The sequence below is a fragment of the Mustela lutreola genome, chromosome 3, assembly GCF_030435805.1.
Source record: "Mustela lutreola isolate mMusLut2 chromosome 3, mMusLut2.pri, whole genome shotgun sequence".
Lineage (NCBI taxonomy): Eukaryota > Metazoa > Chordata > Mammalia > Carnivora > Mustelidae > Mustela > Mustela lutreola.
This window is the reverse complement of record NC_081292.1, coordinates 78439965-78500912: the sequence shown is the minus strand read 5'-3', so window position 1 is coordinate 78500912 and position 60948 is coordinate 78439965. Positions and strand designations below refer to the sequence as shown.

General features: G+C 40.5%; 1 pseudogene; it reads right to left on the bottom strand.

Annotated features, from left to right (window-relative positions):
* Positions 1 to 2069: 2069 nt before the first annotated feature.
* LOC131827858 (E3 ubiquitin-protein ligase TRIM32-like) lies at positions 2070 to 17640 on the bottom strand (annotated as a pseudogene).
* Between the last annotated feature and the right edge of the window lie 43308 nt (positions 17641 to 60948).

The window sequence follows — 60948 nt, the reverse complement described above, 5'->3', positions numbered from 1 at the left end:
CTCACACACCTGCACACTGATAATACTGAAGCAATTTAAAGTAAATCACTATAACCCGCATGAAGCATGGTTTTGGAGGCTTAGGAGGTGCTCTGTAAATATTTCCTGGGCAGAAAATAAGGACAAAAATGAATGAATATATTCTGAAAGCAAGAGTAAAGAAATTGTCTTTCAGATTTTGGCTTTCATTGGTCACATTTTCAAGAATCTCACACTTCCATTTTGTGATTCTCCTTCAGGAACATGATTGTTTTAATAATTCTTCCAACATTGATAAGAACAGTTGTTTTGAACTGGACATTATCAAGGGGTGTCCCAAAGTCCTGCTTTTCTAGCCTTCACATGTGTCCCTGCACATCTCTCCTTCCCACCCCAGCTTCCTTGACCTGGGTATGTTCAGATTTCCACAAGAACTGCCCAGTGCAGGGGGGTGGAGTTCTATCCTGATTCAAAATGTGGGAGACTTCTCAGGTTCTCCTGCACAGGTATGCCACTGAGAAATTGTCAGGATTTGCACTCCAGTGGAATTTAAGATGAGCCTGACTGGTTCCTCTCTCTCCCATTCCCTTCTCCCAAATCTGGTCAGAGACTCACTATAGAGGTGGCAGAACTGGGTGTGTGTTTTCACACTGTACGGGAATATGAGAGTGTGGATTTAGAGGTGAGGATTGGAAATAGGAACCACCTTGGTTTCCACCCTAGGGAACCAGTGGCTGGAAGAAGCCTTAAAAACAACCAGAAGGGCACTGCCACTGGGCAGATAGAGACTGAGGCCAGGAAGACTAAGTGGCATGGGGAGGCAGGCCAAGGTGGCTGATCACATATGTCCTAGAGGCAGAGCCCTGACAAGCCTCATTTCTACATCCTCAACTAGAATGTTGAATTTCTTTTGCCCGGGTTGACTGTTGTTTAAAAAAAAAAAAAAAAAGGGGTGGGGGAGGTTCCTGGGTGGCTCAGTCATTAAGTGTCTGCCTTTGGCTCAGGTCATGATCCCTGGGTCCTGGAATTGAGCCCCCCATGAGGCTCCCTGCTTGGTGGGAAGCCTGCTTTTCCCTCTGCCTGACACTCCCCCTGCTTGTGCTCCCTCTCTTGCTGTGTCTCTCTGCCAAATAAATAAATGAAATCTTAAAAAAAAAAAAAAAAAAAGGACCTAGGTGGAATGTAGCTTCTACCACAGATGTTATTTATTTATTTATTTATTTTAAGAAACGGTTATCAATTATTTAATTATTGATAGAGGAATGGAAATAAATCTCAAAACCAAATATCGTTCAGTCACTTGAGGAAACTATAGAATAAAGACCCAACAGTTTTGGCTAATGAAAACAAGATGTGTCCACCTCCCCACTTGGCTGACCCTGGCCTGCGTTGTACAGTTCTGCAGACAGCTCTTAGCATAGGTCAGTGGAGTGAGGTAAGCTGAAAAATGATGAGCTCTAGAGAGTATTCAAGCATGTTTGCTGACTGTATTGCATTTGTGTTTGCTTACTGCCACCTTTCTGTGTTTTGACGTAATTCCAATCTATACATCCCTGTAAAAGGCAATTGATTTCCAGGCAAAAGTCTTCAACACCAAACAACTAGAGTCAATCCATTCTCTATCACATTTGCAATTGAAGATCAATCCAAGATGGCACAAAGCGCCTAGAAGCAAGAGGTGCTGCTTCGCAAAAGGACTGTGTACCTCCCTTGATGGCACTAAGTGAATGAGATTTCATGCTGGTGAAGGTGAAGACACCAGAATCATCATGCCACAGGGATACGATGTTTGTTTGTTTTGTAAGATTTTATTCTTTTATTTGACAGAGAGAGAGCAGGAGAGCACAGGCAGGGGGAACAGCAGGCAGAGGGAGAGGGAGAAGCAGGCTCCCTGCTAAGTACAGAGCCTGATGAGATGCTGGATCCCAGGACCCTGACGATTGATCTCAGGACCCTGGGATCAAGCAAAGATAGACACTTAACTAACTGAACCACCCAGGTGCCCCAGGATATAATGTCGGAAATGAAAGGGGGAGCAGATCCCATTGGAGCACGCACACTAAATGCAGCAGAATTGAAGAGAAAGTTTGTCACATATGAAGCCCATTATAATAAGAGGGAAATATGAAATTAGGGTTATCAAAGCAACCCAGCTGCCTATTGGGGCCCATGGAGCCAATGGAGAAGCCACCTTCCAGGTGGTGCTCACTCTGCCAATTCTCCAGATTTTAGGCCCAAGCCGGTGAAGCAGATGAGCCCTCAGCATCACAGGTGACAAACTCTGGCCACACGGCAAGACAGTGGCAGCAGCGTTTGATCACCCCTGCTTCTCAGTCAACAGTGAAGCACCAGAGCTCTCCACCTTCCCAATCAGTTACCACAAACTGGCCAGGTGGAGGGGCTGTGATACCCCTGGGTTGGCATGCAGTGGCCATCCAAGGTGTGTACCTTGAGGGAGCTGTCGTAGCTGCCAGTCACACCAGGGTGCCCATGGCAGTTCATGACCACTGAAAGAGGAATGAGATTGGCCAGATCAGCCCCAAGGATGCTCAGCACAAAACAACCAGGCCGCTAGGGCTGCTGTGGATCTCTTTCAAAAAGCCTTTCTGAGTGAAGATTTGTATACGGTAGTTGCCTCGGTCAGCAACCAGCTCTTCACCTTGACTGGCCACACAGAGACTGACTGAAGATTGAACATTCCTGGAACGCTGCCTTAGTCCCTATCTTTCTGAGAAGGAGGCACTGTGGGATACTGGCAACAGCCAGGGCTGGCCACCACTTTCTCAAGACTCGTCCATCTCTCTAAGTGTAACTGAGTTGGAGGCAGCAGATGTTGCAGGCTCCAAAGCCCAGGAATCTTCCATGTTGACTGTCTGGAGCTTTTAAAAAAAATTTATTTATTTTAATTTAATTTACTTATTTTTAAATTTAATTTATTTGACACACAGAGAGCGAGCACAAGTAGGCAGAGTAGCAGGCAGAGGGAAAGAGTGAGAAGCAGGCACCCACCGAGCAGGGAACCTGACTCCGGGTTCGATCCCAGGACTCTGGGATCATGACCTGAGCCCAAGGTAGATGCTTAACAGACTGAGCCACCCAGGAGCCCCTTTCAAGGGCTTTTTAACAGCCTGCCTGATTTGGGCGGGGGAGGGGCACATAGCCAACCTGAGGAAGCTCCAAGGTCTGTAGGGTAAGCTCCCAAGGCAGGCCGGCAGTGAGCTCTGGGTCCTCCTCATCCGCTCTCTCCTCCGGTAGCCCTCCATCTGCCTGCTTGAGCTTGGCCAGGAAGTGGTCACAGCGAGACAGAGCCTGCACCTCTGCCATGGTAAGCAGGTAAGTCTGCTCGTCTACCACTTGACTACTGGATTTCTCGATCTCAGCCTAAGAGCCTGTGAAGAACTTTTGAGAGCGAGTCAGCTCTTCCTGGACCCAGTGCTCCTCCGGCCCTCTTCCTGGAGAACTGCCTTATGCCTTGCCTGAAGGTCGTTGGAGACCCCTTCCAAGGCGACCTCCTTCAGCTGCAGCTACCCCCTAAACTCCTGCTGACTTCTCTCCAAAGTCTTGACACCGCCCCTCACCTGCATTTTGGGCAGGGAGTGGCCAGGGGGCCAGAGGGTGGGGGTCCGTCTCCGGGCCAGGCTCGCACAACACTACAGCACAATTCCGGCAGCCGCCGCCCATGGCACCCGCGCAGGAGCGGCCCCGCAGCCCTACTGACCCAACAGCACCAACGATCTTCAGCACTTTCAGGCTGTCAGCTGGGTGAGGCTGGTTATGCGGGTAGGGTTGCTGCACAAGGGACAGCAGCCACCACTGATGCTACTGGCCAAGAGCTTCTCCAAGCCCTGGCGGGAGATGCTTGGCCACTGTGCAGGCAGTTGGGCCGCTGCTCCTCTGTGAAAGACTCCGCGCAGATAAGGTGCTTCAGCACGTCCCCGGCGGCGTCCAGGTTCAGGTGAGAAGCTGCTGCTGCTGCAGTGGTGACTGCGCTTCCCTTGAGGGATCTGCTAACACAACCCAGAGCTGAAGAGTTTGGTGTTCATGCTCCAGAAGGTCAAATCCTGCTGACCACCTGTGGCTCTGATGTGTCCACTGCCACCTTCTACCACAGACGTTTGAATAAGGATGTTAGAAGTTGGAAGGGATTGGGGACATTTATGGGAATGGGCTGATCTGGGGACAGTGATAGGAAAATAATAGTGACAGGGACATGATATATAAACACAGATCAGCAAAGGGCCCCACTGCCTTGGATATTCTGTGCCTGACCTCCTGCCCTTCCTTTTGATAGGGGCCTTGTAGGTTGAGGGGCAGTACCCTCTGTACTTTAGCCCTCCTTGTGCAATAATTCATTGTGTAGGCATCGGTTCATATATTCCTGTCTTACTGATCCAAAACCCTGGGGTAAGAGGGAAACATTTTTTAAAAACTTAATTTTGACATGAATTAACTTAAAACTTGCCTTGTCTTCAATGTTTGACCCTTCTGGGCTATAGCTGGTTCCTGGGTTTGCTTGCATTGATGGGCACAGACCCTGGGTCATTTAGGCTAAAGTGGTCATCTCCCTCTTCATGCCCAGGTAATCATCTCAGTTTTCCCTCCCTTTGACTTGAGTTGGGGAGGGCTGGGAGAGAGAGGGAGGGGGAGAGAGAGAGAGAATGAATGTGTGACTGGAGCTATCCTGGCATCTCTCTTTAAAGGAGTTGAAGACTAACTTTAACTTCTGACAGGGAAGTATTCATAATAATTTAGCATATTAAATTATAGCTAATTATAACTTTTTTGTTTGTTTCTGAAAGCTAGAAATAAGCCAACAAGACGTTTGGCCAAGTTTGTATTATACTTGTCTCTTGGGCAGTCAGTGTTACAGATTAGTGAGGTAAACCAACTAGGTCAGCTGATCCTCCTTTTTAACTTTTCCTTCTTTAAAAAGTAAAAGCTGGAGAAAGGAACTGTGACCTCTGAGGCTGTTTAGATTCTGTGCAGTTTTCTGGAAAACATCTTCATTGTTCGGGGTGAGAGGTTGAAGGTTTATTTTTATGCATCTCCGTTTTTAGCTGCAGATCAACATTGCTGGCTCACGGTGGAAGCCCCTTTGTATGAAACGTCCCTTATTGCTTCTGTCCCTTGAGCATAGCATGTGCCAAATTATCATTCCTAATAGGCTGGTTGATCTTCTGGAGAGAGGAAACATCTTGATAACTCCCTGAGATATGTTATGTCAGAGAAAGTGTGTCATGGATCCTTGACAGCTCACAGAAGGGCATCGTTAGGGATGGAATGCCAGGTGCCAGGCCTTCCAGCTCACCTGCTCAGGGACTGTTACCCATCATATTTCATTACCCAACTGTGTACACTTGGCTGCCATTTTCTCAAAGACACTTACGCAGTGGTATTTGGTAACGACGTCAATTCTTTTCCTGTCTGACCTAGAAGATTACAGTGACTCAATGTTGGCTGGTCAACCTTAAAGATTAAATCGAGGACATTGGCTTAATGATTTTAACAGCTAGTGTAAAGGATTTCCCAAGTGTGAGAATCATAAAATAAAATAGGGTTGGGAATTTTATTCAATCTTAAAGAGAAAGTAAGTAACAGAGCTCAAGGTTTATTTTATGATTGTATTCCTTAAAAAATAAGCTTCGCATTTTAAAAGAATTAAACAGGAATATGATATAAGAGTCCAATGAAGAATCAGCATACCCTAAACTTATAAAATGCCCTACTGTGTGAATGGATATCTGATTTTATGTTGGAAACTATGTGAGAATCATTATAATCCTATGATTATGATAATTATTTTCTTAGTTGAATTCCTTTGGGTAAAACTTTTATTTGCTCTAGTTCAGTGTCTCTCAGACGTTCATATGCATAAGAATCTCCTGAGGAGTTTGTTTATAATGCAGATTCCTGGGCCTTATCCTGAGACCTCAGTAGATATGAAGTGGTCTCCGAGAATTTAAGTAAGCACTCTTGCTGACTCCAGTGCAAGAGTTGAGATGGAGACTTTTTAGCCAACACTTAACCACCCTCTGGATGCTGATAGAAAAATAAGGATAAATTAATTGCTGATGGCAAGTAAGCTTTATGAGTATACTGCCCTGAAAAAAAGATGCTCTTGAACTCTTTTACTCCATCTGGTGTTCTAGAGAGATGTACAGCTTGAAAAGAAAAGAATAGAGCCCTGGCATAAGATTTTTCTGTAGAGCTTGGTATATGGTTTAGAAATATTTAGAAATATGTCCTATAAAAAAAAAATCCTGCCTGGAATATGCTGGGAACACGTCTATGATAAATGCCCTAGGATTCTGCATCCCAGCTTGAATGTGTCTGGTGTGGAGAACTTCATTGGTTAGCCCACAGTCTTTGTTATCCTGCCTGAAAATGGTGGGGTAGGAGCATCGGTGGTGGGGCTATGGTCCTGCTCAGGTAGGACTGGGGAAATATCTGGGCAAGCTGGCTGCTGGGCTCTGAGTCACCTCATGGAACTCTGTGTAGGTGCTGGATTGCTGCACTCAGGTGAAAGAGGAGAAAGATGATTGTTAGCCAACTCCATTTTTCACAGAATGTGTCTTTCCTCAAATTTATGAAAAATCTTATCATTTCTCTTTGAGGAGAATCAGGCCAAATGATCTTACTTTTATGGATGGAGAGAAAGGCAAAAAAAAAAATGTCAACAATATAGATGCTTCTTTTCTGTTGGGATTTATTTTTCTTGCTGCTATTTTGGAAGGCAACAGTCATTTCAAGCTTCTTGGAAAAGTGCGGATGCTATATAAGATGACTGATTCCATCCTCAGTGTCTTCTGAGTCCTAAATCAATTGCTTACTTGACGTGGACACCTCATAGAAACCGTAAGCACAATGTGCTCAAAAGTAGGTGTGCTATTGAAATCCCAGTGACATCTTTTGCAGAAATAGAAAAAAAATTCTAAAATTCATATGGAATCTCAGATGACCCTGAATACCTAAAGTATTTTTGAAAAAGGAGAACAAAGTTGGGAGAGTAATACTTTCTGATTTCAAAAACAGAGTACAAAATCAAGGTACAGTATAGTACAATATGGTATAGTATGGCATAAAGCCACATAGAACAATGGAATAGAATAGACAGCTAGAAATAAACCCTTGCATATATGCTCAAATGATCTTTGAGAAGGTGCCAAGATCATTCAGTGGGAGAAGGGCAGACTCTTCAACAAATAGTGTTGGGAAAGAAATAGTGTTGGGATATCCATTTGTGAAAAAATGCAGCTGGATCATTTTCTTACATTATATTAAAAAATTAACTCAAAACAGATTAAAGACCTAAATGTAAGACCCCAAACTATAAAACTCCTAGAAGAAAACAGGGGAAAATCTTCATGACATTGGATTTGTCAATGATTTCTTAGATATGACATTGAAAATACAGGCAACAAAAGCAAAGAATAGACAAATAGGACCATGCCAAATTTACTTTTGTGTGTCAAAGGACACTATTAGCAGAGTGAAAGACTGCCTATGGAATGGAAGGAAGTAATTGTGTTTTGCAGTCTTTTATGAGATGGTCAGCCAGGTTCAACCAAAAAGGGACAAGGAGAGGGCAGGATAATAAGATTTATATATTCACAGGTCCTAGAGACAAGAGGCATGCTTTGCTATGCAAGGCCACATGGGGGGAGTGTCAAGGGAGCCAGTTCAACCTAGCAGATGGAGGTGCTGAGGACACTAATGCCTTTACTGGGGAATCAAGATGGAGTACACAAACAAAAGACAAACAAAAGGCATGAGGGGATTTCATTGGTGCATTTGAAGCTCATTAGGTTACAGTTAGGGGAGGATAAGAAAGTAACTTGTGGCAGGGACCAGCCTTATCACAGTGGTGCAACTGGTCACCTGGGCAAAGTGTTCACAGCCTCTTTGTGAGGTTGTTGAGGCAGCAAGAAAGTATGAAGTTGAAAAGTTTACAGTACAATTTGGAAATCATATATCTGATAAAGGGCAAATATCCAGAACATACAAAGAACTCTTACAACTCAGCAACCAAAAAAATCAAATAACCCATCAAAAAGGCCAAGGACTTGAATAGATATTTCTCCAAAGAATATACAAGTGGCCAAAAGACATATAAAATGTTACTCAACATCACTAATTATTAGAGAAATGCAAATAAAACTATGAGGAGATATCACCCTGCACTGATTAGGATGACTTCTATTAAAAAAAACAAACAAACAGAAAATAACAAACATTGGAAAGGATGCAGATAAATTGGAACCTTTATGTGCTAATGGTGACATTGTAAAATGGTGCCACCACTATGGAAAACAGGATGGCTGTTCTTCAAAAGATTGAAAAAAAAAGAACTACCATTTGATTCAGCAATCTTATTTCTGGGTATATATCCAAAATAATAGAAAATATGGTCAGGAGGAGATATTTTCACACCCATGTTCATAGCGGCACTATTTACAATAACTGAGAGGTGGAAGCAACCCCAATGTCCTTTGGTGGATGAATGGATAAAAAAAATGTGATACATGCATACAATGGAATATTATTTGATCTTAACAAGGAAGGAAATTCTGTCACATGCTCTATCATGGATGAAACTTGAGAACATTATGCTAAGCGAAATAAGTTGGTTGTAAGAAGAAAAATACAACATGATTCTATGTATATGAGAAACATAGAGTAGTCATATTGGTAGAGAAAGCAAGTAGAATGGTGGCTGCCAAGTGATGGAGGAAGGGGGAAATGGGAAGTTATTTTTTAATGTGTACAGAGTTTCAGTTTTGCAAGATGAAAAAGTTCTGGTGATGGATGGTGATGGTTGCACAACAAGGTGAACATACTTAGTACTACAGAGCTGTACACTTAAAATATTAAAATGTTAAAAAAAACCAACTAGGTGTATCATTGTGACCTCTTTCTTCTCTGTACCATGAAGATTATTTATTGTAAGTCACCAAACTAACTAAATGATGTAAGCAGAAAAGGAATGGATTACACATACACTGTTTAACTGATTTGACTTTTTCCCTATCTTAGCATGTCTGGTATCAGAAACCATCACACAATCTCACATCTGATAGTCATTTGTAGTGGGTAAAGTAGATGCTGCCCAGATCTTCCCTTCGAGTCTATCTTCTTGGAGTGGTGATAGAGGACAGCTCTCAGCTGGGTGTCCTTTTCTGTGATTTCCCTGCTGTTGGGAGGTTCTCCCTCACCCAAGGCTACACTCCACATTCAGTGACTAGTCTACACGGGAGTTCAGAGTTCTGGCTCCCTTCATGAAGGGCAACTCATGCTGAGTTCCCTAACTCTATTGCCGCTTAACTTCTCCCAATCCTGGGTCCTGCTGTCCTCATTTGTTTGCTATATTTTTCTGGGAGCCTTCCTCAATCAACCTTCTATACTCAGATCTCCTTGGAGGTTTTTTCCAAGAGAACCTGGCCTGATGGCTTGTCACCTTTTGATTGAGAATCTCTTTTTCTTTCTTAATGTTCCATGAAATAAAACTGTGACTGAACATTAATGGTGCTTAGAGTCTATAAAGTAAACTAGGAGTTAAACAAGTTGAAGAGTGGAGGAGGTGGAGAAGCAGACTGGTGGAGACTAGAACTCAAAAGGCCTTGTATACCACCATTCTATTGAGTTTAGACCTTGCCTTGAAGGAAAGTAACATAAGCAAATTTGGTTTTTGGAGAGATTGCCTGGTTTGAGGGGCGAGTAGTAGATGGGAGAGATCAAGGTTTGGAGCAGAGGAAACAGAACAAGGATGTTGATATAGTTTACAGTAGGGAATGGTGGTGGTGAGTGATGCTAAGGAGTGGGTGGATGCAAGTCCTTCTAGAAGTGGAATTTACCAGATTGGGTGACCATTATGGTTAGGCAGATCTCTGGAAAGAAGAGACCCTGGCTTGGACACCGCATTTCAATAAGCCTAAGATGTGATTGCAGGATACACCATGATTTTATGTGCTACTGACAAAGAAAAAAATGTTCCCAATCAAACTATGGCCTGTTCTGAATTTGAAGACCCATCCCAATCGCAGATATGTCAGAAATTGTGCTTATGAGAATAGTTTAAGATATCTGTTCTAGAACGTTTTCTTGCATTCCTAAGATTATGTTAGATACTCCTCTGAGTGTTTTCTAGCAATTGGTGTGCTTAGTCTTGTTATAGGCATCCCGTTATCCTGATAACATAAGCTTCATGGACAAACATCCATGTGCCTGGCTCAGTTGGATAAAAATCTGACCAGATCTCTTATGTTGTTTGTTGTCTCTTGTCCAGTTGATGGTTGGCTCCTTGGCAGAGCACCATTGCTTCCCCGGTAGCTGGTGCATCACCTGACACACTGAGCACAATAAATGTTTGTTGTGAGGATGAATGAACACATTGAAGGACTTTCCTCTTGTAGTTGAGGTCCAGTAACTCATCCTGGTCCAGATGCTTAGAACTTTATGCTTTAGGGGCACTTGCTTGGCTCAGGGGTTAAGCGTCTGCCTTTGGCTCAGGTCATGATCTCGGGGTCCTGGGATCGAGCCCTACATCAAGCTCTCTGCTTAGCAGGGAGCCTGCTTTCCCTTTTCTCTCTGCCTGCCTCTCTGCCTATTTGTGATCTCTCTCTGTGTATCAGATGAATAAATAAAAATCTTAAAAAAAAAAAGAACTTCATGCTTCAGTGATTTTAAGAGAGCATGCCTCAAGATTTTTTGCTCCTTCTGACCATTTTGAGCTTAACTCTTGGATCAATCTGCCCAAACTACTGCTATAATTTTACCAGGGTCAAAATCTTTTAGGGGGCATCCTTGTCACCCACTAAGACAAGTCCTGTGTTTACTGACTCTTACCTGTCTAGTTCTGGCTCATCTTTCTAAACTCACTTTTTAAAAGATTTTATTTATTTATTTGAGAGAGAGTACGAGAGAGAGAGGATGAGCAGACCAAGGGGGAGGAAGAAGCAGGCTCCCTGCTCAGTGGGAGCCTGATGGAGGACTTGATCCCAGGACCCTGGGATCATGACCTGAGCCGAAGGCAGAAGCTTAACCTACTGAGCCAGCCAGGTGCTCCTCTAAACTCACTTCTGGTGACTTCTCTCCGTCATTATTTACTCACAATTCTTTGAGTCATTCTTGATTTCATATTTGCTTGGTTATAAGCTCAGTCTTGAATATTTACTTGTTTTCTCTCACCAGATCATAACCACACACTAATACTCACTGTGGATCCCAGTTTATCCTGAAGTTTTCTTTACTGTCTCAGTTCACAAATTTATGTCTTACCTCCTGTAACAGTTGTAACTTGTGCCATCTAACTTAGTATGTCTCTTTTATTATGCTTTAATCATTCATTTCTCATCTCCTTAATCATGTGGGAAATTCATGAGTGAGAATTTTCTAACATCTTTATATCCTTTTGCCCAAACACAGCATATGACAGAAGATATTTGGAAAGAGCCTGGTGAAAAAAAGAGTGGATGGCAAGCTCCTGGGAGGGAAGGGAAGTGCTCCTGAGACATTCTAAGTGAGATAATATAGAAGAAACAGGCAAGGTAGTAAATAAAACATCATCTATTGATTTTAGTTTTTATAGCAGTAAATATCAACATAGCTTTAAAATGGTACCTGGAGGGTTATATTGAAAAATAGTCATCCCAGTTTTACTCCCCAGGGACAACTTCTTTCAATCCTTCCAGATATTTTTTTTACATTAGAAACTCCAAATTTCTAAATAACACGCTACTAGGTAATTTTTTTCATGAATCAGTTTTCTGCATAGGTTTCTACAGTAGTAGGATCCCATGTTCCTTTTATTCTTGTTGATTCCCTTGTTTACTGAAGCACCCCATCCAGTAGCAATCTGAGAAGGTATGTATCAGAACTCTCTCTCTCTGGCTTTCTCTCTTTTATTAAGATTTTTTTTTTTTTTTTGATCTGTTTTAAGTTTACAGCAAAACTCAGAGGAAAGGACTGAGATTTCTTGTATTCCCCTGCCTCCACACATACACAACCTCTCCATTACCCATCTCTATCACTGGAGTGGCAAATTTGTTGCAGCTGATGAGCCCACACTGACCCATCATAATTACCCAGTCTGCAGTCTGTTATATTAGAGTTTATTTTTGGTGTTATAAATTCTGTGGATTTGGGGCGCCTGGGTGGCTCAGAGGGTTAAGCCGCTGCCTTCGGCTCAGGTCACGATCTCAGGGTTCTGGGATCGATTCCTGCATCGGGCTCTCTGCTCAGCAGGGAGCCTGCTTCCTCCTCTCTCTCTCTCTGCCTGTCTCTCTGCCCACTTGTGATCTCTCTCTGTCAAATAAATAAATAAAATCTTAAAAAAAAAAATTCTGTGGATTTGGACAAATATCATATAGAGCACTTTCACTGTCCTAAAAATTCTCTGTGCTCTGCCTATTCACCCCTTCCCATCCACCCCCAAACCTCTAGCAACAGTGATCTTTTTTACTGTCCTCATAATTTTGCCTTTTTGAGGATGTGATATATTTGGAATCATACAGTATGTCCCCTTTTCAGATTGGCCTATTTCACTTAGTAATGTGCACTTAAGCTTCTTCCATGTCTTTTCATGACTTAATAGTTAATTTCTTTACAGTGCTGAATACTATTCCACTGTCTGGATGTATCACCATTTATTTATTCATTCACTTATGGAAGGACATTGCAGTTGCTGCCAAGTTGTGGCAATTACGAATACAGCTGCTACAAGTACCCGCATGCATGGACAGTTGTTTTCATCCCCTTTGGGTAAATATCAACGAACATGATTGCTGGATCATATGCAAAGAGTATGTTTAGTTTTGTAAGAAATTGACAAATTGCCAGATTTTTTGTAAGAAATCTCCCAAAGTGACTGTACTATTTTGATTCCCACTAACAATGAATGAGAATCCCCATTGCTCTACATCCTCATCAGTGTTCTGAATTTTAGTCATTGTAATAGGTTGTGTGTGGCATCCCATTTAGTTTGCATTTCTCTGATAGCATATGACATGGAGCACCTTTTCTTTGCTTATTTGCCATATTCTTTGGTGAGGTGTCTATTCGGGTCTTTGATCCATTTTTTTTTTTTTTAAGATTTTATTTATTTATTTGACAGAGAGAGATCACAAGTAGGCAGAGAGGCAGGCACAGAGAGAGGAGGAAGCAGGCTCCCTGCTGAGCAGAGAGCCCAAAGTGGAGCTCAATCCCAGGACCCTGGGATCATGACCTGAGCAGAAGGCAGAGGCTTTAACCCACTGAGCCACCCAGGCGCCCCTCTTTGACCCATTTTTAAAAACAAATTTTGTGTTGTTGTGTTTTAGGAGTTACTTGTGTGTTTTGAGTAATAGTTCTTTATCAAATGTATCTTTTGCAAATATTTTCTCCCAGTTTCTGAGTTGTCTCTTCATCTCTTGACATTGTCTTTGGCACAGCACAAGTTTATAATCTGAACGAAATGCAGCTTATCCATTTTTTCCTTCATGGATTGCACCTTTGGTCTTTTATCTGAAGAGCATCATCAGACTCAAAGTCATCTAGGTTTTCTGAGAACTCTAATGTTTTGGTCTTTTCATGTCTGTAAAGGTTTTTATTCTATCTTCATACTTGACTTATAATTTGACTGGGTGTAGAGTTCCATTGGAATTTTGAAGTTGAGTAACACCCAGCTTTGTATTTGAGAATCTGATGACATTTGAATGTTTTTTCCTTGGACTGTTACCTGCTTTACCTCTCTATCTTCCCTTTACATGTAAGGAACAAAGTTTTCAATGATATACCTTTGTATGAATTAAAAAAATTAATTGTGGTGGGTATGTGTTGGGTCCTTTCAAGCCACTAACTCATTGGAGAAATTGTTCTGGCATTATTTTTTTTATTTACCTCCCCTTTCTCTGTTTTATGTTTTTCCCCAGAGTACTACTTATCAGATGTTATAATGTCTGAATTGATCCACTAATTATCTTATTTATTTCCTACTTTCTATATATTTACATTCTTATTCTACTTTCTGGATATTTATTGGACTTGAACTTTCAGTATTCCATTGGATTTTTAAAATTTCAGTTCTGATATTGTGCTATCCATGGTCTCTTCTTTAATCTTTTAAAATATATATTATCTCTTAATATATAATCTTGGGGCACCTGGCTGGCTCAGTTGATTGCATGTCTGACTCTTGGTTTTGGTTTGGGTCATGATCTTAGACTTGTGGGATTGAGCCTCACATCCATCTGGCTCCATGCTCAGCAGGGAGTCTGCTTCCCTTCTCCCTCTGCCCCTCCCCCTGCTCATGCACTTTCTCTCACTGGAATAAATAAATAAATCTTTAAAAAAGAAGTGTATGTATATATTCTCTTCTTTCTTTGAGGTTATTATGACTTCTTTTCTCTGTATTATTTTTGCTTCTTTTCTATTCTCCTCTCTCTCTTCTGTTTGTTTCAGTCTTGGTGATAAATATTTTCCCTTGGCCCCACAAATCTATACTCAAAGTCACTCAGATTCATCCCTCTGCTTTTTGTCAAGGAGGCTGTATCAACAACAGGCTCCTATGCCCTTTGGAATCTCTGTGGGCTGGGCCTGTGGGAAAGCTGGACAGAAGAGAATGAATTTGGGGTCTTGGCTCCCACAGACAACCCACCGCCAAGATTCTCCTACCAAAAGCCACAGTTCTGGGTGATTAGACTCTCCATACAACTACATTCTCCAGATTTTGGCAGCTCCTCCTTCCTACTTACTCACCCTGAGCCCTGTTTATTTTTGCCAACTGTCCCTTTGTTAAGTTATCCTTAAAATTCCAGATTTGGGTGTGCCATCTGTTTTCTTTCAGATTTCTAACTGCTGTTGTCATTTTTGTATATAAGGATTTCTTCAAAGGCATGGTGATCTTCAGCTGTCCCTTCATAGCTAAGAGCTGGTGGGAAGTCCTACCATATTGTAGGGGCTTGTTGCCTGATGAGCCTCACTATAAAGAAATAGGGGACTATCATTTCTTTTTCTTTCTTTCTTTCTTTTAAAAAAAAAAGATTTTATTTATTTATTTATTTGACAGAGAGAGACATAGTGAGGGAGGGAACACAGGAGGAAGAATGGGAGAGGGAGAGCAGGCTTCCTGCTGAATAGGAAGCCTGATGCGGGGCTTGATCCCACTACCCTGGAATCATGTCCTGAGCTGAAGGCAGACGTTTAATGACTGCGCCACCCAGGCTCCCTGGGGACAATCATTTCCTTGGTGTACTCCCAAATGTCACCATCTGGATATATTTTCTCTTGGACTTTCATCAGAGAATAATAATACTCTAATCTCCCATTGATGAGGGGATGGAGGGAGAGGTGGCCCTAAGCATGGCTAAGAGGAGAAACAGCAGAGGGCTCGAACACAAAGGCCCACAGGTGGACCTGCACCAGACGCGCCATGTGGGAACATCCCCTTCCAGCCTGGTCCTGGCTCTGGTCTTGGAGGGGACGGTGGGAAGGAGCTACTCCTGTTATGGGAGAATGGGAGGCAGACCTAGGGTCTGGGTCTTCTGTGTCCAGAATTTCACACAGTTTCCTGTTTTGAACAGCAGCATCTCCTTGCCTTCTGTGAGAAGTTCCCTGGGATGGACTGGCCTTCTAAGTCAGTTACCTTCTCCCACATCGTATCTAAACAATTTTCTGACATTTCTTGTCTGAAATTTCTTGTCTCCTCTTCGTTCTTTTTATAATTTGGGGTGTATGTATTTTCTCTCCTGACATTTGGCAGGATTTTAGAAAAGAGAAGATGGGCACCTAGGTGGCTAAGTTGGTTAAGCAACTGTCTTCAGCTCATGTCATGTTTCCAGGGTCCTGGGATTAAGCCCCACATCTGGCTCCTTGCTCAGCAGGGAGCCTGCTTCTCCCTCTCCCTCAACCAGCTACTCTGCCTGCTTGTGTTCTCTCTCTCTCTCTCTCTGTCAAATAAATAAATAAAAATTCTTAAAAGAAAGAAAAAAAGAAAGAATTGGATTTCTTTAAAATTAAAAAAAAAAGAGAAGAAATGAATGTTTATAAAAGCCACTGTTTTGAAAAAAAAAAAAAAACATTTTGTAAGCAAAAGCAAGAGACAGTATGGTTCAAAAATAGATCCAGCTCTGTGACTTTATTTTCTTCCCTGTAAAAAGGAGAGGAATGTAAGGTTTAAAAAAAAAAGATTTATTTCTTTATTTTGGGGAGAGAGAGAGAGTGTGTGCATGTGCATGTGAGAGAGTGTGCAGGTTGTGGAGGGGCATAGGGAAGGGGAGAGGCAGAATCTGAAGCAGGCTCCCTGCTGAGTGCAGAGTCCCAGGTGCAGCTCCATCCCATAACTCTGAGATCATGACTTGAGCAGAAATCAGGTGTAGGACGCTTACCTGACTGAGTCACCTAGGCACCCCAAACAGCATCTTCTTTACAGAAAGTTAAATTAGTTACTGTTACAGAGTTCTTAAAACAGTATATGGTACATAGTAAGCACTACTTATAAAAAACAGCACAACACATTTGACTTCAAAATATTCTGTTAATAGAACATTTGTGAACAAAAAGACCCTGGTGCAGGGTTTTGAGACGCTTTTACACAGTCCCTGGGAAGCTGGTTCTACCAGGAACTGGGGTTGGAACAATCCAGAGACAGATTATCTGGGGTCACAGTTGGGGGGAACAGGACGAGGAAGGTGGGCAGATAAATTCTGCTGCCCTTTCACGGAAAAGGCATGAAGGAGAGAGGCTGAGGCAAGTCTGCAGGAGAGGGAAGGGGAGCAATGGGAACGTGTAACCTTCTCTGGGCTCCGCGGGTGCTCTTATCCTTTTGGGTGACGCCCAGGCTGGAAGGTGCAGCTTGGACAACACTGCAACCTGGAACGATAGTATCCTGCCCAGAATGCTCTGGTAGAATTCATCAAGAGACCACCTGTCGGAACAGGAAATAACTATGCACTTGAAAGACCTACTGCTTAAAGCAGTATTGCTGAAAATACAGAAACGATTTGAGAAAATCAATCAGTACATGTATAGGCTGTGCTGAGCATTGGAAATAAGTGTGAGATGTTTTAAAGAATAAAAGACAAAATCAACTTAGTTTGATTTCAAATGCTCGAGCAATAGGTGCATATTGTAAACATGGCCTGGTTTAATTGTGAAAATACTGCCTCTCTAATGGTCTTACTGATTCATCCACAAAATATTAACTGAGCACCATATCCATGAAAGACAGTGTAATGATGTTAAAAGGAAAGATCCAGCTGTCCTTTTCTCTAAGCGGTTTTCGTCTAAAAGAGACATTAGCATAAGTCCCTGAATCAAGGTAACATATTGATGAGCAGTAAAGTTTATTGATGTGATAAAATTCAGTGGAAGAAGAAATAACTATAAACTGAGCTGATCAGTAAGAATGTGGGACCAATGGGATAAGACCTGGGGTTTTTTCCTCTCTGCTTTGAGTCCTGGCCACTGACTCACCCTCCGGTCAAGCTGCTCCAAAGCAGCGCTGAAACACATGTGTTCCTGCAAGTCACCCCATGTCTGACTCCAGACCTTAAAGCAGCTGATCCTTTTCTTTGCAGTGCTCTTCCTCCCATGGCCAGGGTCAGGGAGCTCCCCAACCAGTGAAGTCTCAGCTTTGACGCCGACTTCTCTGGGGACCCCTCTGACCACCCGTGACTTGAGAAGGGACATTGTCCCCCTTTGTATCATAATTTAATATATGCCAGCCAAACAAAGTATTCATATCTTTATTGAATTCAATTAAAACAGACCTGCATGGTATACTGTGTAACATTCACTATATACACAGGACTTAGGCAGTGAAAGATGATTCTAGATGTGCTGATTACCCAACTATTAGTAAACTATGAATAGTGCCAGTGATGTCCAACATAGATTAACAGTCTGTTTCCTAAAGGTAAGGGCCTTTTGCTTGCTTGTTTGTTTTTGTTTTTGTGTTTTTTACATATTCCTCTAGCACCTCTGCTTATCAGTTGCATTACTTAGCACAGTGTATTATAATTGGACATTTAAACACTGGATCTCTTGCTAGACAGTGGGCTGTTTGTGGTGGGTCTCTTTGACAGTTGTCATTCTGGCACTGGTACCTGACACAGATTCATGTTGAGGGCATACTAGGCAAGGAGAACAACAAAAGGAAAATGTGTGTGGATGTGTGTGCATGTGTGTGTGTGCCTCATGTGTGTGGCAAGGCATGTTCAGCTTTGTACCTGGGGGGAGCAGCCAGTAAGCTGGCATGGGTTCCCAGGGGCAGAGAGCGGACAGTGGGTAGGGAAAGCAAGTTCCAGCCTGCGGCTGAAGGTGGTAGTCTATGGTCTGAAAATTCCTCTTTGCCTCCATCTGTGGTTTGAGAACCAGCAGCAGCAACATCACCAGGCAGTTTGTCACAGGCCCCACCTGGGCCCCACTGGATCCCAGTGGCCTTTTCCCAAGCTCCTCAGGGGACTTGCTTGAAACTTTAAGTGTAAGACTCATGTCCCAGATGATGCCAAGTCCTCCCCAACCCCACCAACCTTACTGTAAATCATGTCTGATGGCTGCTTACTTCAACACTCCTAATACTTTTATATATTGAATTTTCCATTCCTCTTGCAAATTGTTGAAAAAGAGAAAAGGTTGAAAAAAAATACCTGAGAAAATAATTTCCTTTCAGAGAGCAAAGACTGTTCTTCTTTATCAAAACTTTTTTAGGGGCACCTGGGTGGCTCAGTCATTAAGTGTCTGCCTTTGGCTCGGGTCATGATCTCAGGGTCCTGGGATTGAGCCCTGCATTGGGCTCTCTGCTCAGCGGGAGGCCTGCTTCCCCCTCTCTCTCTGCTTGTGTTCCCTCTCTTGCTGTGTCTCTCTCTGTCAAATAAATAAATAAAATCTTAAAAAAAATCTTTTTTAGATTTATTTATTTGAGGAGGGTCGAGAGAGAGACCCCACAGAGGGAGAGGGAGGAGAGATTCTCTGCCAAGCAAGGAGCCTGAAGTGGAACACTTTCTTCATCTGACGGAGCAGAGCCAGACTAAATGAGTTCGTATAACATTTTAAGTCTGATTTAAGGAAATCAATGCCAGATTATGAGCTTGTGGAGGGTGGGACTGGATTGTAATCAAGCCAGAGCTCAGGGATCTAGCACTGCTCCTGTCCTGGCACATGCAGTTGCTCAGTAGCTGATGTAGTCAGTTTATACATTAAATTAATTTATTTATTATTAATTTTAGAAAAATATTTATTTCTTTACTTTAGAGAGAGGAAGAGAGCAAGAGCAGAGGGACAGGGAGAGAGAATCTGAAGCAGACTCTGTGCTGAGTGTGGAGCCCCACATGGGGCTCTATCTCATGACTCTGAGATCATGACCTGAGCTGAAACCAACTGTGCCACCCAGGTGTCCCTGATGTTATCAATTTTTTTTTTTTTTTTTAAATTATGCCCCTACTAGGTAACGTGGGCTGGGGTTATAATGACCCATGGGATCAGGTGCCTGTTCTTAAAGCTCTTAGAGACAGAGGTAGAGACAGTTATGTAGAATAAATTTTTCTTTTTTAAATTTGGGAGCCTTGCTGGACCCATACACAGAAGTCAGTGAGAGAGATAGTGTTTATTTCCTTGAAGATCCTGGGGGATTGGACTGAGTCAGGAAAGCCTTACTAGGGCAGATGAATTTTTTTTTTTTTTTTTTAACTTTAAGTAATCTCTACATCCAATGTGTGGTTTGAGCTCACAGCCCCAAGCTCAAGAGTTGCATGATCTACTGACTAAGTCAGCCAGGTGCACCTAGGACATCTGAATCTTAAAAAATGACTTGGTGTACAATCAGTAGAAAAGGATTCATACGTCCTGTTTCGGCTTATTGTTTTCAGTTGCTCTGGTTATGGGTATTTGGAATTATGTTCTTTTAGATTTTGGGATTGAATATGTGTTTCAAACTCGCTGGTAACCTCTAGGTTTTTGAAAATTCACTTAATTTATGCCAAAATGTAACTTTCTGATTAAAAAAAAAGAAGAAGAAAGAAAAATAAAGAGTGACTTTCAAGTAGTGCTGTTTCATAGAGCTTTCTGCGATGATGGACAGCTGTGTTGTGGAGTATACAGACATAGATACATATGACTCCTGGGCACTTTTAATCTGACCAGTGTGATTGAGGTATGGAATTTCGTGAAATTTTTGTCAATTTAAAATGTAAATAGCCACATAATTGATTTTAATTATTTATTATTTAACTAATAATAAATAAATAACTTTAATTAGTTTAAATTTAAGTAGCCACCTATAAGATAAACTAGTTAGCATTAGAACACTAACAAAGATCCACTGGGCATCACAGTTTAACAAGAATTCAGAGGGAAAATAGATGAAGAAGAGATGAGATATAATTTCCTTGAAATATTGAAGTTTTTTGGAAGCCTGGGTGTCTGAGTTGTTAAATGTCTGCCTTTGGCTCAGGTCCTGATCCCAGGTTCCTGGGATCAAGCCCTGCTCAGTGGGAATCCTGCTTCTCCTTCTCCCTCTTTCCCTGCTTGTGTTCCCTCTCTTGTTGTGTCTTTCTCTGTCAAATAAATAAATAAAATCTAAAAAAAAAAAAAAAAGAAAAAAAAAGAAATATTGAAGGTTGTTAATATCAAGGGGAGTATGAGCCTGGGAAAATATTAATTTTTGTATTCTTCAAGACATTTTTCCCAAGTGCCTGGAATATGGCAAATTGGTTGACTTCTCTTTGCATGGGCAGTTATGTAGAAGATGTTCTGTGAGCAAGTGTGGTGATCAGTGTGGGAGGCATTGTTTATACTGAAAAATTTTGTTTGTTTTCCATTGAGGCATTTTATTTTCACATGTGTATTTTCAGATCCTTAGAAAAAGAATCCCAAGATTTTCCTTCCTGTGTATTTTTGTAGTCTTCACAGTCTATGATATTAGCTGAGATGGTCAATACCTAAAACCAAAGTAATGGGACAGAAACAGATTATTCTGCCATTTTTCTAGAATTTTCCGTCGTACATCAAACCTGGGGATGATCATTCCACACTTATTTAACCTGCCTATAATGTTCACAACAATTTTTCCAGCTCTGCGATCATCAGTGGTTTCAAATTCGTCCATGTAACCATGCTTCATCATCACAGCTGGAATCTGGAGGGTGACTTTGGAGCACGACCGCATAAGAATTTTGGGGCATTCTTTATGCTCCTTAGAGCCTCAGCCAGGACATTTATGCACACCATATGGTGGCCCAGGAAGATGGCAGAAAGAGGTGGACAGTTTTGATTATCCATCTGTTCAAAAGCTGTTCCAATAACAAGAGGTTTACAACATGTTAACATGGAGGCCGCTTTTAGGCAACCAGCACTTGAGCAATGGACACCTGAGTAAGGTGGAGGGCCCCAGTGACCCTGAGTGGAGTGCAAACAGACCCCTTAGGTGACCCACGCCAAAACAACCATAAACTCTAGCTGGCCAATGGGTTACTTTACAGCCAGCACAGCTGCCAAAAAAGGAAAATTCCATATGTTCCCATACCCCTTAACTTCCCCCCTTAACTGCAGCCCTCTACCACTGCCTCATGGCAGACAGTCTCTCCTTTGCTCTCCCTTCCCGCGATTCCCTTGCAGGACATTCAATAAACTATCTCCTTTATTCTGCCTCCGGTGAATTCTTTATCACCCATGCTGCTTGACCTCCATTTGATCGGGTTGCAATTTTAAAACGTAGATATGGATTAGCAACGTCCAACTAACATTTGTGAATGGCAGCAGCAAATGCATCCTGAATAGGAATTGGGAAAGTATCAAGAATACTTACTTTTTAATGGCTTAAGGGGTTCAGGAGTCTCTCTCTCAACAAGACAGAAACTGTTCTCAGCTCTTCCAGGCCTTTTTATAGGGTTTACAGTGTTCAGTCTTATTCTCTTTACACGAACAAGTTGATTTGGGCTCAGGTGAAGAAATGAGTAGTTTTGTATGTCATTATGTATTGTGTACATTATTCAGAACCCCTTCCTTTCTTCAGCAAACAATGGTACCGTCATGAATTTAACTCAGTGGGCCTCAACATTTTTTAAAAAATATTTTATTTATTTATTTGGGAGAGAGAGAGAGAGCGTACCTTAGCACGGGCAGAGGGAAAGGGAGAATCAGACTCCCTACTGAATAGGGAGCCCAATGTGGGGCTCAATCCCAGGAGCCTGGCTGGGATCATGACCTGAGCCAAAGGCAGAAGGCAGATGTTTAATCGACTGAGCCACCCAGGCACACCGCCTCAACCTTATTTTTAGCTCTAGTACATTGGAGAGCGGGAAGCACTTCCTTTTGGGTAAGACACACTGTCTAGAGCAGGTGTCAGGAGAGGGGGAGAGGAGGAAGAAGTGGCCTTCAGGAGAGTCCTAGGGCAGGTGAGGGAGTCTTAGGGAGAAGAGGAGGGCAGGATTTATATGGACGATTTCTTCAACTTTGAAAAGGACTCACAAAAATATATACATACTTTTATCTTTCTACCGCTTAGATGTAAGCATTCCTCTGGGAAGAACTGTGTAGTTGGGCAGACGGAAGAAGAAAAGAAACCGAGTTTTCACAGCTTATCTTGCTCTTCCATTTGACTTTTGTTCTATTTATTAGAGAGAGAGAGTGCATGTGCGTGCACATGCGAGTGAGGGGAGGAGAAGAAGGAGGAGGAGAGAGAATCTCAAGCAGATGCCGCACTGAGCGCAAAGCAAAGCCCAGACAGGGGGCTCAATCCCATCACCCTGAGGCTCATGGGGCTCAGTGACTGAGCCACCCAGGAGCCCTTGCAAGTAGCACCTTTTTAAAAAATAATTAAAGTCATTAGATTTAAACCAGATGAAAATTTGAAAAGCTACCCCATTGTTAGCATCTCCTGAATTACCTGAGGTTAGTAAAAACTGTCTTCCTATAGTGAATATCTGTTTTAACCTGTAAGCAGCCTCCCCTATGGTCCTCTCTTAAAAGCTGGAAAAAGCCTGGAGAAGAATGACCACTCCTTCTCTCTGATGTCTGCCTCCTGTGAACTTTTCTTATCTTCACAGCTATTGTGCACTTGATCTCATTTCCATGGCTATCTGATTCCTCTGTGGGTTTCTCAGCTGAGGTACAGCTGGGGTGGAACAAAGGGCGTGCCCTGAGCTGTTAGCATTGCATTTTCATACAATGTCCTCCTGCCGCTGTTTAACAACCTTTGGCTTGGTTTGCCTGGAAGTGTATGGTGAATCTTACAGTAGGACACTTATCAGGTGTTCCTTAACTGTAACTACCATCGTACCAACCAAGTCTCGGGACTAAATACTAAGTTCCTAGTTTTTAAAATTTTAATTTACTGATACCGTAGTTAATGCAACAATATTGCGATAAAATAAAAGAATTTGGACAGTACTCTAGTCTCTATGTGTGTTACATGAATACTTCAAGTAGTCTGTGGACAATTTTTCACTTCACATTTACTAACTAAAAGTCAGCTAGCCATATTCAGTGAAGGAATGCAAGATTTGATGCTTTTGTAAAGAAGGCAATCACAATAGACATGATGACGACCAAGTAACGTCAAAATATTAAGGTTTAACTTTGGCAAAGAAATTTTTATCCCAAACTATAGGAAATTTCTGATGAAGAATTAGTAAGAAACCAAAGCTATGAATTTATACATAAAAACTATATTCAGATTAATCTCAACGACAAATATTGCCTTACTTTGACTTTCCATGAGGGACAAGAAAGGAGGAAGCGAGAGGAATGTGTGCTGTCCACCTAACTGGACCGAACCAATGGATAGAATGCTGGAAATACAGGAATAAACCTTGAGCTTAATTTATGACAGTTTTTTTTTTAAGATTTTATTTATTCATTTGACAGACAGAGATCACAAGTAGGCAGAGAGGCAGGCAGAGAGAGAGGGAGAAGCAGGCTCCCTGCTGAGCAGAGAGCCCAGATGCGGGGCTTAATCCCAGGACCCCTGAGATCATGACCTGAGCCGAAAGCAGAGGCTTTAACCCTCTGAGCTACCCACGCACCCCAATTTATGATAGTTTTTAAAAAATTAGTTTTGAGAGGGGCACCTGGGTGGTTCAGTGGGTTAAGCCTCTGCCTTTGGCTCAGGTCATGATCTCAGGGTCCTGGGATGGAGCCCCCATTGAGCTCTCTGCTCAGCAGGGAGCCTGCTGTCTGCTTCTCCCTCTGCCTGCTGATTCTCCTGCTTCGTCCTCCTGGTTGTGGGCATGCATTCTCTCTCTCTCTCTCTCTCTCTGACAAATAAATAAATAAATAAATAAAACCTTAAAAAAAAATCTCTCTATCTATCTATCTCAACAGCAAGGGTAAACAGAACACACATTCTCTCTGTGGCTTTGCCTTCCTGGCCGATGTTGTGGTTCTATGGGCCAGAGAGAGGGTCTGAGCCAGTGGGCCCAGCAGTGGGAGATTTTGAGGATCTAGACATACGCTTGCTCTGTGGGAGAGGCACAGATAGCTAGAGCTAACTAAAACTCTCCAATTTACCTGATGAGGGACTACAAGGTGAATATCATCAATGAGTAGCTGATTTTAAGACTTCGTGAATATGGAATGCCAATATACATCTGTATGTTTTATAAAGCATGAATATCTAGTACCTTCTGGATTTTTCCATATCTTTCTTTCTACGTTTGGCACATTTAGGTTGTATTTTATCTGGTTGGACTATACTTAAAAGACCTTATGAATTCTGACCATGTCTCAAATCACTTGCTTCTATGCTTAATTTCTTTGCCTACCTTATTTGCTTTCTCATCTCTAATACAGTTTTTAACATTCTCAAATAATGTGACATACACACATGACAAGTATCTTTTAATTAGAGCAGTTTACTCTCTTTTGATTTTTTGTTACTGTGGAGGCCAAGAAAAACAAGGCTGTACCCATCTCGAGTCTAGCTCTGACATAAGTGCAGCCATCTTGATTTCTTGGGTTCTGACCTACTCAGGTTAGCACTTTAAACAGTCCCTCTCTCCTTTAATGATTGACTTAAAACTCCTGGACTCAGCTGTCTCTGTCTTTCATAACTCCCCTACACATTCCTCAACTGACCAGAGTTGACCTGAGTAGGTAGGAGCAACTCTAATGCCACTATGCAGCAGGAAGAAATTGCAGAAGATGAGACCTTCCACCTTCAACAACCTTAAAAATTCAAGGGTCAAAATTGTTCAGGGGGAAATGTGGAGGCCGAGAAAATTAAGGCCATCCCACCTCAAATTTAGCTGATCTGGGAAATAGAGGCAGAAGAAAATCATTAAAATTCCTTACCTACTGACAAGCCCTTGACACAGACAGAGTGGCCCTCCCCTGGGGACTTAACTGCCCTCACCTTGAGGTTTTGCTAAGGACAATCCTAGCCTGACCAACCCCCTACCCCAACAGGTCCGACCAAGATCCTGTTAGTCTACTTTAACAATTCCTTTATCTCTTGCCTCCCTGTCCGAAGTAGTACTCCGGAATAGAAGAGGGCTTAATTTGTTGTTCTTCCAACAAGGGGGACTATGTGCCACGTTAGGAGAAGAATGCTGCTTTTATGCCGACCATACTGGGGTAGTGAAAGAATCCATGGCTAAGGTGAGAGAAGGATTAGCCAAGAGGAAGAAGGAGAGGGAGGCACAGGAGACTGGTTTGAGGCTTGGTTTAAAAGGACTCCCTGGTTCACCACCCTAGTTTCTACCTTAGTTGGCCCATTTGTTTTGTTTGTGCTCATTCTAACTTGCATTCTGAATAAGCTTATTAATTTTGTAAAAGATCATGTTAATACCGTCCAGCTCATGGTCTTAAGACAGAGTATGAGAAGTTGCCTGCTCCTGAGGACCCCTACGACTGCCCTACAAATGAGCAAGATTCCTCATTATGAACAACTGAAAGGGGGAATGTAAGAGTGGGTTAGCACGAGTACCGCCATCTTAGCTTGGGCAGCCGTCTCAGGCCCAAGGACTGAACTTTCCCCTACTTTACTTTAGCTCCAGGGACCCCCACCCTGCTTTAGTTCCAAGAAAGGACCCTGCACTGCAACACCCCAGCAGCAGCTAATCAGCTTAAACCACCAGGGATGCGCCAAGGGGACCAGATGTTGAAGAGAGCTGATCTTACTCAACCACCAGGGGGGTGCAAGCCAAAAGTACGTATGGTCTCTGGAGTGATGGAAAGTTACGTGAGTTGGATGTTTTTTAAAAAATGCTATATAAACCCTTGGCTTTGAGTACTCGGGGTCCTTGTTGGAACCCGCTGCGCCAGGCAGATACTTGGACCCCAGCTAGCTGGAAATAAACCTCGCTGTGTGACTTGCATTATCGAGAGTGTTCTCTGTCTAACTGAGGGGTGGTTGACTCCGTACCCTAACAGTTACGTTGAATGTTTTTGAAGAGCCTAGACTGGTTATCCTGTAGAATATCCTGTATTTTGGATTTTTTATTTGTTTGATTGCTTCTTCATGACTAAATTCAAGGTTAAACATTTCTGGCAAGAATTTTTGATAGATGCATCACACCAGGTGACACCAATGTTACCCTCTCCTGCTAAGGCTGAATTTGTTCCCTTAAACTTGTCACTGCCAGTCCCCGATCACAAAGATAATCTGTAGGGGCCTTTTAGACTTTGGAATAACCTGTATCCCTATAACATTGACCTGGTGGTTTTTGCATCCATTAATAATCATTGCCTGAATTAGTGATTACAATGGGGGGGTCCAAATGGGGATTTTCTAATTGTCATTACTTCTACAGAATTCTTCTACACAGAAGAGCTCTCTCTCTTTCCCTTTCATTTCCTTGGGAGTATCCTTATGATTCCTTTAGGAATCTACATAATTATCTTCTAGTATTTGCACACTTTCATTTTCTAGATTTTGATTTCTTACCCATTTGGTTGTTTATTTTGGTGCTCGAACTAACAAAATTTAATTTCCAATTAAGATTGTACTATATTGCTATCTAAAAAAATCTGATTTTATTTATTTATTTATTTATTTTTAAGATTCTTATTTATTTATTTGACACAAAGAGATCACAAGTGTGCAGAGATGCAGGCAGAGAGAGAGAGGGGGAAGCAGGCTCCCTGCAGAAAAGAGAGTCAGACCCAGGGCTCAATCCCAGGACCCTGAGTTCATGACCTGAGCTGAAGGCAGAGGCTTATCCCACTGAGCCACCCAGGTGCCCCTAAAAAAAGCTGATTTTAAAGTGAACTTCTCATTTGATGAAGCACTCATGTAGAGAATGTATAAAGGAAAACAAAGTAACAAAATCAGGAAGACAACTAGCATGAAAATGGGCAAGAGCCGTTGAAAAAACATTTCATGCAAGAGAGAATCCAGGTCCTATGTGGAAAGGTACTTGTGAATTAAAACCACAGTGATGAGATTGCTTCTCCACACCCAAGAGAGGTGGGCAGATGGGAGCCTGACAACGCTGTTTGCAGGGGATGAACAAACATGAACACGAGCGAAGGGTGTGCCCTGCTGAGAACCACTTTGGAAGACCCCTTGGCAGGAATTATTACACTTAAGGATGTACTTTCTCTATGACCCAGCAATTCCACCATTAGACATGTAATTCAAAGAATTGAGTGAACATTTTCCTAGTTGATGTGTGTATTTTCATGGCACCTTTACTTTTATAATAGCTTTAAACTGGACTTCTTCAACAGTAGAATGGATCAATTAATTGTGGCATATTCATAAAAAGGAATATGTTATAGTAGCTGAAATGAATAGGGACATGTGCAACTACTTGAAGGAGCCTGGCAAATATAACGGTGAGTGAAAGAGATCAGAGGCAAGAGAACATTTCATTTATATAAAGTTTCAAAATAGTCATAGCTAAATATATTAGTTATATTTATATATATAATATTTAGGTCGAATACTTGGCTGCTGAAATTATAAGGAAAAGCTGGGAAGTGATGACTAGTAAGTCAAAATATTGGTTATTTGTCTTGTGGGGGAAGAGTTTGTGAGTGGGAAGAGGAAGACAGACAAAGAGTTTTGGGCATGGGGTGCAGTGTTTTGTTTACATTATATAAAATGGTTAAGTTGTACATTTATATTTTAGATGCTTGTGTTATATTTGTAATAAAAGAGATTTAAAAATGCTTAAAAATCCCAATAGACTGGATTACAAAAAGGAAATGATGAGCAAAGGATATAGATATTTTATTTATTTATTTGACAGAGATCACAAGTAGGCAGAGAGGCAGGCAGAGAGAGAGGGGGAGGGAAGCAGGTTCCCTGGGATCATGATCCAAACCAAAGGCAGAGGCTTTAACTCACTGAGCCACCCAGGTGCCCCAGAAAGAGGTTCTTTTTTAAAAATGAAATTCAGACTATGATTATAATTCAAAGAAGAAAACTGTCCCCATTTAAAAAACTGATGTGTCTGTACATACAGGAAGCTCGCCTTTAAAGTTTTCTTTCTGTCCTTCAAGTTTATAAGATTTGGGTCAATTATTACTGTCAGGTCAACTTTTAACAGAGCAGCGCTTTCATCGCCCTGCCCCTCTGAAGCAAAAGTGCCGGTGGCTTTGTCAGCACCCAGCAAGTAGAAGCCTCTCCCTATTCCTGGGCTAGGAAACCACGTTGTCCCTGCTCCTCCCGACCAGTTCCTGTGCTTCAATCAGGTCATCTGTCACTGTCGCATATCTTAGAATCTGACTCCCCAGAGTATAATCCACTGCAATCCAGTCCATGTTCGACCATGAACAAATTGTCCCAGTTCCTAAAGTCCCAGCTCAAGGGCTCCCTCTTCTCATAGAGCTTTGGCTAAATGCAACACCTCGCATTCCTCTCCGGTCATTAAAACAGTCATGGGTATGATCTGGCCAACAGTGGGGATTTCCATTCTGTGGTGCCATGGAATATTATCGTATTCTTTCTGGTGTTTTCTGCCTTTTCCCTCAAAGCAGACTGCACTCATTTTGAGGGCAGAAGCAATGGTTAAATTATAACCATACTCCCCATTACTTCTTTAATGTACTGGTTATATTATAGAACTCAGTGAATTTATTTGTATATATATATATATATATATATATATATATATATATATTTTAAGATTTTATTTATTTATTTGACAGAGAGAGACACAGCAAGAGAGGGAACAGAGCAGAGGGAGTGGGAGAGGGAGAAGCAGGCTCCCCATGGAGGAGCAGAGATCCCGATGGGGGACTCCATCCCAGGAGCCCCTATAATAGGGTGCCCCTATAATAGCACATTCTTAGAATAAATTCCTGTATCAAAATATGTAAACATGTTTCTGTACTCCAAAAGTAAATTGATAAAAAGCATGAATAAAGAAGATACACACACAAATGAAATTCACAAAGAATATTTTACATACGTCCACTCACCAACAAGCAAAGAAATGCAAATAAAACCAAAGCTGTACATAATATTATGTATAATTTGTGTGTGTATGTGTGTGTGTGTGTGTACACAGGCACATATACATATATATACACATACATATACCTGATATACATTTAAAAACCTAAAATAAAAATCTATATGAAACACCTTGTCAATATTGTTGAGAGCACTTTGCCTATAAGAATTAAGAGCTTTGGAGTAATTTTTTCTCATTTTGTTTCATAACCTTTAGTAATAAGTAGAAGATATTACCCCTTTCTCATAAAGTTTTGTGCTATGTTTCAGGAAAAGAGGGAACAAGAGTGGATGCTTCCTACCCATCCCTTCTCCCAAAGGTAATGACACCGAATAGAAGAATATGGAAAAAGAGAAAGACTAACACCCAGTTATCATAATCCTGTTTGTCTGGCCTCCTTACAGTCTTTTTCAAAAGCACATTTGCTAGTCTTGTAATATATCATTATGTCTTGCTTTTTTATATAATATTTAATGGAAGGAGTACTTTTTGATGAAGAAAAACGCATTAATAAAACATTTTCTGAGGAGCGCCTGGGTGGCTCTGTCTGTTAAGCGTCCTACTCTTGATCTCCGCTCAGGTCTTGATCTCGAGGTCTTGAGTTCAAGCCCCGTGTTGGGCTCTGTGCTGGGGGTGGAGCCTACTTACTAAACAACAACAAACAAACAAACAAACAAAACATTTGCTGAGCACCACCTGTGTAGAAGGTATAAGGTGAGGAAGACAATACACATTAGGAAGGCAGAGTTCTAACAATACCTAACTTGATGATGATAGAACAAAGATTTTACCAGTGAATAGCGCTGTTAAATCAGGGCAGGAGACCAATGCGTATTTATCGAGTAGCTGTTCTATGTTGTGCCCTCTTCTCAGTGCTGGGGATCTGACAATGAACAAATCAAAGGTGTGCTCTGTACAGCCAACTGTCAGTGACGAAAATAGACCGGTAACAGCTAGACAGGTGTGTAACTGACGACAGTGCAAGAAGCAAAAGAGTGAGCAATTGGAGAATGATAGGGCTGTTCTTTGAGCAGACATCTGATGAAATGAGGGATAGAAGCTTATGAATGGAGGGGACAAGAGAACTCTCAGGAGAAGGAACAACAGGTATGGTATTGTTAAGTCCACATTTTTATTCTCCAATAATGTAAGGTTTCTAAAGAGATGTTACATGGTGTCCTGGTCTTTTCTTTGTTCAGGCAGGAAAAATGGTAGCTAGAAATAGGTTGAAATGATGATATGGTATCTTGGATTTTTAATCTCATAAGCTAAGTACAGTTGACCCTTGGACAACATGGGTTTGAGCTGTGTGGGTTGAACAACATGGATTTGAACTGTGTGGATCCACTTATACCCAGATATTGTGGATAAATATAAGTGCAGTACTGTAAATGTGTTTTTCTTTGTTATGGTTTTCTTTTCTCTAGCTTGCTTTACTGTAACAATACAGTATACAATACATATAACACACAAAATACGTGTTTAATCGATTGTTTATGTTGTTGGTAAAGCTTCTGGTCAACGCTAGGCTATTACTAGTTAAGTTTTTAGGGAGTCAAAAATTATATGTGTGTTTTTGGCTACATGAGGGTCTGAAGCTTTTACCCCCGTGTTGGTCATGGATCAACTTAGTAGATTTGAGATGTATTTTTTTAAAGAGATTTCAGGACACAGAATACTGTTGAAAGTTATTCCAGGTGTGGAGAGAAGTGGGTGAGGAGGATGGTATCTATCAGGAGGGCTGAGTTCTACCGCTACCTACTCTTGACTTGGAGAACAAAACCCGTTAGCTGTGAATAGGATGTACAAATGTTGAAGTTCCGAGAATTTTATCTGGAATGAACTCCCCTCACCTCAATGTTCTGTTTAGATTTCAACTATATACATTTACTTCATTAACATATTTTATTCCATGATTTATTGTAACTGTTAAAATTTTCCACTGTTTTCAAAACCGACTTCTGACTTGCCATTTATCATTACCAATATGTAAATGCAAAAGGTTTTTTAGATATCCAGGTTTTTCTTTTCTTTTTTTAAGATTTATTTCTTTATTTATGGGGGGGTAGGGAGGGGTAGAGGCAGAGGGAGAGAGAGAATCTCAAGCAGACTCCCAGCTGAGTACATAGGCAGTCGCGGGGCTCAACCTCAAAACTCTGAGATCATGACCTGAGTTGAAATGAAGAGTAATATGCTTAACCGACTAAGCCACCCAGGTACCCCATTTTTTAAAAAATAAAATATTTAAAAAAGGCAAAACAACAGACAGAACTTTATAAATGAGTCATATGTAACCACATATACTTTTGAATAGGGAACTGGGGAAGGATATATGCTTCATGCCAGTTCACTGGATGCAGATATCTGGTTCCTGGTATGCGTCAGTCTCGGGCCTGGGCTGTTTTGGATGCATGCATAAAGTGGAATGTGGACCTGTCACAGACTGACTGCTTAAGTAGTCAAAACTCACAAAGCTGAGGCACAGGGAATAATAACACCAGGCAGTTTTAAGTGCTCAGTATATATACACTAATCCTCCCAAAAAACCTATGGGGGTAGGTGCTATCACTGTTCTCAGAGTGACAAAGTGATGTGTCACCACATAGCCCAAAAGCTGCACACTGGACTTGAACTGGGTTAGTCCGTGAGCTGCTCTCAACCACCACATGCTTGTGCTTCTCTGGAAGGGAAAACTTTGGGTCTTACAAAATCTCCAAGACCTCAGATAATTCTCTTCTAATCATTTTCAAGTTTCCGTGTGGCTTCACGATTTGGGCAACATCAACCACACTGGAGGGGATGAGGTCCCCAGGCTGCAGTGGTGCACGCATTCAGAGCACTCTGGATTCAAGCAATGCTTGTCCTCTTTGCTCTCCTAGTGACTGAACGATTTTTTAACTCTTGTTTATTGTCATTCTCTCAGAACTCAAACTGGAAATGCACTAAGTTGACCAAGTGCCGGATGAAAAAAAAGTGGAAGGTTTCAGAAGTTAGCTTGAGGCTCCTGCAAATCTGCAAGCTCTGAGTCCTGCTCCCCCCACAAATTTCCCTCTCCCCCATTTGAAAAGCATCCCCAGCACCAGGCAGGTGCTCCCAGTGAGGGTCCAATCAGATGCAAATTTCTGGTTCCAAGTTAAGATTTTTTTTTTTTTTTCATTATCTATCACCTAGCCTCGAACTATCAGGAGAAACTCTCCACCTCCAAAGACAAGGCACTTTATTTTCACACCTGCAGACTAGTGAGGAGGCAGGATAAGAGGCCCTCTCAGGATCAGATATTATGTGACAGACCATTAGAACAAACATATATGGACCCCTTATTTTGTATAAAGCAATTGCAAAGAGCAGTCTGCTCCCACTAAAGGGTGGTAGACTTCTTAAATCCTGCTAATGAAGTTTCACAAGGAGGGTTAGGATTTGGGAATGGGGGATGGAAGGGGCTGTCTGGAGGACACACAGTTTTCCTTGGTCCCAGACAAATTTGGAACGCCTAAGGAGGAGACCCTGGTCCTCGGCCAGGATGCCTCTAGCCAGGCTCACTGTACTTGGCTGATCCAGACTAATGCTAATAACTTAGGGCTTCTGTTCCAAGCCCACGAGTTCACTTTGCTCAGTTCTAAAGAAGGCTCAATTCGCAGCCTGGTTTCACTGCAGAAAGTGCTTGACAACATGGTGAGAGCTAAGATTTTTAAAAAATCTCGTGGTTGATCTGACCCCAGCTTTCAAGAAGCCCGTATTCATCATTCTTGGGAATTTTGACACTGGGTTCTCTCCCTGCCACTCCTCAATGCCCAGCAAATTCGTTAACTCCTTAGCATGTTAGGAAATGTAAGCTATTAAAAAAAACACACACATAGCTGGAGAAATGGTCCCAGGCAATGCGACTCACTCTGTAGGATTATTTCAGTGGTTGCTCCTGGAGAAACCTGTTACACCTGTCCCAGCTACAGTGATTTTTCTGCTCTGGCCTAGTTCCGGCACCACCACTGGCCACACGGGGGGCTCTCTGGCACACAGAGCACACGTCCAGGATCTTGGGAGTAGCTTGTTGACTTAAGGCCAGACTTGACTTTGCCTTACTGAGATGTTTCTTAGCCGGGTAGGGATTTGGATAATTGTGATGACAGAACTGCTGTCACGTTGGGTGAACAAGTTTTAGTTTCCACTACACGTGGAGTCCTCACCAACTGCCTCTTGTCCTCACTCACAGCTGTGGTTTGTTTGCTGTTGTTTTGCTAACTTAAGGTCCAATCCATTACCCCAGAACTGATCAACCTCCCAAGCTCAACTGTAAAGCAAAAGTTCATATTCTGAAACTGGGTAAGCCCTGAAATTGCTCTCAAACACGTTTTTCCTATTTACCACAAATGTAGATAGGTCTGTGTTAAGTGGACAAGAAATGCAAGTTTTAGTCTGGCAAGTAAGATCTGGGGAATTACTGAATGCTGCATGATAGAACTTTCTTTTTTCTATTATTTAGTAAGAAGAGAAAGAAAATTTTTATAGACAGCAAATTTTTGAAATATCCCACCCACTTTTGAATAAATTATTCTCATGTTTGATTTTTCTCTTGGGAGATTCTTCTCTCTTGTTGGAAAGCAGTCAGGGAACTCTGATAGGATGCTAGGTAACTGTCTTTAAAAAAAAAAAAGAAAAAGAAATCAAGGTTAAGGGGCACCTGGCTGGCTCTGTGAGTGGAGTGTGCAACTCTTGATCTTGGGGTTGTGAGTTTGGGCCCCACATTGACTGGGTGTAGACATTACTTAAAAAATAAAATCCTTAAAAAAATTTTAAAAGCAAAATTAAGACTCTTAGAAAACTTTCATGTAAATGGAGCCACAAATTATGAAATTCGTATGTTTTTAAAAATGTAGTGATAAGGGCATCTGGGTGGCTCAGTTGTTGAAGCATCTGCCATTGCCTTAGGTCATGATCTCAGGGTCCTGGGATTGAGCCCCACATGGGGCTCCCTGGTGAGTGAGGGGGAGCCTGCTTCTCCCTTTCCCTCTGCCTCTCCACCTGCTCATGCTCCCTCTTTTCCTCTCTCTCAGATCAACAAATAAACAAACAAATAAATAAATAAAATCTTTAAAATACTGTCATTCTGGATTCACGCACACACAGAAGAGATATAAATATGTGAAGGGTAAGGCAGAGTGAGAGAACTGGACGTCTCTGTGCTTAGATGACTGACCCTGGTCACCTGGGTCTGCTGCCCACTTCTATAGCCCCTTTCTCTGTAGTGTCTCTAGGCTGCTCCCCTTAAGTAAATTAAAATGTTCCTCCAAGGTTCCTTTTAGCTTGTATTTTTTTTTTTTTAATATATGCAAACAGTTTCACACCACTTTCGGAGTCTCCTTTGGGAGGTTCATTAAAACACCCTCTCCTGGAGGGGAGACCTTCTTCAGAGAGTTATGTCCCTATATCTATCATGTCATCCTCGCCTGGACACTGGGTCAGTATTTTAAAATACAGCTAACAAAGCTGTATTTTAAATTTTTGTAAATTTATAAATCATTTATGAATTTATAAATCATCTATAAATTAAAAATCATTTATAAATAATTTATAACTAAATGATTTATTTTGTTTTGTGTTTGGCCAGTAACAAAGTTTGTGAAAAAAAAGGACATATTAGTTATTTCAGTAAACAAACAACATCCCCTATTATCTCTTGATTTTTAATTTTTGTTAGAGTTAGTATTAGATTACAATAATAACTAATAACTCTCATTGACAATTTGAATATTCCTTCTGTCTCTTCACTTTAAAGGAGAGGCAGAGGTATTTAAGTTAGCCTGGGGTTAGATTCTGATGGGAGTGACAACTTGCCCTCAAGTCTTCTATTTTTTTTTCTTTTGGATAATAGAGATGTTAATTCACTTGGTTTTTGTTTTGTATTGTCTAACATGGCTTGACTTTTTAAAAATAAATTTTCTTTTTTTTTTTTTTAACTGTTTTCGATTTCTAGGAGAATTGTGGCAATAGTAGAGTTCCCACATACCCTGCATCCAGGTTGCCCTGTGATGGATATCTCATGCTGGCATGGCACATTTGCTACAATTAATGAACCAATATATTACTATTAACTAAAGCTCGTACTTTATACAAATTTCCTTAGTTTTTACGCAATGTCTTTTTTCAGTTCCAGGATCCCATTCAGGACACCACGGTACATTTGGTGATCATGTCTCCTTAGACTCCTCTTGGCTAAAACAGTTTCTCAGACTTTTCCTGTTTTTGATGACCTCCATAGTTTTGAGGAATACTAGTCAGGTATTTTGTAAAATACTCCTCAGTTGGTTTTATTTTTCTTGCTGCTTTTCTCATGATTAGTTTAGCATGGGGTTATGGGTTTACAGGAAGACCACAGAGGGAAAGTGCTATTTTCATCACATTGTATCAAGGCTATATGATGTCAACATGACATCACTGTGAGTACTGACCTTCACCACCTGACTCAGGTACTGCTTGTCAGGTTTCTCCACTGCAAGATTACTTTCCCCCACTTTCCACATGGTCGTCTTTGGAATTAAGTTACTGTGTGCAGTGAACACTTCAGGAATGGAAAGTGCATTACCATGCATTACCTCCCTAAAGGTAGAGTATCGACATAAATTATTTGGAATTCTTCTGCACAGGAAATTGGCTTTTCTCCCCCATTCACTTATTTATTCAATCATTTGTTTGTATCAGTATGGACTCATGGATATTTATTTTATATCCGGAGTTATAACCTAATACTAATTTATTTACTTTGTAGCTCAAATTGTTCTAGCTTTTGCTATGAAGAGCTCTTTCATCAGCTCCCTTGGCATATTCTCATCAATGTAAGTTTTTGTTTTGTTTTGATCATTTCCTTATTTCCTGGTACTACAAAATGCTCCAGGCTTATCTTGTATATTCCCTGCCCCAGTCCTAGAATCAGCCATTTCTCCAAAAAGCTCTGGTTCCTTTTATTGGTGGAAGATATTAGAAACCAAGGTCATGGGGCACCTGGGTGGCTCAGCCTGCTAAGTGGCTGACTCTTAGTTGGGACTCAGATCATGATCTCATTGGTTATAAGGTGGGGACTGGTTCCAGCTCTGCGTTCAGCAGAGAATCTTCTTTTTTTTTTTTAAGGTTTTATGTATTTATTTGACAGAGAAATCACAAGTAGATGGAAAGGCAGGCAGAGAGAGAGAGGGGAAAGCAGGCTCCCTGCTGAGCAGAGAGCCCGATGCGGGACTCGATCCCAGGACCCTGAGACCAAGACCTGAGCCGAAGGCAGCGGCCCAACCCACTGAGCCACCCAGGCGCCCCAGCAGAGAATCTTCTTGAGGATTCTCTCCACCTCCCCGTCCCCCTGCTCATACACAAGGCATAGATGTGCATGTGCTTTCTCTTTCTTTGTCAAATACATAAAAAAACTTAAAAAAAAAGATTTATTTATTTATTTGTTTGACAGACAGAGGTCACAAGTAGGCAGAGAAGCAGGCGTGGGGGTGGGTAGCAGGCTCCCTGCTGAGCAGAGGGCCCTATGTGAGGCTCGATCCCAGGACCTGAGATCATGACCTGAGCCCAAGGCAGAGGCTTTAACCCACTGAGCCACTCAGGTGCCCCCATAAATAAATCTTTATAAAAAAAGAAAAAGAAACCAAGATCTGGAAACTAGGTGCACTTGTTGCTGCTGGGGTGTCATTGTTTCTAGGCCCTTTTAGCAGACAGGCAAGGAATATATATATCTATATATAGATATAGATATATATATCTCGCCTGTGTATATACACATATCTATAAGCATTTCCATATGTAGCCATCTGTACCTGTAATTAAACTAAACATGAGGGGTGCCTGGGTGGCTCAGAGGGTTAAAGCCTCTGCCTTCGCTCGACCTGGGATTGAGCCCCACATCGGTCTCTCTGCTCAGCAGGGAGCCTGCTTCCTCCTCTCTCTCTGCCTGCCTCTCTGCCTACTTGTGATCTCTAGCTGTCTAATAAATAAATAAAATCTTTAAAAACAAAACTAAACTAAACTAAACATGGGTCCATGCTGAAGCTCCCAACTGCACACATTACCCCATGGATCACACACGTCATCCTTCCATTTCTCTTTCAGCTTCTCTTCCCGCAGGGAGAAATAGGACTCCCGTCATCAGCCATCCATTTGCTTAGTTCTTCCATTCCAGTGCACATGCAGTGTGGGACCAAAATTGTTAACATTAACCCCACGGGAAACACCTTACCAATCAGAGGACAGTGGATCAGGTACAGTTTTATTTGCCTTTAATCTTACAGACTTCAGTCATTTCCAAGGTTACTTAGGTCAGCACCTTGCCCTATCCCTGAACCTTTTAAGGGTATTTCATACATTTGTAGTACAGTTAGAGTCTGTACTAAAGTCTTGTCACAGTCTGAATTCCACTCTGGGATACCCTGCCTCCTGTGATTTTTAAAAATTTTGCATGTATTAAGGATCACTCTATGCTGTGAAGGTCTGTGGGTTTCAACAGATGCACAGTGTTGTATACAAACAACCATGGTATCATATAGAATAGTTTCAGCACCCTAAAGAAAATGCCCTGTGCCTCAACCATTCAAAACCTCACCCCCACCTCGGTAAGCGCTCATTCTTATCATTGATACAGTTTTGCCTTTTCCAGGAGGTCATATACCTGGAAGCATACAGTAAGTAACATTTTCAGATTGTATTCTTTCAGTTAGTAATGTGGGTTAAGACTTGAGAGCTCATTTCTTTTTTATCTCTGAATAATATTCCATTGTGTGGGTGTACCAGTTTGTTTACTCATTCACCTATTGAAGCATATTTTGGGATGCTTCCAGTATCTGGCATTTATGGATAAAGATGTTGCAAACTTTCACATGCAAGTGTTTAATGTAGACATAAATTTTCAAATAAGTTGGATAAGTAATTAGGAACATGATTATAGAGTCATACGGTAAAATTTTGTCTTCTCAATTGCTATAGTATTTTGCATTTCCCCCAGCAGTCAGTAAGTGGTTTGCTTCCCGCCCTGGCCAGCAATTGGTGTTGTCATGTTGGGGGCTTTTAGCCATTCTCATAAGTATGTCGTGTCACTCATTATCGTGGATCTTCTACTTTAATTTCTCCTTGAGTGGATAACTAAATTACTTCATGGAGTGAGTTGAATGCTGATATATATCTGCTCTTTTGTTAGAGTTTTTGAAGAGTTATGTTGGTTGTGTTCTAAAATAAGAATTTTTTTTTTTAAGATTTTATTTATTTATTAGAGAGAGAGAGGGGGAGAGAGCGAGCACAGGCAGACAGAGTGGCAGCAGAGGCAGAGGGAGAAGCAGGCTCCCTGCTGAGCAAGGAGCCCGATGTGGGAATCGATCCCAGGACACTGGGATCACGACCTGAGCCGAAGGCAGCTGCTTAACCAACTGAGCCACCCAGGCGTCCCAAAATAAGAATTTTTTAAAAAGATTTTTTATTTTTTATTTGACAGACAGAGATCACAAGTAGGCAGAGAGGCAGGTAGAGAGAGAGGAGGAAACAGGCTCCCCCGTGAGCAGAGAGCCCGATACAGGGCTCATACCCAGGACCCTGGGATCATGATCTGAGCCGAAGGCAGAGGCTTTAACCCACTGAGCCACCCAGGCACCCCTAAAATAAGAATTTAACTGTTATGTCAGCATATATGCTTTGGTGAGTCAAATGTTTAAATCATCTTTTTTAAGACTTTATTTATTTATTTGAGAGAGAGAGAGAGAGAATGAGAGAGAGAGAGCATGAGAGGAGAGAGGTCACGGGAGAAGCAGACTCCTTGCTGAGCAGGGAGCCTGATGTGGGACTCGATCCAGGGACTCCAGGATCGTGACCTGAACTGGAAGGCAGTTGCTTAACAAACTGAGCCACCCAGGCACCCTCAAATGTTTATACTATAAGTTTTTTTAGTTGGTGTGTAGTTTCTTTATGATCTGAAAATTCTAAAGAATTCAAGATGCAATCGCAGTGATGGGATTCCTACTTACTGGACACTTTCTGTGGCAATGGATAGAAAGTAATACTACACAAACTCTCGTCATCCAAGTTTGTAATCTAATAGGTGTACATATCATTTTCACTGTAAGTGGAAAGAACCTCAAAATAATGATTTTAGGTAAAGCTGATTGAGAAGATTTGTTCTTGTTAGAAATTTAGGTCTTATTGAACCATGTGGTTGCTTTTTAAAATTTAACCATGTATTACCTTTTCAAAAATGTAATTGGCTTAAAAGAAGATTATTTTTTTATATTCTGTTTTGCAGCCTTAATATAACAGAATATTAAATTCAACAAAAACCGTCTTTCTGGGGCACCTGGGTGGCTCAGTGGGTTAAGCCGCTGCCTTCGGCTCAGGTCATAATCTCAGGGTCCTGGGATCGAGTCCCGCATCGGGCTCTCTGCTCAGCAGGGAGCCTGCTTCCCTCTCTCTCTCTCTCTGCCTGCCTCTCCATCTACTTGTGATTTCTCTCTGTCAAATAAATAAATAAAATCTTTAAAAAAAAAATCCGTCTTTCTGTGGGACATTCTGGATGGCTATGAACTCCTGTGGTTTTTGCCCTTTATCAATGCTTGAATTTCTGTGGTGAGGCCAGGTTAATCTTTTGCTGCTCCTGCAAAGAGCCCAGAGAACTCATCTATCTTTGTACAAGTAGGTAATTCCTTAGTCCTCCCTGGGATTTGGGTTGGGCAAGAATGATTTATGCTAGTAGGTAATTTTATTCACATTTCTTCATTGTTTTACAAGGCTGAAGTTGAGCAATGATGTAGCCTTTAACATCAGAGGGCCTATTTAACCCTACATTTGGTTTATTTAAGTTAATACTATCCGGTAGTTGCCTATTTTGATTTTCCCGAAACTTTGAACTTTGCCCTCTCTTTATTCTTGATAACCTGGGATCTGCCCTTACCATCCTGCTTGGGCTCTTGGGATTTGCAAATTACAGATCTGATTTGGTTTAGAAAAGACATTCCTGTGCATTTTAAAACCTCCACCCAAGTAGTTCCTGATATAATCACTGAACAGATTTGAAATCACCAGTTCAGTTACAGGATAAAGGAAGGATAAATCAGTGGGAATTGTGTCTCCCCGTCATGAAGTCTAGACTTTGGCACGGAGAGTTAGAAAGCCTGACGGTCACATACTGGTTTGTACTTGGTCTTTAATTCCTGGTCTTGGGTGTCAGGGCACCATCAGTCCATTTGAGTGACCAGCCGCCTTTGCCCAGAACATTACTACAGTAATGCTGTGCTTCCAGGCGTTCATGCGGGTGAAGAACTGGGCACTTTCCCCAAGTTTTCTTTGTGTTCCGTGCCTACTTTGGGATCTGACTTAGGCAGGGCTGCCACGCAGTGAGGTTTGAGCTGTGGATTTGAGGCAAATATTTATCATTTTTCAGAAGTCAGGTTGTCATTTCTGTCTGTCTGGAAGCCAACATAACCTCAGAGCATGTTTAGCTTTAAGTCTTCGGGGAGAGAGACACGTGAGCTCATTTACGCTGCATCAATCCACAATAATACAGAAACAGCCTGTGATCATTGTAGAAAATTAGAAAGTAGAGTAAAAATGAAAATGAAATCCTATCACATTCCTTCTGCCTAAACTCACTGTGGTCACACTTGTGCATACCCTTCTAGTTATGTTTCTATATGTACATATACGTCCATTATTATAAAAATGATATCATACTGTACAGTTTTGTGACCTGTTTTGTCAGCCAACCCTTTCCATTTTAATAAATTTTCTTCTCGTGTACTATCTAAGCCATGATTATGTTCAGATTTTCCCCAAATATCTTTACTGCTGGTTTTGCAAGTAAGTATCCAAGCAGATGTCATACATTATATGTGTGGTTGTTAATTATAAGGAAAAATTTCTATTTCTAAAAGGCACCAAAACTGAAGATTGTGTTTCATCAGAACTGATTCCAACCGACTGATAATTGATAAAACATGGCAGATTTTGAGGGATCCTTGTATGTCAGACCCTGCTTAGGCCTCACTGAAGAGTTTTCTTGAGCAGCAATGGAATTTGTTTTAACCAGGACTCTGCCATAATCAGAGTGCTAGTTTTCATTCCTTCCGCCACACCCATACCCCACCATTTTTAGTCCCATCATCTCCCCCTGAGTGAACTACTCGGTGAATTTTTTTATTGGTGTGTGTTTCTTTCCTGGTCAGGAAATAATGACTTTATGTTCTCATTTTCCTTGATCTCTTGGGGTCTTTGCTTTATTTGTTGAAACCCACAATAGTAAGAGATTACCTAGTAAGCTGTTGATGGCAGTATTAAAATATTAGGCATGATGAGTTGATCACCACAAAGTTATGTTAAGTTGGACTGTTGGGAGACTTGACCTGAAGAGGAGGGCTCAGACCATGTGCTGGCTTCCCCATTCCAGGACTCACCTGACGCTGGCTTACTTGTTGGCTCCTCCCCCAGGGATGCATGTTTCTAGTGGTCTATTTTATCACACTTGCAGTCTGGAGATTCTAAATCTGTTTGCTTCTGTGTTTCTTTGAGGTCGGACAGAGTTGTCTTAGGAACAATTCTTCTGAAGTTTGTTTATTTCCCCAGTCTGTAGGTTTGCCCAGATTTCTTAGACAAATAACTGGAGTTTTGACTCATCCACCGCAATGAGTAGAATTCACAAGGCTTCTTTGGCTGGGCCATGTATGATGTATAATTCATCAAACTCTAGGGTCTCAAATTTGTCTTACAAGCACTGCATTTTAGTTTGATGAAATGTTATTGAGTTTTGAAGTTTTCTTTTTTTTTTAAAGATTTTATTTATTTATTTATTTGACAGAGAAAGAGCAAGTGAGCATGAACGGGGGAGCAGCAGAGGGAGAGGGAGAAGCAGACTCCCCACTGAGCAGGAAACCCAATGTGGGACTCGATCCCAGGACCCTGAGATCATAATCTGAGTTGAAGGCAGATGCTTAACTGACTGAGCCACCCAGGTGCTCTACTTAGCTTTGAAGTTAAAAAAAGTAATTTATTTCTAATTTTTGAGGTACATGTTGCAAATAATAGACTGGTGAGTCAGGGGTATTGGGTGTTCTCTATTTCCTTGTGGGACATGCTGTATCCCACTGGACAAAGTGTTTACCTGCTCTGAACTTTAGTTTCCTCGCTGTAAAATGGCGATAACACTGTGAAAATGAAGAAATTATTCCTAAGATTAAAAAACAGAACTACTTGAAAGCATTTATCTATAGGCATTGAATAAATGCTGCATGGCCTGAAAATGAAGTATTATTTTCACTTGCATTTTCTGTTATCTTTTAAAGTGAGTTGTTATAAATGATCCCAAGAAATAGTTGGCGTGGCTCCAGATGCCCGGGAGATGAAGGTTCATGTAGAACTTGCTCTAGTTCAGGCCCTTTTGTTCAAGGTTCAGGGCTTGGAATAAATCCTGGAGTCTGCCCTCTGACAAAGCAATCAATTTTCTGTTGAGAAAGGTAAAAGTGCCTGAGAGAGCCATCTATTGAGATTACTTTTCATTACACCAGGAAAATTTTGTATTTAAAACAACAATACTAGGGATGCCTGACTGGCTTAGCTAGTGGAGCCTGTGACTTTTGGTCTTGGGGTCATGAGTTTGAGCCCCACACTGGGGGTAGAGATTGTTTAAAAATAAAATCTTAGGGATGCCTCGGGGCTCAGACAGTTAAGAGTCTGCCTTCGGCTTAGGTCATGATCTCAGGGTCCTGGGATGGAGTTCCACAAGGGCTCTCTGCTCAGCCTGGAGCCTGCTTCCCTTCTGCCTGCCGCTCCCCCTGCTTGTACTCTCTCTCCCTCCCTCTCTTTCTCCCTCTTTGACAAATAAATAAATAAAATCTTTAAAAATAAATAAATAAGGGGCCCCTGGGTGGCTCAGTGGGTTAAGCCTCTATCTTCAGCTCAGGTCATGATCTCAGGGTCCTGGGATCAAGCCCTGAATCCGGCTCTCTGCTCAGTGGCAAGCCTGCTTCCCCCTCTCTCTCTGCCTACCTCTCTGCCTACTTGTGATCTCTCTCTCTGTCAAATAAATAAATAAACAAAATATTTAAAATAAATTAATAAAATCTTAAAAAACGATAACAAAACTGTAGGATAAAACATGTTGGTAGGAGAGAGTAATATTAATAACAAAGACTGTGATGGTAATGACTATTTTTGTGTGTATGCTAACTTTGTTATCAGACACTGTTCCAAGGACTTTATATACATTTAATTCTTAATTCTTACACTGGCTTCATTAAAACAACACTATTCTAGTCATCTTGGCTTATGCTTCTTTTTTATTGTGGTAAAATATGCATAATACAAAGTTTGCCATTTTAACCGTTATTAAAAGAACATTTGACTTATTTATTTGACAGAGAGAGAGAGCACAAGTAGGGGGAGTGGCAGGCAGAGGGAGAGGGAGAAGCAGGCTCCCTGCTGAGCAGGGACACTTTGTGGGACTTGATCCCAGGACAAGATCATGACCTGAGCTGAAGGCAGATGCCTAACCTACTGAGCCACCCAAGCGCCCCATTTTAACCATTTTTAAGTGTACAGTTCAGTCGCATTAAGCACATTTACAGTGTTGTGCCACCATCATCACCATCGATGGCCCAAACTGATTTATATCCCCAAACTGAAACTCTGTCCCCACTGAACACTGACTCCTCATTTCCCCTCCCACAGCCCCTGGCAGCCACCGTTCTACCCTCCATCTCTATGAATCTGACTAGTCTAGGCACCTCATGTAAGAGGACTCTTACAGTATTTGTTCTTTTGTGTCTGGCTTGTTTTACCCAGGATAATGTCCTCAAGGTTCATCTGTGTTCTGTAGCCTGTGACAGAACTTTATTCCTTTCTAAGCTTAATAACTTTGCTGCATTCACATTTTTATTATCTGTCTAGACACTTGGCTTGTTTTTTGTTTTGTTTTTTGTTTTGTTTTTACTTTCTGGCTTTGTGTATGCTGCTGTTATAGACAAGGGTGTACAAATATCTCTTTGAGTTCTTGTTTTCATTTCTCTTGGATATAATCTCAGGAGTGGAATTTTTGTTATATGGTAATGCTATGTTTAACTTTTTGAGGAATCACTGTTCTGTTTTCCATATTAGCTGCATTCCATTTTACATTCCTGTTGGCAACACACAGGGTTCCAATGTCTCCACATCCTTATTAATACTTCTTATCTTCTAGGCTGGTAATTCTTTTTTTTTTTTTTTTTTAAAGATTTTATTTTTTTATTTGAGAGAGAGAGAATGGGCAAAAGCGTGGAGGCAAAGGGAAAGGGAGAAGCAGGTTTCCTACTGAGCAGGGAGCCCAATGTAGGGCTCAATCCAGGACCCTGGGATCATGACCTGAGCCAAAGGCAGATGCTTAACTGACTGAGGCACCTAGGAGTCCTTAGGTTGGTAATTCTTGATAAATGACTTAAAGCTTGATAGAAATGGAACAGAATTGAATGATTTATGATATTCACAAATAAAAATCCTTAGAGTATTGTACATTGGCAATGCATAGCTTTTATTGCCAATTCTTATGAAAATTTTTAATTTCTTTAAGAATTTGACTATTGCGGGGTGCCTGGGTGGCTCAGTGGGTTAAGCCGCTGCCTTCGGCTCAGGTCATGATCCCAGGGTCCTGAGATCGAGCCCCACATTGGGCTCTCTGCTCAGCAGGGAGCCTGCTTCCTCCTCTCTCTCTGCCTGCCTCTCTGCCTACTTGTGATCTCTGTCTGTCAAATAAATAAATAAAATCTTAAAAAAAAAAAAAAAGAATTTGACTATTGCTATGAACATTGTTTTTAATTAGTTAAAAAAAGGCCTTCAGTATGCTTGGGAAAAATGCATGTGGTTTTGTGTTAGAAATGGCTTAATTTTGGGGCGCCTGGGTGGCTCAGTGGTTTAGGCCTCTGCCTTCGGCTCAGGTCATGATCTCAGGGTCCTGGGATCGAGCCCCACATCGGGCTCTCTGCTCAGCGGGGAGCCTGCTTCCCCCTCTCTCTCTGCTGCCTCTCTGACTACTTGTGATCTCTCTGTCTCTGTCAAGTAAATAAATAAAATCTTTAAAAAAAAAAAGAAATGGCTTAATTTTAATTATTACTCCTGCATAGGGCTGAAGAGAGCTTTATCACCTCAGGCAGGAAGATGATCTCATTCATGTGAAAAACTAACTGTTTTGAAGTCAGAGCTGAACATAGTTTTACAAAATGAAAAATTTAAAAAAGACATTAAAAGGTTTGAAAAAAGATCCAAAAGGCTTTCTGGACATCAAATAACTCTTACAAGTCAGTTGACCTAAATAAAATAGCCATACAGACTACATTAATTTGAATTACTCATGGATTCCGTAGTCAAGAGAAGGCAGCGGTGGGACTTCATCAGCAGAGAGACTCTGTTTTAGTAACATTTGCTCACCTGGATATTCTATAATTGTAAGACTTCTCATTTTACTTTAGCTATGGTATTTAATCTATTTGAAGATGGCGAGCTCTATTATGAGTTATTTTAAATCATTCTGCAATGTAAAATTCTTTTTCATATCAGCAACCTTTTTCTTTTTCAAGGAAGAAGGTGAAGAACATGGAGTAGTGCCTTAAGTTGGGCCAGTAAGAGTTAAGCATGAGGATTTTCATTTTTATCCTTTCTTTACCACTTGCAGTGGCCCATGCCCTTGGTTCGTCAACTGGTTCAGTTTGTTTCATCTTGTTCAGAACACAGGCATGCGTTGGCTCTTCACCTACGCCAATTAAATCTACCGAGAAAGAGCTACAAAGGTTCTCACCTCCCTCTCTGTTGCCATCAGTCACTTGCTGCCAAGAGTCATTTTTTGAGAGCATTATAGAGCAGTGGTGACAAAGCATCACAATACCAGAAAGAAGTGCAGAAAGTTTTGGCATAAATATCATCTGTGAGTCAAGAGTAAGGTAACCCTAATCTGAGAGTGACCATAACATAAAAGACTATTAAAATGTGATATGACTGAGGTTTAGACTTGAAAAGTTCATCCTTACTTTGGAAATTAAAAGAGAAAATAGAAAAAGAGCACTTACTGTAAAATTACTGTGTGTGTGATTTCTTAGCCTTGATCTTTGTATTATCACCTTTGATGAGAAAAAAAGGTCCAGCAAAGCAGGCATTGAAATCTGTATCTCATGTGTTAAGACATTTAGCTCATTTAGAGAATTTAAGTAATTCTCTGGAGGTTAAAAATATGACAATATCTCTATGTACCAAACACTTAGAGTGTTTTTCTTTTGAGCTTCATTTTCAATGTTTCTATTTCAGCAAGACCATTGTCTTCTTTGGTTTGGTCCCCTTGGTCATTGTTCTGTGGGTCCTTAGCTCAAAACATTTTGGTAATTTAATATTTGAGATTTGTCTTAGGAGTCAGTTGATCATAGAAAAATAAGTTTCTTTGTGCTATTGACAGTTTTGTTGTTATTTGTATCTCTGGTCATTTTTCCATTTTACTGCTATTCCTTTTCCTCTTTGCATTAGAAGGAATATGCTTTCTTTCTATTATATAAATTCAAAAATGTCTTTTTCTATGTTTATCACTTTTTAAAAATTTATCTTATTCTCAAGTTTTTTGCCATGCAGAATTTTAAAAAATTGGGTGAACTTTTTTCCCACTCATTTAAAAAATTGTGGCTAAATACATATAGCATAAAATTTACCATTTTAACCATTTTAAGTGTACAGTTTAGTGATATTAAATGCACTCATGATGCTGTACAACCATCACCACCACCCATCTCCAACTCTCTTTTTGATTTTTTAAAGATTATTTATTTATTTATTTGAGAGAGAGAGAGAGAGAGAGAGATAGCATGAGCAGGGGGAAGTGTAGAGAGAGAAGCAGACTCCCTGCTGAGCAGGGAGCCCAATGTGGGACTGGATCTGAAGACCTGATCTGAAGACTCATGATCTCAAGATCATGAACTGAGCTGAAGGCAGACGCTTAACCAATTGAGCCACCCGGGCACCCCAGAACTCTTTTTATTAATTTAAATTTTATTTTTTATTTTAAAAATGGTTTTATTTTAATTCCAGTAGAGTTAACATACAGTGTTATATTAGTTTCAGGTGCACAGTAGAGTGATTCAACAAGTCCATATATCACTCGTTGCTCATCAAGATAAGTGTACTGTTAATCCTCTCCACCTTTTTTATCCATCCCCACCCACCTTCCCTCTGGTGACCATCTGTTCTCTATAGTGAAGAGTCTGTTTTTTGGTTTGTCTCTCTGGGTTTCTTTTTTTGTTCATTTGCTTTGTTTCTTAAATTCTACATATGAGTAAAGTCATATGATATTTGTTTCTTTCTGACTTATTTCACTTAGCATCATACTCTCTAGATCCATTCATGTTAATGCAAATGGGAAGATTTTATTCTTTTTTATGGATGAATAATATTCCATTGTGTGTGTGTGTCTGTGTGTGTGTGTGTGCGCCAGCCACATCTTCTTCATCTATTCATCAATCAATTGACATTTGCACTGCTTCCATATATTGGCTATTGTAAATAATGTTGCAATATACATAGGGTTGCATATATCCTTTGAAATTAGTGTTTTTGTATTCTTTGGTTAAACACCCAGTAATGTGATTACTGGATCATAGAGTATTTCTATTTTTAGTTTTTTGAGGTGCTTCTATACTGTTTTCCACAGTAACTGTACCATTTTGCATTCATACCAGCAGTGCATCAGTGTTCCTTTTTCTTCACATCTTTGCCTGTTTTTGATTTCAGCCATTCTGACAGGTATGAGAATGGTGGTTACGATTTACATTTCCCTGATGATGAATGACGTTGAGCATCTTTTCATGTGTCTGTTGGCCATTTTGATGTCTTCTTTGGAGAAATGTCTGTTTTTGTCTTCTGCCCATTTTTTTAGTTGGATTATTTGCTTTCTTGGATGTTGAGTTGTATCAGTTCTTTGTATATTTTGTATACTAACCCTTTATTGAATACGTCATTTGCAATACCTTCTCCCATTTTGTAGGTTGACTTTTAGTTTTGTTGACTGCTTCCTTTGCTGTGCAGAAGCTTTTTAAAAATTTTTTTAAAAAAGATTTTATTTATTTAATTGACAGACAAGAAATCACAAGGAGGCAGAGAGGCAGGCAGAGAGAGAGGAAGGGAAGCAGGCTCCCTGCTGAGCAGAGAGCCTGATGCGGGGCTTGATCCCAGAACCCTGGGATCATGACCTGAGCGGAAGGCAGAGGCTTTAACTCACTGAGCCACCAGGTGCCCTAAATAATGGGTTCTTAATTGGATCCTTTAATCATTATTTTTACCTCTCCATTTACATACTTTTTTTTTTTTGGTGGTTCTTATCTAGATTTTGGCACTAATTATTTATGATAATTCTTAATCTTATTTATTTATTTATTTTTAAGATTTAATTTATTTATTTGTCACAGAAAGAGACAGCAAGAGAAGGAATTCAAGGAGGGGGAGTGGAAGAGAGAGAAGCATGCTTCCTGCTGAGCAAGGAGCCTGATGTGGGGCTCAATCCCAGGACCCTGGGATCATGATCTGAGCTGAAGGCAGAGGCTTCACTGACTAACCAACCCAGGGGCCCCAATAATTCTTAATTTTAAATGTATCTTCTCTTTCTGGATCCTTTTTTTTTTCCTCCTGAAGAAGTTCCCCAATTTTATCTTCAAATCCAGTTTGATCCTCATTTGCCTCCATTTTACTTTTCATCAATCAATTTTATGTTTGTGTGTGTATACACAAGTATTACATTTCTTATACCTAAAATGTCTTGTTGAGAGACAGAGAGAGAGTGTGAGTGAGGGAGTGGGTAGACAGAGAGGGAGAGAATCTTAAGCAGGGCTGCACACCTAGCACAGAGCCCAACTCAAGACTCAATCTCATGACTCTGAGATCATGACCTGAGCTGAAAACAAGAGTCAGATGCTTAAGCAACTGAACCATCCAGGCACCTCTTAAATTATTTCTAATGAAGGATTGACACCAGGGGCACAGATTTGGATTATTCATAATTCTTGTTCATTGTACAGCCTCAAATTTTGCCTAAGCATCACCTATTTATTTATGGACAATGATATGTCAAGCCTCTATAAACCCACCCACGCAGGAGCTGGGATTTCGAAAACAGCTGACATCTGACAGTGGGTGCCACCTTCTTGGGCCTCTCTTCCCTCTGCCATAAGAATCCTGAATTCCGTGTTCATCATTCCTTACTTTTTCATTGTATTCACATAATTCCTAAAAATGTATCTTTTAATCTTATTTTTCATTAACTTTTGAAAAAAGGGTATCAAGCTTTATGTAAGTCCTAGAAGCTTATTTTCTCTATGTATTATTAGATTGCTGAGATTTTTTCCTGTTGGGGTATCCTGTTGTAGTTCATTTGTTTGGGCTTCAGTGTAGTATTCCTGTGTGGGACTATGCTACATTATTTTTCATGCATTCTCTCTCTGATGGACATCTGGGTTATTTCCAAGTTTCTGCTATTGTGAACAATGCTACTGTGAACATTTCTGCTCTGATATACCTGGGTGAATCTGTCTTCCAACATATATCCACATATGTGAATGTCTGCTTCTAAAGACAATATTAAACCATTTTCCAGTGTGCCTTCTCCAAGATGCACTCTCTTGAGCAATAGATAAAAAATCCGTGGATTCACTCTCCAACACTTGTTATTGCTACACCTTTACAATTTTTACTAAATAGAGGCACCTATGTGGCTCAGTCGGTTAACTGTCCGGCTCTTGGTTTTGGCTCAGGTCAAGATCTCAGGGTTGTGGCACAGAGCCCTGTGCCACACTCAGCAGAGAGTCTGCTTCAGATTCATGCACTCTCTCTCTTTCTCTCTCTCTAAAATAAATAAATAAATCTTAGTTTAATTACCTATTTAATTTTTTTGCTAATCAAATGGATTTATAATGATGTTGTATCCTGGTCTTGATTTGTATTTCCCTTATCTCCATGACAGTGAGCATCTTTTTGTATGTTTATTTGACCAATAAATAATTGGACCAATTATTTATTGGTCAAATAAACATACAATTTCACTCTTTTCACTCTTCTGTGAAATACCCATTTCTGTCTCTTGCCTATCTATCAGTTATATCTGTTTTTTTTATTGGTAGGAATTATTAATGTACTACTGATATTAATTCTTTCTGGTGCATGTATCTTTTTATTCTAAGATATATTTTGATAAAAATTTGAATTGTAATATAGTTAAATTTATTAATATTTCCTCATAAAGTTAGCTTTTTTTGTGTGTTAAGAAATCTGTTACAATCTCAAGGGCCAAAAATTCTCCTATATATTCTTTTTTTTTTTCTCTTGTATATTCTACTAAGATTTTGAAATTTCGTTTTTATGTTTGCATTGTCTTTTAGGTTAATTTTGTTATTTTGAAAACTTTATGTTCATGGAATCACACATTACCTATTCTTGTGTGACTGAATTTTTTTCTCTCAATATTATGCTTTTGAGTTTATCCACATTTTTGTATATAGCCCTGGAACACTGATTCATTTTCATTGTTTTACAGTATTCCTTTGTATAGATATTCCACAGTTTATTTATCTATGCTATTAAATTTACATTTAAATTATTTCCAGTTTTGACTATTGTGAATGGTGCTTCTATAAACATTTTGCATATTTTTTGATGCACCTTTCTTGTATCAAGGTGTATTTGCTGAGTGAATACCTAGTAATATACTAGGTGGGTCAAAGGTTTTGCTCAAATTGGGTTGATTGGTGGTTCTCAAAGAGTGGCTCATAGATCCTGGGGGCCCCTGAAGCACTTTTAGGGAGTCTGTGATTTAAAAACTGTTTTCATAATAATACTATTTGCTGTTTTTCACGGTGGTGACATTTGCACTAATGTTACAAAAGTCATGGTTGGTAAAAGTACTAGTTACTTAGCCTGGCTCAAGGCAATAACACCAAATTTTAGTGGCAGTCACTGACCACCACTTTACTGCTATACACTAGCAGAAAAAACCCCGTCAGTTTCACTTAAGAATGTCTGTGAGGGGACACCTGGGTGGCTCAGTTGGTTAAGTGTCTGCCTTTAGCTGGGGTCATGTTCTTATTAGGGTCCTGGGATTGAACCCTGTGTGGGGCTCACTGCTGAGCAGGGAGCCTGCTTCTCCCTCTCCCTCTGTCCCCCATTCCTGCTCACGTGTTCTCTCTCTCTCTCTCTCAAATTAAAAAAAAAAAAAAGTTTGTGAGGAAGCAGTAAAAACTATAAATTTGATTAAATATCAATCCTTGGGGGTGCCTGGGTGTCTCAGTGGGTTAAGGCCTCTGCCTTCAGCTCAGGTTATGATCCCAGGGTCCTGGAATCGAGCCCCGCATGGGGCTCTCTGCTCAGCGGGGAGCCTGCTTCCTCCTCTCTCTCTGCCTGCCTCTCTGACTACTTGTGATCTCTCTCTCTCTCTGTCAAATAAATAAAAAATATCTTTAAAAAAAATTTTAAAATCTCAATCCTTGAGTACATATTTTTTTTACATTCTGTGTGATGAAATGAGCATTATACAGAAAGCTATATACCAAAGTATGGTGGTTCTTTTGAAGAAGAGTTTGTTAAAATTTTGGAAACTTGTGTCCATCACTGTGAGTTTAGTCAGTTTCCAGTGATTAAAGACTTTATTTAGGTGAGATCCTGCAATGACTATAACAAATGTGATTTTTTATAACACAACATAGGATGTGTTAATATTCGGAAGATCTGTATTAAGTCAGCCAAAAATTTTCTAATGACCAATGTATGGTATTACGCAATCATGTACAGTTAAACAATTCATCGAAATGCAAACCAGAGGAGTGGATTTTAATGGAACAGTAAAAATGTTTTCATTGATATGATTTCAGATTTCACACTGCAACTGTAAAGCTGAATAAAGGAAACTTCATTTAGAATAGAACTGGGAAGTCAGAAGGGGGAGTTATCATGCCCTACCACACATAGACCATTGCAGACCCCAACAGGAAGACACTCCCCTACCTTCCCAAAAGGAAGAAGGCTATGGTTTACCCCCACCCACCCTACACAGGCAAGAGAAAGAAGAATCTCTCCTCCTCCACCTACAGCTCAGCCAATGAGAGACTGCAGGACCCAGCCAATGAGAAACTACAATTCCAACTCCCAGTTTACAGTGGACTTTTTGTTTATAATCACTCCCACTCCCACTTTTACTCTGTAAAAGAGCTTTCCCCTCCTTTATTTTCTGGACTTGCTTGTGGTTTTTGTCATAGCTTGCTTGTCCTGACATCTTCTTCCCTGCTATTCCTGAATAAAGCCATATTTGCTGGTAAAATAACTGACAGTTTTATTTTGAAGGGTAACATTAATAACCTTTAAGAAACTACCACTTCCTGAGTTGTGGTGTAGTATCAAAGCAGAATACCCCAGTTATCAGAAAGAACTAAGAAAATAATCTTAACTTGTTTAACTGCATGTCCATGGTTGGATTTTTCTTCATTAACTTCAATCAAAACAGCTTGCTGTGGAGGTACTTGGGTGGGTCAGTTGTTAAGCATCTGCCTTCAGCTCAGGTCGTGATCCTAGGGTCCTGGAATGGAGTCCCACATCAGACTCCCTGCTCAGCAGGAACCCTACTTCTCCCTCTCCCACTCCTCCTGCTTGTATTCCTTCTCCCCCTGTCTCTTTCTGTCAAATAAATCTTCAAAAACCAAAACCAAAACAGTTTCCTGTTATATGTGGAGGACAGATGCTGAAGTTGGCCCCCGAGATCTTCCTCTCCCTGTATTCAAGCCCTTGTATAATCCCTCATCTCAAGTGTGGGCAGGAACCAGGGCTTGCTTTTAACCAACAGAATGTGGCAAGGTGAAGGAATGCACATGATTATATACCAGATTACATGACTATATACATGATTACATTGAATGACCAAAACTGTAGTGCTGTCTTGCTGCAATCTCTCTCCCCAAGTGTTATTCCCATGCAGAATAAGCAGCCATGTTGGGGAATCCCACAAGGCTAGGAATTGTAGGCATCTTCCAGGAGCTGAGGATGGCCTCTGACCAACAGCCAGTAAAACTGAAGCTGCATCCTGTAGCCCCACAAGAAACTGAATGTTGACAACAGCCACATGAGCTTAGAAGAGATCCTTAATTAATAAATACTTAGAAACATCTCTGTTTTAATTTCTAATATGGCAAATAGGAATTGGTCTAACCCACATGTTATGGGCTGAATTGTGTCCCCTCAAAATGATTATGCTGAAGCCCTAACACCCACTATATCAGGATCTGACTGTATTTGGAGACAGAACCTTTAAAGAGGTGATGAAAATAAAATGAATCCATTAGACTAAATCCTAATCCTACATGACTGGTGTCCTTCGCAGAAGAAATTTGGATCCAAGCCACCAGGGGCACATGTGAAAAAAGGAAAGACATGTGAGGACACAGTGACAGGTGATCATCTGCAAGTCAAGCGTCAAAGAAACCAACCCTGCTGACACCTTGATCTCAGACTTCCAGCCTCCAGAACTGTGAGAAAACAAATTTCTGTTGTTTAAGTTCACCAGTCTGTGGTATTTTGTTACAGCAGCTCTAGTGAACTAATACACCACATAAAAAATATTCTTTTGAGTTGTTAAAGATTCTTAACAGTGTGAAGGGGTCCCAAGAGCAAAATATTTGAGAACCACTGTGACAGACTGCTAAGTTGTTCTCTAAAATGTTGTGCCAATTTACACTCCCACCAATAGTATTCAAATATTCCCATTGTCTAAATCTTGAACAAAATATTGATATTGTCAGTCTTTTTTATTTAAACCATTATCATTTTAATTTATACTTCCTTAATTACTTTGAGATTAAATACATTTTCATCTAATTGGCCATCTGATTCACAAGTGCCTATGGCATACGTTGCCTATTTTCCTATCAAGTTATCTTTATTTTTCTTACTGATTTGGAATTCTTACATTCTATTGTTTATTTATGTGGTAAGTATCTTTTTCTACTCTCTGGCTTACATTTTCATTCACTAGTTGGTGTCTTTTGATAAATATAAATTCTTCTAATTTTTTTTTAAAGATCTTATTTATTTATTTGACAGAGAGAGACACAAGGAGAGGGAACACAAGCAGGGGGAGTGGGAGAAGGAGAAGCAGGATTCCTGCTGAGCATGGAGCCTGATGTGGGGCTCGATCCCAGGACTCTGGGATCATGACCTGAGCTGAAGGTGACAATTAACAACTGAGCCACCCAGGCGCCCTGAAATTCTTATTTTTTACTTTTATTTTTCCTTCAAAATTTTATTTAAATTTTAGTTAATTAACATACAGTCAATATTGGTTTCAGGAGTAGAATTCAATGATTCATCACTTCCATACATTCCCCAGTGCTCAGCAAAGAAGTGCCCTCCTTAATACCCATCACCCTTCTAGCCCATCCTCCATCCTTGTCCCTCCGCCAACCCTCAGTTTGTTTATCATTAAGAGTCTCATTAAAGGGCGCCTGGGTGGCTCAGTGGGTTAAGCCTCTGCCTTCGGCTCAGGTCATGATCTCAGGGTCCTGGGATCGAGTCTCGCATCGGGCTCTCTGCTCAGCAGGGAGCCTGCTTCCCTCTCTCTCTCTCTGCCTGCCTCTCTGCCCACTTGTGATCTCTGTCTGTCAAATAAACAAATAAAATCTTTAAAAAAAAAAAGTCTCATTTTAAAAAAAAAAAGAGTCTCTTATGGTTTGTTTCCCTCTCTCCTTTTTTTTCTTTTACTTTTTCCCATATGTTGACTTGTTTTCTTTCTTAAATTCCACATGAATGAAATCATATGGTAGGTATTTGTCTTTCTCTGATTGACTTATTTCATTTACTGTAGTACACTCTAGCTCCATCCACATTGTTACGAAGATAAAAATAAAAATAAATAAAAAAATCTTTCACTTAGCACAAAGTCCTCGAGGTTCAGCCATGTTGCAGCCTGTGTCAGAATTTCCTTCCTCTTAAAGGCTGAATAATATTCCATTATATGTGTGCACATTTTGTTTATCCATTCATCCATCCACAGATGTTTGGATTGCTTCCACCTTTGGTTATGGTGAATAATACTGCTGTGAACATAGGTGTATGAATATCTGATTGAGTCCCTGCTTTCAATTCTTTTGGGTATATATAAGTATTGTTGTTTGAGTTTAGAAAAAGTTGTTTTCAGTTTAGTTCAACTCACTATTTAATTGAACACTTTTGTAAGTGTACCATGTCCAGTCATGTGGAAAATACCAATGAAAAATGGCACAAATTCTGGCTGTAGAGAGCTTACAACTTGGATGAAGGAGCATTATTCAAAATAAAAATACTATTTCATAGATATGTATATCTATACTATTTTATATATATGTGTATCTATATTTAAAATAAAATACCATTTCATATATATGTGTGTGTGTGTATATATATGCAAGTCATTAATGAAAACTACTGACCATATATACATATGTACATATACGTACATATACATGTATGTACATATACATACATGTATGTATATATACACATGTGCATATATAGCAGATGACCTAGGGAAAGGGCCCAACAATAGAATACATTCTGAATTCTCATTTTTTTAAAGTAGTCAAAAATAAAAATAGAAACTATATAGAGTTGATACTGTTGAGAATGAATGTGGTTATTTAATCGCTGTGCTACCTGGAGCAATTTACTGACCTCTCCGTAGAAGGGGTCAATGCTAGTGTTTATGCTTTGTTATGTCCCTGTGGGATCTGGAAAGGGCTTCTCACAGCGCCCTGCCCCAGCCACCTTAAAAGGAACAACTTGGTGGCCTCCACACACTAGCCATGGAGGCTCCTGAGCTTCAGAATTCCCGACCCATCCCTCATAGCCAGAGATGGGGACCCACTGCTGTCCGCCCCTCAAGCAGCAAGGGCGGGCTTGGGGGTGGAGAGACCAGCCGTTTTCAGTATCAGCCCTCGACAAGAGTTGTTATTTTTCCTGTCATGTTTGTTGGGGTCCAGCTCAAGTTTGTTTTTCTTGCAGAAAGGCAGGAAGGCCAATTTGGAACACACACAACTCACATGTCATCGACGATGACTTGGCCCAGCGCTTGGCATTGGCTCCCTGACAGTTAAAAGGCACAGGGTGGGCGAGCCCAGCGGCCAGCACTGAGGAACAAGGAAAAGGAGGGAGAATGCAAGATTCTTATCTGCTCAGGCCTCACAGGCCCCCCTCCATTCTTTTCCCCCTGCTCACTCCTCCCTCCAGGGACTTCTGGCTTCAGCTCACAGAGTCTCCCGCCTGGAGGGGCCCCACTGCTCAGTGGCCGCCTCCACTTTCTGTCCACCTCTTCCTCTTACTGAATGTGTGAGGAAGCATCCCACCCAAAGGAGGGGAAAGTCTGCATCAGCAGAGATCCATGCAGCAGCCTTGGTGGGAGGCAAAGGCAGGAAGAGGGAGAAAGCATTTTCCATTTTGGACCCAAGACAATTGTGCAGTTATTTGAGAAAAGCTTGGTGTTTTTCCATCCAGACTTGAGTAGTATTGGAGGTCACCATATAAGAGTTTCACTGGCTTTAAATATTGGGGTGTTTGGTGGGATTATGTATTCTTGGGTGTATGTGTGGATGCCTGAGGAATGCTGTCCAGTCCTATTGTACAAAGATGTTGGGTGTTCTGGAGACCAAATCACAGCTTCAAATCTTAGTAAAGGAGCATACTCATCCAAGGAAACTTGAATTGGTAAAACTGGAAATAAAAAATATATAAAACGTTTCTGAAATATGTTCTAAATATAATATAAAAATGTTTATTTTATATATATATATATATATATATATATATATATATATACACTCTATATATATTAAATGTTTCTAAAATTTGTTCTGATGATCTAGGTAGCTAAGGCTTCCCCAACCTATTAACAACTATTTTGGGGAGTAAGTATTAACCTTGAGAGAGTCTTTCCCAAAATGACAGCTGCTTTTGTGATTCCCGTGTGCTCATCACTTCTTTTTAAAAAATTATAGTTGTCATAGTTAGAAAAGAAGTAGGAGTTAGGGCTTTAAGGCTACCTTTGAAAAATTAAACTTTATTTAATGGTATAAGAGAAGCACATCCAAGACCTAAATGTGAGGCCTGAGACTATAAAATCTTAGAAGAAAACATAGGCAGTAATTTCTTTGACATCATCAGCCTTAGCAACATTATTTCAGATATGTTTTCTCAGGCAAGTGAAACAAAAGCAAAAATAAACTATTGGGATTACATCAAAATAAAAAGCTTTTGTACAGTGAAGGAAATCATCAACAAAACAAAAAGCTAACCTACTGAATGGGAGAAGATATTGCAAATGATAAATCTGATAAGAAGTTAATATTCAAAATATGTAAAGAACTTACACAACTCAACACCAAAAAACCCAAATAATCCAGTGAAAAAAAGGGCAGAAGACCTAAATAGATTTTTTTTTTCAAAGAAGACATACAAATGGCCAACAGACACATGAAAAGATAGATGCCCAATATATTCCAGGGAAATGCAAATCAAAACCACAATGAGGGGTGCCTGACTGGCTCAGTCAGTCAGTAGAGCATATGACTCTTGATCTGGGGGTTGTGAGTTCAAGCCTCACGTTGGGCATGGAGCCTACTTATACACACACACACACACACACACACACACACAGAGATATCACCTTACATCTGTCAGAATGGTCAGAATCAAAAAGACAAGAAATAGCAAGTGTTGATGAGTATGTGGAGAAAAAGGAACTCTTGTGCACTGTTGGTGGGAATATAAATTTGTACAACCACTGTGAAAAACAGTAGGAAGTTTCCTCAAGAAATTAAAACTAGAAATACCATATGATCCAGTAATTCTACTAGTGGGTATTTACCCAAAGACTGAGTAGAAAAGATACATAACCCCTATGTTTATTGCAGAAGCAACCCAAGTGTCCATTAATAAATGAATGGATAAGAAAGGTGTTTGTGGTATACACAAACACAAGAATGATTACTCAGCCATAAAAAAGGATGAGTTCTTACCATTTGTAACAACATGGATGGACCTATAGGATATTATACTAAGTGAAATAAGTCAGAGAAAGGCAAGTATCACATTATTTTACTTATATGTGGAATCTAAAAAGCAAAACAACCAAAACCAAAATGCAGAAACAGACCCATAAAAACAGAGAACAAACTATGGTTTCCAGAGGCAGGGGGTGAGGAGTTGGGCAAAATGAGTGAAGGTGAGTGAAAAATATAAGTTTCCACTTATGGAATGAATAATAAATCATGGAGATAAAAGGCACAGTGTAGGGAATGTAGTCAAGGATATTGTAATAGTGTTGTATGGTGACAGATGGTGACGGATGGCAGCTGCTCTTGTGAGCATGGCATAATGTATAGAGAAGTTGAGAAGTTGAATCACTATGTTTACACCTGAAACTAATGTAACATTGTGTGTCAACCATATTTCAATTAAAAATAGATGATCACATTAAGTATTAAAAAAATGCTCACTGAATAAACTAATGCCTTTATATTTGTTCCTTCTTTGCTCATTTTATCTTCTAACTACATAATGAGGCAGATTTTTTTTTTTCCATTTCCTTGAGGTAAAAGACATCTTTCATGTAAGACTTTGGTGTCTTTTTTTTTTTTTTTTGAGGGATTATACAGGAACCTTAATATCCTTTAGCATATTTCAGTAGCTGATCAAGCACTTCACAAATCCTATGCCAGATGTGGCAGGTCCCATGTCCAAAGACAGTTGTAGCAGTATCTCCCAGCCCAGAGGCTCTTGTTCAATATAACCTTGTTCCTCCCCATCAAGAGATGGTTTCTCTTTCTCATGACCTTGAATCTGGGCTGGTCAAGTGACTGGTTTGACCAACATATAACAGTGGATGTTGTGCTCTGGGACTGTAAACCCAGGAACGAAGGAGGACTAACAGTTTATATCTTGGAAGTTGTTGGAAGTTCTGATGGAAGTCCAGTCTGGCTATTAGGGAGACACTGTAAAGAGGACACATGGAAAGGGGGTGGTCCTCAAACTGTGTAAAAGGAGAAGTTCAACTGTTCCATGGCCCAGCTGAGCCCACACTCTAGACAACATGCTTGGCAAATGTATCCACAGGGCACAGCCTAGGCAAGACCAGCAAAGAACCACCGTGCCTAGCTCAGGCTGTGCAATCATGAGCAAGTAAGTGGTTATTATTTTAAGCTACTAAGTTTTGGGGTGTTTTATTATGCATAGCAGATAATTAAAACACCAGATAAACTGATACCAAATCTTGGTGGAATTATTTTCAAATGTTTAGTGAGAAAGGCAGGCAAACTTTTTTTTAATTCAATTTAACTTTAGTTTATAATTAAGATCTTGTGAAGATTATATATTTGACAATTTTCTAAGTATTGTGTTTTTCTAGATATAAAAATTAGAGCTCTCTCTCTCTTGAGTTTTAATTCTTTATTCATTTTTCCTGGTCATTTTACATTTGAATACAAGGTATTTTCAAAGTGTTGGTCCCCATCAATCCTAGTCAAGTTTACCATTTTGAGAGTTCTTGTTGATTGTCTCCTCTATTCAAATTATTTGGGGGTATTTAGTACCTTTAAGATCACTGAAAGTAGAAGAGGAAGTTGTTTTGTAATTTTTCTGCAAAAGTTGGAAGTGAATTTGATCTTAGTAAGTGTTCCGTTTTGATTTTTGATGAAAATATAAAGGTTAAAAAGAGCATATGAAAGTGATTAGAGCTCCTAATAAGCAAAGTAACTATAAATGCAGCATAAAGTAAACTAACTATTGTTTTCCTCTTTTTATTCTTGTAATTGTGGTAAAATAGACATACCTATAATTTACCATTTTAGCCTCTTTTCAGTAGCATTAAGTACATTCACATCATTACGCCATCGTCAGCACCATCTATCTCCAGAACTTCTTTGTCTGTCCGTATGAAACTCTACAGCCACTAAGCAACAACTCCCCGTTCCTCCTCCCCCAGCTCCTGGTAACTACCTTCTGATTTCTGTCTTTATGAATTCCATACTCTAGGTATCTTGTGTAAGTGCAATCATACAGTATTTGTCTTTTTCTAACTGGCCTATTTCACTTGGCATAATGTTCATAAAGATTCATCCATGTTGTAGCCTGTGTCAGAGTTTCCTTCCTTTTGAAGCTGAATGATATTCCTTTGTATGTATCAACAATATTTTATTTTATTTATTTATTTATTTTAGAGAGAGAGCGAGTGGGGGGAGGGGCAGTGGGAGAGGGAGAGAAATCTCAAGCAGACTCCCCACTGAGAGTGGAGTCCAACGTGTGCCTCCATCCCAGGACCCTGAGATCATGACCTGAGCTGAAACCAATAGTCAGATGCTCAAACTTCAGAGCCACCCAGTGCCCCTATGCCATACTTTATTTAGATATTCAGCTTGTTTCCACCTTTCAGCTCTTGAGAATAATGCTGCTATGAACATGGATACAGAAATATTTCTTTGAGTCCCTGCTTTCAATTGTTTTCTTCTTTAAAAATTTTTTAAAGTTTTTAAATTGAAGCATAATTGACAAATAAAATTGTATATATTTCTTGTTTTCCTCTTTCAAG